The sequence below is a fragment of the Phacochoerus africanus genome, chromosome 1 (assembly GCF_016906955.1).
Source record: "Phacochoerus africanus isolate WHEZ1 chromosome 1, ROS_Pafr_v1, whole genome shotgun sequence".
NCBI lineage: Eukaryota > Metazoa > Chordata > Mammalia > Artiodactyla > Suidae > Phacochoerus > Phacochoerus africanus.
Window position 1 is genome coordinate 255,145,871 of NC_062544.1, and position 72,089 is coordinate 255,217,959.

Consider the following 72,089-nt stretch of genomic DNA (forward strand, 5'->3'; position numbering starts at 1 on the left):
AATCTCCATATACCATGGGAAGCAGTCCTAGAAAAGGCAAAAAGCCAAAAAAAAAAAAAAAAGAAAAGAAAAGAAAAAGAAAAGACTGAGGTAGTCTGTGCTCTAGGAAAACTGGAAGAATGTCTTCAAAGTGTTAGATATTTTCAGGAGAGAATCTTATGAGCCCAATTCTTGAATCTACTTGTATCTAGAAAAGTATTAAAATCCTTCATAATGTCAGTGCCTCATGGCTAGCAGTAATCTTCAAAACACTAGCAGCAAATTTCTATAAAGTGTATGCTTGGTTGCAGGTACCTCCCCCCCTACCAAATCACATATATATCCTGACATTCACCCCTGCCTCCTTACAGCTCTATTTCAGAGCTGTCTGAAATGATGCCTCCTGGGCTAGAGTCTTCATTTTGCCCCCAGTAAAACTTAACTCCCAACATTTAAGTTACCCATATTCTTCAAGTTGACATCACTGTTTTTCAGGTGACAAAAGTTAACAGACAATGCCTTTTTGGTGCTAGGAGATTAATGAGACAATGTATTATCCATGCAAATAAAATTTACAATATTACAAGTTAGCAGGAAAACAAAGCACCAGTTCCCTATAGAATTTTTAAAATAATTTATGTAATTTTAAAAATAATTTTGCTAATAGTGCGTAGCCACAGAGTTGGAAATATTTCTGTGTGTGGAATGACTTTTTATAATACATGCAACATAGTGGGATCCATGCAACTGGCCTTTGTGGTTATACATAAGGCTGGCTGTAATCACTACTTCAATCCATTAAATGATAACTGCTTAAATTAAAATAAGGTATTTTGAATTTTAGAAAAAAAAACAGTACAGTAGAACAAGACAGAAATACTAAGCATTTGTGAAAGAACAGTATTTGTAATGACTGTATCTTATATAAGTTCTTTGCAGTTCATGGCGCAAATTTTTACAGATAAAAAAAGTCATGCAAAATTTTTTGATCACAAAAAATTTATAAGCAGCACACATCTTGTTCAATTTTTGTTAATCATCCATATATATACATTCATTAGCATAGAGTGGTATCTGAAAGGTTTTCTAAAAAGTGCTGACAATTTTTACAACTGTATAGTAGGTCTTGAAATTATTTTTACTTTATTGTTTGTATGCTTTAACATTTGAGAATTTTCAGATGAGCTAGTTATTTTAAAACTGAAAAATAATGAAATAAATTTAATTTTGGAGAACTAGTAATACATTACAGCAACAAACCTACTTGTGAGTAAATTAGGGGTTTAGGAAATCTCGTTGCTATATTCACACATATTTATTTGGAAAATATGTGTGAAAATAAGGGTAAATATTACATGGTTAGATAAAAGTTTCAATAAAATGTACTTAATATCCAAGGTTACTATATGCTTTTCAGGGTATGACCTGGCAATTCTTAGATTAGAATCAGTTCTAACAATAAAATTTTAAATACAGACCAAGTTTCAGTTAATATTTTTATGGAACTATAATAAATTAAGTGTTCAAAGATGTCTGATATACTTACCTCTTATGGCTTTTAACCTTTATTTTCTCTTTTTTGGGCCTATAATTCAGATATTCTTTATGAATTTTTATTTATGAGTCTGTATTTTCCTATCTTCTTTTTTCCAAGAGGATGCTTTCCATTGTGTTTATCGTTCTAAGAGACTGAACTTCTCCTTCCTCTCAGCAGGATCCCATTTTTTTCCATGATACCATCTGCCTAGTAGGCTTTGCTCTTTGAGATTGCCATTGTAAACTCTTCTGTGCATCCCCAGAGATCGTGACCCATGTTTTCTCGTCCTTAATGAAAATCCTTCTCATTTGAAGTAGATTTTAGCAACAAGTTTTTCTGCATGCTCTCATAAAATTTACATACAGAACAGCTCATTTTCTATTGCTCTGACATTAACATATATTGAGCACACAGGATTTTGTTCCCCACTCAATTCACACTTGTAGCTCTCTATAGGATTAAAAGATTAGTGAGTATTAGCATAAACTATGCGAAGACAAGGTGTTGTGGTATGAGTGGATATTAATCAAATAAAAAGTTGTTAATCTCATGATTGTATCAGTAATTTGCAAAAGAAATGTGTCTTCAAGAAAATAATGTTTTATAATATATAACAACAGAATTAGAATAATGACACTTATTTTGAGTGGGAAGGAAGGAAATTCCATTTTGGCACTTAAGTCTAATCTAATGATAATTAGCACTGGCATATCCTTAGAACATGTGAAAGATTCCTCCTTGAGATAAAGCAGGGCATTTTGCATCCATTAATAACCCTTCATTGCATTTAGGATTGAGACACTGAGTTTTGCATGAACAAGTAAATCTTTCTTAATCCTCAATTCCTTTTATCTGAAACTCTAATCCATGTGGATTTATTTTTTGTAACTTTTCAACCTTTGTGCCCCGAAACAATCTACCATTTGGGGTTCTGATTGCAAAATGATTGAAGTAGGAATAAAACATCATGTATAACCCCTAAAACTAGTGTTCTGATCAAAAGCAATGTTAAAAGTAGTGCACTATTTTGATGAAAAGAAGCTGTCGAGAGAGGGATTTTAATTCTGGTTCTGGCGTTGATGGTGACCTTAGTTTTTCAGGATCTTAATTGGCTCTTATGTAAAATGAGGGGAGTATACAGGATAATTTTTAAGGTCCCTTAGAGCTCCTTAAAAAAACCAATCTTGGAGTTCCCGTCGTGGCGCAGTGGTTAACGAATCCGACTAGGAACCATGAGGTTGCGGGTTCGGTCCCTGCCCTTGCTCAGTGGGTTGACGATCCGGCGTTGCCGTGAGCTGTGGTGTGGGTTGCAGATGCGGCTCGGATCCCATGTTGCTGTGGCTCTGGCATAGGCCGGTGGCTACAGCTCCGATTCAAGCCCTAGCCTGGGAACCTAGCGGCCCAAGAAATAGCAACAACAACAACAACAACAAAAAAGACAAAAGACAAAAAAAAAATCTTTCTATTTTACATAAAATTTTATTGTGATGTATATTGCTTTATTAAAAAAGCATTCCAAGAAGGGATAGATTTAAAAAATGATTATTTTTATAAAATTCTAAAATTATCGAAGCTGTCTTTGATGATTCTGCTATTTTTTTTCAAGTTGTTCATTGTTATATCAGTGAATGTGGGTTTATAATTCTCATTGGAAAAACACTGTGATTGAGGTCTCATTCTATGGTAAATATAGGATGATTTCTTACATCCTCACTTAATGGCATGGAAATTTTAAATAATACCAAATGCAATATTCTTTATGTACATAATTTTATTTCTGGTGAGCCAGGTTTAGCATGATTAATGCCGGGTGCATTCTTTAATAGGGATCAAAGAAAAATCTCAAATCAGTGGTCTGTCAGCTGGAGTCCTCTGTGAAGCAGATGCCAGGACAGAATTAGAGAGCAAAAAATATATTGAGGGAAATGCCTGTGAATGTTAAAGACAACAAGGAGCAGGGATGGGCAGGGAAAGCCTTAAGACCCCATTGCCTAGCTGACCCTTCTGAGAAGGTGGGTCAAGGAAGCTCCCACATTGGTGCTTCTCTGAGAAAGTCTCAGCCAGGCCACAGCAACGACATCCTATTCAAGGTACCCACACTGGGCAGATATGGCCCAGGTCTCTTGCCCCCACTTTGCTCCGTAGTTAACTGTGAGCAGCCAAGTTTGGCTTGAATACCTCAGTCAAGTCAAAAAATGCAGCAGGGGGAAGCTCACTCAACCTCTCCCAGCAGGTATTCTCTCAGTAGGAGGTGATGTGAGTGGCACACCTCATGGCTGCCACAAGTAGTGGAATTTACATCTCTATAATTTCATGTGCTCTATGAATTGTCCTCAATGCGGATGATATATATGACTCTCAGGAAAAAAAATAAAAACACTGAAAGAAACAAAAATAAATTACTTTCTTATTACATTCAATTTTGTCCTGGGTGGTTTCCTATAAAGTAAATATCTATTCATGCTTAAGACAAAGTGACTGGCTGCTTTATTTATGAATTAAGGAAATTGATTTGGAGGTAGAAACTTTTTTGAGCATGAACCATGACAATCATTTTACAGTTTACATAAATTATTTCATTTAGTCTTCACAATAACCCTGTGACATTTCAGTTCTGCAAATGAAAAACTGACTTTTGGTAGAAGCAATATGGACTAATTGAACTACCAGCCTAATGATGCATACTTGTAGAAAGCATCCAAGGAAATTTTATGTCTGATTGGATGCCTTGAATTTACTAAGGATTGTCTCTCCTTAGGATAAAATGGTAGAAAGTCAGTCTTGACAGAAATTTGGAAGTTGTGACAAATGGGCCTATAATCAAATGCAAGTCTTGGATGTTGACATACATAAATATGCATGGAAAATTAACCTTGAAAGAATTTATTCTAAAATTACTTTTCATGATGTCTGTTGGGCTCATCATCATTACTGTCTAGCAGAACACAAGTAAATAGGTATTACTGAGAGACTTAAGAATGCAGGTGAGGAACAGCCACAGGCAAAAATGTCAGCAACTGTATGTGAAGACACATGAAGTAAGAATATGTGAAACTGAAAAGAGACTAAAGAGAAGAAACGAATACAAGAGACAAGGTGATTGAAAAGTACAGAATTACAAGAGGAAGAAAATTTAAGATAAAACTGAAAACTGAAAGCTGATAAAATCTTTAAGGAAAATAAAATGGTTGTGAAATAAAAGATTGGTTTATGCAGTGAGATGTAAAATATTCAGAAAAAGACATCTAAGAAAGGAAAAAAACATAACTCCAAAGAAGTATTTCCACTTTAATAAGAAAAATAATGGAAAAATTATATGACCCTTTGTTACAGTGTACTAAATTAACACAAACATCAAAGTGTAATGTGCCAAGTGCAATGTGCCATGTCATGTGCAATAGATTTTACAAATATACAAGTACCTGGTTGTAACAAGATAGCTAGGGAATGGAAAAGAACTTAAAGTTCCTTCTTACTTTTATTACTATAGCAAACACAATAACAGCTAATTAAAAGAGGATTTTTTTTTTGCCTTTGAGATTTAGAGTTTTGTCATCAAAAGAAAAAAATCTGTATTTACTTGGAGTTTTCAACTACTGTATCCCAGACAACTAAATCATGAATAAAGCACATTTTCTCCATAAAATGAGATATGCATTTATTAGTTTCACTGTTTTTCATTTCACAATTTCAGTTATTAATCAAACCTTAATTTACTTGTGATTAAAGTATATTATCTATTTATTGGATTACAACATAAAATATATTGTGTTAAATCTACTAATAATTTCCGTCTACATATATACTATATGGATTTGCATTGAAATAAAACACCTGTAAGATCTACAAAAAACAAAAATGATATAACCGTTATTTTAAACTATTTGGATTAAGTATAATAAGGAAAAGATTTTATAGTTTTGAGAATCAACCTCATAAAATACCAAAGCAAAATTAATCTATTAGATAATCCATCAAAATAAATTAATTAATATTAAATTTAAAAGCAATCCTCATGGAGTTCCCCTCTCGGTGTGGTGGAAACGAATCCCACTAGGAACCATGAGGTTGCAGGTTCTATCCCTGGCCTTGCTCAGTGGGTTAAGGATCCGGTGTTGCCATGAGTGTGGTGTAGGTCGCAGACATGGCTCGGATCCAGCGTTGCTGTGTGCTGTGGTGTAGGGCAGTGGCTACAGCTCTGATTCAACCCCTAGCCTGGGAACCTCCATATGCCGTGAGTGCGGCCCTAAAAAGCAAAAAGAAAAAAAAGTTAATTAAAAAAGTAAAATAAAATAAAGGCAACCCTTACAAGAATAGTTAAAATAAATCTAAGATGGAGTATTAACTTTAATATGTTTGTGCTCATTATATAGTTACTGATATTTAACAGTAAATATTATCATGCTCCTTCAATAATAAACATTTTTAAGGTATTCACACAATTTTAATTTATCAGATGATGCATAATTTAATCTAAGTGCCAAAAATTAATGTTTGACAATTGCTAAGTATTTAATCACATACTATAAAAATATTAAAATGAATAATATTTTGTTCCTTCTCTTCTAGTTCTCTTACCGGTAAGCCTTCAAAAAGATAGGCTCTTCCAAATGTTTCATATAAAGTTTATGTAGAAATAATTAAAACAATCTAATATCAATTATACTTTAATATATATTTTTCACATGATTTCAGTACTATGCTCTCTTATTTACTTTATTAAACATATTTCCAGTCTTCTCAATTGGATTCTCTAAGCATATTGAAGCTAAACACAATGCCTTGTAAGTATTCATTTCTTAAAAACAAATAGTTACATGGAAATAACACAGTGTATTTAGAAAAAAGGGCTAGGCCCAGCTTGCTCAAATCCGAATAGGCTTCAGTTTCTGGAAAAGCCACTTTAACTGTTTGGGTTCCAATTTATTTACCTGCAAAATGTGAAAAAATATGGGACCTCTATCATATCACTGATATGAAGACTACACTTCACAATATACAAAAAAATACTATAGAGCCTTACATGTAACAAATGTATAGTAAATTTTGCTTTTTATTTATGGTGGGTTGCATACTCAGTAAGTATTGGGTGATAAAACAAATGCCATGAGCTGGAATGTTATTTAGGATAGAAACTTATACTTCCTACAACTGATTATTTTAAATTATACAATGCTTTAAAGAACTCATATCTGAGAAGAAAATATAGGATATATTTTTTATAACATTATTATACTACAGAATAATTCTGCACAAGGTGAAGCATAATGGTTTAACAAAAATAGAACTGAAATTCTGTCTTCTATTTAAAGATGAAGCATCATTATATATACTACAGAAAAAGTGTCAAAATGATTTTTCTCTTATGATGAAACTAATTTTCATTTTCAGGAAACAATGACCTGTTAGAAATTAGACAATTTTGAAAAATGATTATCGCAGTTGCTGGAGCTTTTAATTCTCCTTTAATAGATTCCTTAATCTTCTGTTTTCCTTCATCCTCATCATCAGCTTTTAAAAAATTAATGTATAAAGAATTATGTCATCAGTTATTACTTTGGAGCTTCTTTTTTAATTTTTCAATAGCATTTTCCTTATGTTAGGTTGAAAGATGTAAATTTAAAATATTAAGTTTTTTACTCCCGAGATCACGCTGAAGAGGTACAGACTAAGCATGGATTAGAATATGAAGATTTTATCTGATATATTACTTTTGTCCCAGGTTGGCTGAATTGTAGAATTCTACTTTTTAAATCTTATTTTCAGTAGCTATGCACTGAATAAGATTTATTTATCATGTAAAATAACTCATTCACCTTAAAATTACTTTCAGAAATCTATTACCTTACAATATTTCCCAACAATATGCTTGAAAGGAAAAATAAAAAAGGTACATATGCTGTTAGTTGAACAAGGCTTTGTTTGAATTGATTTGTATGGTAATTTAAGGCTATGAGATGTATTTCTAACTTCTTTTATAAAAGTAGTAAAAAATAGATTTCATAATAGTAAAAACAATACAGAGGGTATAATCTAAAAAGCCCCTTCTTTCAATCCCTTCCAAATAATGCAACTTCATACAACACTGTGAAAATTTAAAATATGTTAACGATATGAAAAGTAAATTGAGAGCAGAGGCCATGCATTTCAATACCATGAAACGGAACAGAATGGGATACTTTGAGCTGGGAGAAAAGATCTTTTGAGATTACAAAGGACTAAGCTTCCTAACATCGGATAACTTCTTATAAAACAAAGAAAAAAGGCCAGATAATTTATATCTGTTATATACCTTAAACTACACTGAAAATATAAACAGTATCTAGATTTGTTCAAAAGGTCTGTCCTGGGTATCATTTTGATTTAATATTTCTTTGTCATTGTGATAATCATGATTAAATCCTGATTTTTTTTTTTTTTTAGAGGAAACTGTTCTATGAGCTTCTGCATTAATAGGTTTATCCTAGTGTGATTCTCAATTTTAAGACAAAAAATGTTCAGAGTTTCTCTGAGTCTGCCTTGACTTGGAACTTATGTTTGAATTTTCTCATCAATTTTGTAATATTTAATTTCATGACAAAGCTGTCACAGATATTGATTAAATAATAGCATGGACAGTTCTTATTTACTTGAGTTTTAAAAAAAATCTTTATTTCCTTGTGTTAATTTGAGTGCAAGTCAAAATTAGTATTTCATATGTGAAAATAGTGCAAAAAGCATAGTCTTTGGGTTTATTCTTCACTTCAACAATTTCATGTGTCTACATCCAGAAATGTGCTCTAAATATCTGTATAAGAAGAGATGGAATTTTTTTTTTGTCTTTTTGTCATTTCTTGGGCCACTCCCACTGCATATGAGGTTCCCAGGCCAGGGGTCTAATCGGAGCTGTAGCCACTAGCCTACGCCAGAACCACAGCAACGCGGGACCCGAGCCGCTTCTGCAACATTTTTTTTTTTTTTATCTTTTGTCTTTGTTGTTGTTGTTGTTGTTGTTGCTGTTGTTGTTGTTTTTAATAAGGCAATCTATTCTCAAATTTGCTTTATATGTATCAGTATATTTTTGATATTTTATTATCACTAAAGGCTGAACTGTCAAATAGACACACAGTTTATAAATCCTTCCAAATGTGACTACTGATAGAGCTATCTGGGAAGCTCTGAAACCATCACTCTTAGTTTCTTATAAGTCTGTTTCCACACAGGGGGCCATTTTGTTTTGTATTATGGTGATACAAGTCAGTACACCAGTAACTGGCTTATTTTCAAGATATGTCATGTGAATTCTGCTGAAAGAACTAACTGATTTTGCAAGTCCATGATCTTTTCTGTGGAAAGGTTCATTTGTGCAATATATTAGATTCCAGATATAAGTAATATCATATGGTATTTGTCTTTCTCTTTCTGACTTTCAGAATAGACTTGTGGTTGCCAAGGGGGAGGAGGAGGGAGTTGGGTGGTTGGGGGGCTTGGGGTTAATGGATACAAACTATTGCCTTTGGAATGGATTAGCATTGAAATTCTGCTGTGTAGCACTGGGAACTATGTCTAGTCACTTATGACAGAGCATGATAATGTGTGAAAATAGAATGTGTACATGTATGTGTAACTGGGTTACCATGCTGTACAGTAGAAAAAAAATATATTGGGGAAATAACTATTAAAAAAATTAAAAATTAAAAAAAAGAACTAACTGATTTTAAAAGACAAAAACAAAAAACAAAAAAAAAATGAGGCTATCCTAATAGCCTAGAGGTTATCTCTCAACTGTTAAAAACGCTACCATTATACACATAGGAGGAGGGTCTAAGGCATTCTTCTGAGGAAGAATCTCACAGACCAACTTTTACTAAGTCTTTCCTAAATATTCTTCCACATCTGTGTCTGAAAATAGTCTGTATCCCTTATAAATGGATGGTCGTCTACTACTAAACGGATGACCCATTTCTTTTTTATTTTTTACCAAAGCCTATTATTGGACTCTATACTTACCTCAAATTCTATAATAAATAATGCTACAATTGCAACCTATATTGTTACTTCTCATGTGTGGCTCTTTAACAAAAGGTCTAGAAAATAACACTTAAGCAAAAATGTTGAGAAGACATCCAGGATGTCTCCTTTGAAAAAAATTTAGAATTCCTAGATGTCTAAGTGCTGGGACAAGGGATATATAACTTTAAAATGCTGATGAATGTCACAAAGTGATTTTCAAATAACGTTCACCCATTTGTATTCACCACATCGTGGACAATATTTGTGTGCCTGTTTTATCACATCCTGTCAGAAATAAACAGTTTTAGCGTCTTTGATCTTCGCTAAATTGATAACTAGGACTAGTATTTTTAATTTGTTTTTCTTTATTTGTAAATGAATTTGTGTCATGTAAAATAAGGTTTGTGAGCATAAAAAAATAAAATCCAAAGTAATGGGAGCTTAAACCTCTTCGTGTTGCATTTCTCACTTATCAAAAATAAAACACAAGAAGTTGAGAAGCAGGGTACACAGGACTGGGGTGGCAACAACACAAAGTTGACTGCGATCAGTCTCATATTTATTACCTCATTCTTATGTTGCAAACATCTGCTGGAGCCTTAACCATCATAGGTGTGTTCAAAAAAAAAAAAAAATCAAGTAGGAAGATGAAATATATGCTCCTTCTCTTTAAAGGATGTGTCCCCACAACACTTATATTTTCATATATTTTTGAAACCTCTAGCCAATGGCCACACAAAACTGCAAGGGAGATAACTACAAGGTAAGTTTATTTTACTTTATCTGATGTTATTTATTTACTAAGAAAAATAGAAGAATGGCTATTGGAAGATGATTAAAAGTATCTGAGTCTAATCATCTTTTTTATGGATCTTAACACCTTGGCAAATAATTTTTTTCTGTGTAATTCATATGCATATTAATGACACTTTGTTTTTCATTATGTTTGTTTTGAACCCTTTCTATAGTCAAGAATTAAAATATTTTCTTTGCATTTTTTTTTAGGGCTGCACCTATGGCAAATGGAATTTCCCAGGCTAGGGTCGAGTCAGAGTTGTAGCTGCTGGCCATAGCCACAGCCACAACAATGCAGGATCTGAGCCACATCTGCGACCTACACCACAGCTCAAGGCAACACCTGATCCTTAATCTATTTAGCAAGGCCAGGGATCAAACCCACATCCTCATGGATACTAATCTGGTTCGTTACCGCTGAGCCATGACGGGAACTCCAAGAATTAAAATCCTTATCAGATGTTTGAGTTGCAATTATATTCCTAGCTTTCGATTTTTCTTTTGATCTAATTTATGACTCAGGGTGCTTTTAGACTCTGTGATTGAACTTTCCATGATGTCATTATTGAAGATCCCAAGGGTAAGAGATTTGTTAAATATTTTTTCTAATAAAGAAATAGATATAAACACTAACCCATATGCATTAAGCCAAATGGTGTTAAAGAAAAAAATTATTCTGACACTTGTTCAAATGGTAAGAAGGACTTTATTTAGGACTATTGCAATAGGGGAAGACAGAGTTCAGCTGTGATTACAATAAGGACAAGTAGGGATTTAGAGCCAAGGAGCAGGTTAGGTGCTCAGTGGATGGAAACTGGCTAAGAGGAGACATCAAGTGTAGGGAGATGCTACTGAACTCACTTAGCAGGATTCCTGCTACAACTGCACCAGGCTAAAGACAGGCCCCAAAGATGAAGCCCAGTTAAGAAACAGGCTCAGGAGAGCCTAACTAAAACTTCATTCAAGGAGAATCATAGCCAATGTTTGTACTGTAGAAGGATATAGGTAGTAAGTGAAAATTTGCTTGCAAATAAACCCCTTTATTTTGACTTCCACTGAGAATCAAATTACAGTGGGCTATTGAACAGCCATTGGTAATAAAATGAATCAATAATAAGCATTAGAAACAAATGCTGGAAAAGAAAACATGGGGCAAGAAGTACAAAAGGTAATCTATACAGCTGTTATTGAGAAGACATACTATCTATACTTAGGAAGTATGTGAGTTGTCTCTTTATTAAAAAATTATTGATATATTGTTAAATGTAATATATTTCATATTCATAAGCCACGGCCAATGATTTTCAAGGAACACGCAATCTATAACCAAAATAAAACGGCGCAGTGGTTAACGAATCCAACTAGGAACCATGAGGTTGCGAGTTTGGTCCCTGCCCTTGCTCAGTGGGTTAACGATCCGGCGTTGCCGTGAGCTGTGATGTAGGTTGCAGACGCGGCTTGGATCCCACGTTACTGTGGCTCTGGCATAGGCCGGTGGCTACAGCTCCGATTCAACCCCTAGCCTGGGAACCTCCATATGCCGAGGGAGCGGCCCAAGAAATAGCAAAAAAAAGACAAAAATAAATAAATAAATAAAATGTTCCAAATTTTAAAAAATGCATTTAATTTAAACTAAAGGGATTTGATGCTATTGTTCGTTTAAGTTAATGGTTTATGAATTAGTTTGTAGAAATTAAAAAAGAGGTAATATATAAGCAAAGAATAAAGGCGCCAAAAATACTTGCTCCTAAATATCACCTGAGATGTCAAAGCAAAATTACAAATTATGATTTCATTATGCAATAAAATATATGTCAACCTTTTAATATTATGATTGTGGTTGTTGTCTAATATGTGGAGAGAATCTCACTGAAAGCAAAATAATATTTTTGGAGTTCCCATCGTGGCTCAGTGGAAATGAATCTGACTAGCATCCATGAGGATGCAGGTTTGACCCCTAGCCTTGATCAATGGGTTAAGGATCTGTCATTTCTTGTGAGCTGTGGCGTAGGTCACAGACACGGTTCAGATCCCAGGTTTCTGTGGCTGTGGTGAAGGCCAGTGGCTACAGCTCCGATTCCACCCCTAGCCTAGGAACCTCTATATGTTGCGAGTGTGGTTCTAAAAAGACAAAAAAAAAAAAAAGTATTTTTAAGGTGTGCTGGTAAATATGGTAGAGAAAATATGCATGATAATATTGTTACAGCATTTATCTGAAAAAATATTCTTTCATAGGTAAATTAAAAGATGAAAATAATAATGTAAGTCATTATATTTCACATTAGAAAAAATTTTATGATGGCAGTTTCTTTCTAGTTCTATTATTCTTAATGAGAATTTGAAGGTATCATATCTGGAAACCAATTTCATTGCCATTATGTATGGAATAAAGGATAACCGAGGCTCTGTAAAACCTCAAAACTGTAATGTAGACATCTTTTTAATTTCTGGTGAATGAAACGAAGCACTCATTACATTGTATAAATTAATTGGTAACCATCATAATCCACAGAATTCCAATGAAATCACAATGAACTTTGTGGAATTAACAGCTTCAGACCATCTTGTAATTATATTAGCAGCTCTGTCTCTCATGTAAAAATGTCAGAGGAAATAAATGAAGTTAATATTTACCTTATGAACAACAGTTTCATAGTTCACATGGTGAGTTAAGCTGCTAGTGGCTAATCAAAAATGATAATGACAATGAAATATAACTATGCGAAAAAAATTGCTATGGATTAATAAAGCACAATCCAACATAGAAAAAAGTAACAGGTCCCAAAGAATTTATTCAAATGAAGAAATGCTGCTGTTTTCTTAAGACATTATGCACAATAGTCAAATTTAGAGAGTTATAGGCAGATGACCACAACTTCATATCCAAGAACAGAGGCTGGAAAGCAAAGTTCCATTTTCTAAATATAAGGTTGTATATATCTCTAACTTCAATGCTAATTTTGACTTTATTAGGAGCATTTTTTTTTTTCTTTTTTGCAGTGGTAGTAACTACATGATGCCACAGTAGTGACCCGATCCACACTGCAGTGATGATACTGGATTCTTAACCCACTGCGCCACAGGAGAACTCTGGAGCCTTTTGTTTGTTTGTTTGTTTTTCTTTTTAGGGCCACACCTGAGGCATATGGAAGTTCCCAGGCTAGGGGTGGAATTGGAGCTGCAGCTGCAGGCCTGTGGCACAGCCACAGTAACTCAGTATCCGAGCCACATCTGCGACCTATACAACAGCTCATGGCAACACCGGATCCTAACGAACTGAGTGAGGCCAGGGACTGAACCCACATCCTCATAGATACTAGTGAAATTTGTTTCTGCTGTGCCACAACAGAAATTCCTGGAACATATTTTTTAAATTATATAACATACACTTATATTTTTTTGTAAAAGTTTGATAAAATTAAATATTCCTAAAATACATCCTCTTTTTTAGAAATTAATATTAGTTTTTCATACGTGGTCAGTGGACACTCAGCAAATATTTGTCAGAATCACATGATATCTAATAATTCAAAGTAGGTAGAAAGTACAAAGATTTCCAACATTTATATTCATGGTTATTTTAAAAGCCATTCTTTTCTAGTAGAGTTTGAACTTCTCAATGTCATTATTTTTTTGTAGTAATACTCAGTAATGTCCATTTCATGAATAAATAGATGAAAAGGTAGTGTCATTCAGAGGTTTGAACATTAATATTTTCTTTGTGGATGCAACCCAAAAGCAACTATTGAAGATATAATTCAGTCCTAAGGCCAAATACATGATCCATGTGTTAAATCAAATTGGCATGATATATATTTCCTATCCTAATGGACTATATAATTTAATTCATCAGAAAAAAATCTCTTGCCTGCCAAAGGCGGCTCTTTCATTTAACCTTATCACATGGTTTGGAAAGAACTTTCTTTGTTTCCTGAATGAGTTCAGCTTGATGTCTCCTGAATGCAGCCAAATTTGATAGAATGGCAGAGAGATAAGGAGAACAAGAATAAACTATGAGCTTCTAGAGAATAGTTGGTACTTCAGAGAAGAGGTGTTGAGTACTAGACACTGTTGGAAAAGAACCTTATGATGCCACGAAAAGATGAAAAAAAAAAGCAATGGCTCAGAACCCTGAAATAAACATATTCCCCAAATTTAAAAAACACCTACTTTAATATAAGATCTTCCAAGAACCTTTCACTGGGAGCCCTTGGTTGTAAACGTTTTAAGTATTTTTATTCATTGACCTTCTCATTTATTCATACAACAGATTATGAGCTTTTTATGTGCCATCAATTCTTCAAGATACTGAGGATTCAAGGAAAACTAATACAGGAAGTCTTCCCTGGAGGCCAAGGATTTACCTTGCTAGGCTGTTATGGAGAATGTGGTAAGTATGGGTTCATGTTATCCAAGTATAACACTGGGTTCAAAGAATGAAATATATCTGTCATCACTGATTATATACTGTTTAGAAGGTAAATAGCAAGGTACTTCTCTACATTGAAAATGCTAAATATTTTTAAAGGTAAACATTTAATTCTGTTTTTTAGAGGAAAAATGATCTATTGAAGGTCATGTCATTTTCTTCAATAATTTCTAAACAATAGTAATAAAAATGACACATCAAGAATACTGCACATTTTTTTTTCATTAAAAATGAGTACATATTTTGTGCCAAGACCTGGGATTTTTTTTTAATTTAATTTTTTTATTTTCCCACTGTACAGCAAGGGGGTCAGGTTATCCTTACATGTATACATTACAATTACATTTTTTACCCCACCCTTTGTTCTGTTGCAACATGAGTATCTAGACAAAGTTCTCAATGCTATTCAGCAGGATCTCCTTGTAAATCTATTCTAAGTTGTGTCTGATAAGCCCAAGCTCCCGATCACTCCCACTCCCTCCCCCTCCCATCAGGCAGCCACAAGTCTCTTCTCCAAGTCCATGATTTTCTTTTCTGAGGAGATGTTCTTTTGTGCTGAATATTAGATTCCAGTGATAAGTGATATCATATGGTATTTGTCTTTGTCTTTCTGGCTCATTTCACTCAGTATGAGATTCTCTAGTTCCATCCATGTTGCTGCAAATGGCATTATGTCCTTTTTTTATGGCTGAGTAGTATTCCATTGTGTATATATACCACCTCTTCCGAATCCAGTCATCTGTCGATGGACATTTGGGTTGTTTCCATGTCCTGGCTATTGTGAATAGTGCTACAATGAACATGCGGGTGCATGTGTCTCTTTTAAGTAGAGTTTTGTCCGGATAGATGCCCAAGAGTGAGATTGCTGGATCATATGGAAATTCTATGTATAGATTTCTAAGGTATCTCCAGACTGTTCTCCATAGTGGCTATACCAGTTTACGTTCCCACCTACAGTGCAGGAGGGTTCCCTTTTCTCCACAGCCCCTCCAGCACTTGTTATTTCTGGACTTATTAATGAGGGCCATTCTGACTGGTGTGAGGTGATATCTCATGGTAGTTTTGATTTGCATTTCTCTTATAACCAGCGATGTTGAGCATTTTTTCATGTGTTTGTTGGCCTTCTGTATATCTTCTTTGGAGAAATGTCTATTCAGGTCTTTTGCCCATTTTTCCATTGATTGATTGGCTTTTTTGCTGTTGGGTTGTATAAGTTGTTTATATATTCTAGAGATTAAGCCCTTGTCGGTTGCATCATTTGAAACTGTTTTCTCCCATTGTGTAAGTTGTCTTTTTGTTTTCATTTGGGTTTCCTTTGCTGTGCAAAAGCTTTTCAGTTTGATGAGGTCCCATGGGTTTATTTTTGCTCTAATTTCCATTGCTTTGGGAGACTGACCTGAGAACATATTCATGATGTTGATGTCAGAGAGTGTTTTGCCTATGTTTTCTTCTAGGAGTTTGATTGTGTCCTGTCGTGTATTTAAGTCTTTCAGCCATTTTGGGTTTATTTTTGGGCATAGTGTGAGGGTGTGTTCTAGTTTCATTGCTTTGCATGCTGCTGTCCAGGTTTCCCAGCAATGCTTGCTGAATAGACTTTCTTTTTCCCATTTGATGTTCTTGCCTCCCTTGTCAAAGATGAATTGACCATAGGTGTCAGGGTTTATTTCCGGGTTCTCTATTCTGTTCCATTGGTCTGTCTGTTTTGATACCAGTACCACACTGTTTTGGTGACTATGGCTTTGTAGTATTTCTTGAAGTCTGGGAGAGTTATGCCTCCTGCTCGGTTTTTGTTTCTCAGGATTGCTTTGGCGATTCTGGGTCTTTTGTGGTTCCCTATAAATGTTTGGATTGTTTGTTCTAGTTCTGTGAAAAATGTCGTGGGTCATTTGATAGGGATTGCATTGAATCTGTAGATTGCTTTGGGTAGTATGGCCATTTTTACAATATTGATTTTCCCAATCCAGGAACATGGAATATCTTTCCATTTCTTTACATCTTCTTTGATTTCTTTGATTAAAGTTTTATAGTTCCCGGCATATAGGTCCTTTACCTCCTTGGTCAGGTGTATTCCGAGGTATTTGATTTTGTGAGGTGCAATTTTAAAAGGTACCGTATTTTTGTATTCCTTTTCTAATATTTCATTGCTGGTATACAGAAATGCAACTGACTTCTGAATGTTAATCTTATATCCTGCTACTTTGCTGAATGTATGAATCAGTTCAAGGAGTTTTGGGGTTGAGTCCTTAGGGTTTTCTATGTATAGTATCATGTCATCTGCATACAGTGACCTGGGATTTAAAAATTATGAAAATATTATATTCAGTGGCTTAGGTAAACTCAGATGTTAATGATTTTCCCAAGGTACACAAAAATACAAGCAAATAAATTGTTTGTCTCTCACTGAGGTGCTTAGGGAAGGCTTAGCTGAAAAGTAGAGGATCTGGAATAAGAATGGAAAAGGAATCCTAATTGAGAAGACATCTTCTGTAAACAATACTTTTATCATGGCTTGTTGGCAAATAATATTTTCCCATAGAAGGAACATAGATTATTTTCAGGGGAGGGGTTTAAGATGAGAATTTCATGTTCCTTACCATACTCTAGGCTAAACCAGCTACATGGACCTCTTGTATTTCGAATCATAGTAATGTAGCCTTAAAAAAAAGTGATATAGAGAGAAAGAAATGGGTTTGGAAAAATCTTATAGTGGGATGCCTTGCTATTTCTTGGCTTGTAACTGTTTTGCTCCAATCTCTTTATCCTTCATCATACAGCCTCCTTCCTTAGGTGTCTGTATATCTCCAATTCTCTCTCACAGCTCTAATTCCTTGGGTGCCTCTGAAGCCTCCTAGGAATCAATGATTTCTCATCTCCTGCCCTTTTAACCTTTCTCTCCCAAACCACACACTTCAGTGAGTCAGGGTCCTTAGATGTTGAAGAGTTTTATTTTTCTGTATGACACAAAAAATTCTCTCCTGTAAATTGAAAGCAAAGACATGGGAGTTGACAGGATAGAAAAAAATTGATAATTTTTAAAAATCAATACAGTGATTTAATCAGATTTCCATTTCTAAATGACTCTTTAGAAGGTCTGAACTTTCAGTGATGAGAGTGTTTAGGGAATTCAGTAGGCAGACTTTTCCAATAATCCAGGTATGAACACAAAATAAGTATTTGAACTAAGATGATGCCAAGGAAAAATAATCTGTATTAAAATTTAAGTTATGGTAATTCTCACTGTGGTACGTGGGTTAAGGATCCCATGTTGTCTCTGCTGTGGTGTGGGTTTGATCCCCAGCCTAGCGCAGTAGGTTAAGAACTGGTATTACTGGAGTTCCCATCCTGGTGCAGTAGAAACAAATCCAACTAGGAACCATGAGGTTGTGGGTTCACTCCCTGGACTCGCTCAGTGGGTTAAGAATCCCACATTGCCATGAGCTGTGGTGTAGGTCGAAGACTCGGCTGGGATGCGGCGTTGCTGTGGCTGTGGTGTAGGCTGGCAGCTACAGCTCTGATTTGACTCCTAGCCTGGGAACCTCCATATACCGTGGGTGTGGCCCTAAAAGGACAGAAAACACAAAAAAATAAAAATAAAGAACTGGTATAACTGCATCTGTGGTATAGATCTCAGCTGTGGTTTGGATTTGATACTAGTGTAAGAACTTCCATATGCCATCGGGTGCAGCTGAAAAAGAAAAATAAATAAATAACATAAAATTAAAGTTATGATAGGAAACCGATAGCATAAATTGAATATGGCAAATAGAAAATAAAGGGTGTTGTAATTAACTGGATTCTGCCTTTAATAGCTAGTAAATATTTATGTAATTGACTACTTTAAAATTGAAGTAAAGTTGAGAAAAGTTCCTGTGAGAAATGGAAGTAAAATTGTGCAGTTGACAGAATTGTCTGGATTTCAGAAGACACAAGGCTAGAGATATGATTGGTGTCATCAGAATGCAGTTCATGAAATAGGATTGAAGATGAGGAAAATGAAACTTTTAAAGGAGGAATTCCTGTTGTGGCTCAGCAGGTTAAGAACCCGATGCTACCTCTCTGATGATGCAGGTCTGATACCTGGACTTTTTCAGTGGGTAAGGATCTGGCATTGCTGACAGTTGAGGTATAGACTGCACTTGCAGCTCGGATCCCATGTTGCTGTGACTGTGGTGTAGGCCTGCAGGTGCAGATCCAATTCAACCTCTAGCCCAGGAACTTCCATATGCTGCAGGTGTGGCCATAAAAAGAAAAAGCAAACCAAAAAAAAATTGTTAATGAAGGAATACTTAAAATAATCCATTTTGACGATCAAAGGGAAGATGAGATGAGGAATCAGAATAGATTCTGATCAGCAAAGCTAGAGGAAAAGTACTTCTAAGAATAAGTCATTCATACATAGATTCAAGTGTTACAGAAAAGATAAAGACTAAGAGGACCTTAGAATGTGTATTAAATATTGTAATTTAATGTATTAAAGAAGCACACAAATTACTACACCATATTTTTAATAACAGTATTTCTTTGTCACTGGTTTTCTTCATAATGCTATAGATTTTATTTGCATGGTTTATTTTTATTTTTATTTTTATTCTTATTTTTTTGTCCATGCCCTCAACATGCAGAAGTTTCCAGACCAGGGATTGCACGTGAGCTGCAGCAGTGACCTAAGCCACAGCAGTGACAACACTGGCTCCTTAATCTTCTGTGCTACCTGAGAACTCCTTGTATATTTTAAAATTTTATTCTGAGAAATATTCTACATTAGTTTGCTAAGGCTGCCATAACCAAGTATTACATCTGTGATGGCTGAAACCACAGTAAAGCACTGTCTCAGTCCTGGAGGTTAGATGGTGATATCAAGGTCAGCAGGGATGATCCCTTCTTGAGGGCTGTGAGAGAGATCCTGTTCTTTGCTGTCTGCTGGTGGTTCTCCGGCAGTCTTTGCCTTTCTATGACTTACTGGTGCATCATCCCAATTGCTGTCTCGACCTACACATGGCATATGCCTGTGTGCTTGTCTCTGAATCCAAATTTTCCCTTTTTTTAAGGACATCAGTTATATTGACTTAGGACTCATGTCTTAACTAATTACATCTATAACAGCCCGATTTCCAAATAAGGTCACATTCTGAGGTCCTGGGCTTTAGAACTTCGGCATCATGAATTTTCAACTGGTTGGGGGTGGAGAAAGTTGAACCCATAAAATCTCAAAGATTGTGCACTAATCAACACTATTCTATGGAAATAAGTGAACTGCATATGTAATTTTAAAATATCTATAGCCACATTTTAAAAAGTGAAAAGAAATAGGAAAAAAAGTTTAAATATATTTTATTTAGCCCAAGTGTTGTAAACCTATCAATAGTGATTCTATCATCTAGGAGTACCTGGGGACACCCATCTGGACCCTACTCCTTGTGGCAGCACCCACAAACATTTCCCGCCTAGAGCCATGTTGTGGCTGGATCAGCCCTTGCGATTCTTATTATCTGTGCAAGACACACTTCAGCAACAACCATTAAAAACTTTGGAAAAAAAAAAAAAAAAACTTTCCCAGTGGTGTTCTGTGGCCCCTGTGTGCTTTGTATACTTCAGGGCCTGAGAGTTCCTGAGCCACTGGAAAGTGATAAAGTAGAAAAAGCATTTGCAAGCTAATGAAGAGGAGCCGTTACTATGATAAAATCACAATCGTGGGTGTACCTTCCACTTTGCGTAATATGCTGTATTAGTTTCCTGTTACTGCTGTAACATATTACCACAATTTTGTGGCTGACAACCAAAAATGTTTTATATTAAAGCCACAGAAACCAATTGGAGCTTGGAAATATGAAACGAGTTTTAAGGGACAAAACCATATTCTTGGGTGAGGTTATGCTCCCTCTGGGGGCTTTTGAAAAGCATTGGTTTCCTTGGCTTTTCCGGAATTGTATTCCTTGCATTCCTTCTCTCATGGCTCCTTTCTACATCTCCAAAGTCAGCAATTTAGTATTTTCAAATATTTCTCTGCTCCCCTCATTTTCTCAACTTCTCTTTCCTTGACCCTGCCCCTCTGACAAGGATCTTTGTGATCACATCAGGTTCACCTGAATAATTCAGGACAGTCTCCCCACTTTTTAATACCCTTGAAATAATCATATGAGCAAAGTCTCCTTTGCTATAAAAAGTGACATTCACAGGTTCCAGGGGTTAGCATGTGAACATCTTTGGGGCCATTATACAGCCTACCACATATACCTATTGATTTGAATGTTTATTTATTGAAAAAATACACATAAGTAATGTTTTAAATGTTGTAAAATATAATATTAATAAATCATTTATTCATTAAGTATGTATTAAATGTCCATGAGACAAAGATTATATGTGGATTTTCATTAGGTTCCACAACTATACTTTTTCTAAATATTTTTCAAATATAAATGTAAAATATATTTTTAATTAGCCAAATTAAGAGTGATTTGAAGAAAAGAAAAATATCACACTATAGGAACTGGTTATGTGAGAGACTGCTATTCCTTTATATTGGCATTCAGAGTTAATTTACATTTATGATATCAGAAGCCTTAATAATATTTTAATTAAAACTATACAGATCATAAATTTTAATCATTAATTTAGTTTATTGTGCTACCAAAAAGTTATGTGAGTAGCATAGAAATTGTCTTCCTGGTCTTTTTTTTTCCCAATTGCCATCTCAGGTAAAGGAAAAAATTATCACATTTTTTTCCTACAAAACCCTGCTTAATTCTTGCTACCCTCTGCTCACCCCTCCAGTGAGTAGAGATCTAGTAGCATAAAGCACAGTGCCAAAGCATTGTCAATAAATATCCTGCCTGTCATCAAGGGTTTTATAACTCAGCAGGAGATAATAGTTAATGAAATTGATAAGATAGAAATGTTTCAAATAATTATTCATTGTCATAACCCCACTATGCATTTCTTCAGTGTCGTTTAATAAATCAGCATGACCAAATTTGCCCAGTAATATTTTTCAAAAGAAAAGACTCATCCTTGTTTATATTAACACTACACCCGGGATATAAATGCTATTATTGAAATTTGTACCTTTTAGGTACTATTGATATGAATTATGAAAGCAAGCAATTCTATAAATGCAATGAGTTGACCTATGAGAGAAAAAAAATCTTCTATTATAATCTAACAATATCATCATCACCTAAATCATTTCTAATAGCATACTACTACTACTAAACAACAGGGCACATTATTTTAAATAATTTCTCTTAAACCCATAAAAGTATTAAGGAATATACTTTGAGTATTAGGGATAAATAACACTAAATAGATCTATATCATCTTAATTATATTGATTTATAACTCTTATTTTATCTAGCTACAATTTATCTAATCCATAATGCCTTCAAAGTGCTCTTTGGGTAGCATCTATTATTAATCAATTTGACTATTTTGATAAAAACCTAATTGTGCTTTAACCTGGTAAAAATTATTGTAGTGATATTTTATAAAAAATACCATTCAACTAATTTTACTAGCAATAATTTTACTTTTTATGAAAGTACAAACTGGAGTTCCTGCTGTGGTGCAGCAAGTTAAGGATCCAGCATTGTCTTGGCAGCTGCATGCGTTCTATCCCCAGCCTGGCATAGTGGGTTAAGGACCTTGGATTCCATCTCTGGCCCAGGAACTTCAGTAGGCCACTTTCCAATAAGTTACAAGAAATCATCAGCATTTGAAAGGCAATATATAACAATAGTTATATACCTGCCTAGCTTTTAATCCTGGTTCCACTTATGTGATCTTGGACAGATCCATCAGTTTCCTCACATAAATTGAGAATAATAATATTCTCTACCTCAAAGTGTTGTTATGAGGAATAAATGAATTCATAAATATATAAGATTTAGATTTCAAGTGCTCAGTAGATGTTAGCTTACATCATGTCTTCTGTAGTAAAAGACAATGATAGTTATTGTGACAAATCACTATATAATTGGAAAACGAAAATTGAAAGGAAATTGAAAATTTTATGGTCATATGTTAAGATGCATTTAGTTATCCTGTAATTTCAGAATTTATACAAGTAAAGTTCATAGAAAATGCCTACTACATTATAAATACCCAATGTACATAGTAATTATTTATATTAGTGGTAATATTAATTGATTTTTTTAACTAATATAACCTTGATCCAAAATTGATAAGGCAGTGCAAATATTGAAAGTACAGGTCAATTTGCCTATAAAGCTAAGCTGGCCAAATTTCTAATTATACATTATATTAGCTAAATGTTTCAAATGGTATATTAAAATTATAAATTGTAATTAAAAATTGTTTATCCCAGGAATAAATGTTTAGCATCAGAAAATTCTATCTTTATAAGATAAACAGAAAACTACCTTGATACAAAGCATTTGTTACATTGAAAATCTACTTATGGTGAAATGTATTAGGAAAAGATAAATAAAAGCAACTTTCTCAATCTAATAAAGGTTATCTATATAAACCTTATGAAATATATAATTATACATAGTGGAAAAGCTTTGAACCATTCAACTTATAACTGGGAGTAAAATTCTACAGTATTTAAGGATAGCATTCAAAATGTTTAAACGCTTATTCAGATTCAACACCAAACACTGAGATCTGATGCAGTCAAGTCTCCCTGGAGTTTTAACAGTGGATTTCAAGCTTTGCTGTCAATTTGTTGCAAGTATTAAATTTGAGGATTTAGCCAATATAATAAGATAAAAATGTAGAGAGTATTAACAATTTTACCTAGAAAATGTAATGCAATCCACAAATCGCTGGAAATATTAAGTTCAACAAGGTGGTTGGGTTTATAATCAATGGAAGAAATAATCATCATTATGCTTTATTTGTGTTTAGGAAAATAAGATATTTACCACATTCAGAAAAAATGTAAATAAAGCATTATCTTACAAATGAATAAAATCCTTATGAAACACTTAAAGATATAAAATTCACAGATAAAAAGATTTAACATGATAAAGGTATCAATTATCATTGATCTAGACTATGCATTGTATATAAATTCGAATTCTCAGCAGGATTTTGTAGAGAATATACACAATTATTCAAAAAATTATATTAAAGAACAAAGGTATAGAACTTTTTGGAGAAAAATAAAAAGAGCAAAGGAGAGACTTCCCTATTAAGGTATTAGAAGACATTAAAAATTTATCATAAATAACATTAATGGCACCAACATATTCGCTGACAAACACACCAACATAACCAGCCAGGGAAAGAGACCCATGCATATTATGGGGCCTTGTAAATGATAGCAGTCATGTAAGGAAGAATGGGAAAATTATAGCTGGGAAAATTAGTTCACTACTTGGAGAATTATATATTAAATCATAAATTTAGGAAGACGGGAAGACTACATAAGTGAAAAAACAACCATATAGAACATTGAATTGTAAATAAAGAAAAATACCTAATAGGATTTAGGTGGGGGAAGATGTTCTTATTTAAAGGCAAAAATATGCAACAGTGACAACAACAAAAAAAATGAGATTTTAATCACACAGATATGAATGAGTTATTTTCTATTAAAGATATCATAGGAAATAGATAAAAGACAGATTTGGAGAAGATAGTTGCAGCATAGCATAGTAACATAGGGTTAAATCTAACATCTATTTTTCATATATATTTTTGCATATCTATTATTATGCAAATTCACATAATTTGATAAGCAATTCACAAAAGAAATAATTCAAATGGCTAATAAGCATATAAGATATAGCTAAGCTCATTAGTATCTAGAAGACTATATATTAATACAAAAATTAAAAGTGCTTTTTTTAATCCCATAGAAAGACAAGCATCTAATTTTGGTAACATAAATTGGTAGTGAGATTGTGGAAAAGCTGAAGTTCACATGCGTTGTTGGTAGGAACATAAATTAGCACACCAATGATATTAACTAAGTAAAGATGGTGTCCTAAATGCTATCCTGAATTCTAGACTGCATTTAGGAACTGTTTTAAGTAATCCAACAATTTCACTTCTGGTATATATGCCTTAGAGAAATTCTGCAAAGCTATGAAGAGATATATACAAGAATATTCATTGTAGCATTGACTCAAATAGCATAGACTTGAAGACAGCTTAAATGTCCTTCAGTTAAAAAATGGAAAAAAAAATGCAGTATAAGAATTTTATTTGGGGAGTTCCCGTTGTGACTCAGTGGTTAGTGAATCCGACTAGGAACCACGAGATTGCAGGTTCGATCCCTGGCCTTGCTCAGTAAGTTAAGGATCCAGCGTTGCTATGAGCTGTGGTGTGGGTCGCAGACGCAGCTCGGATCAGGCGTTGCTGTGGCTCTGGCGTAAGCTGGCGGCTACAGCTCCAATTCAACCCCTAGCCTGGGAACCTCCATATGCCACAGGAGTGGCCCAAGAAATGGCAAAAAGACCTAAAAAAAAAAAAATTATTTGGATAAAATAAAACAGTCAAAATAATGAACTAAATCTACATGTATAATCATGAGGAGAACTCTGAAATAAAATATTCAGTGAAGAACAATAAGAAAGAAGCATGAGGAGCTATGTAGTACAATATAATTTATGTAAAAATTTAAAAATGGGTAATTTTGTAGTCAAGATATGGGATGGGTTTAGCCTATGGGTGAAGTGAAGAGGACAAAATACAATTAAATGAAGGAAAATGAGAAGAGAATATAGTTGTGTATTATACACTGCAAATTTAGACATGTCACAAAATAGAAATCTCTAACATTTTACTGGTGTTTCAATTTTTCATTTAACTTTCTGTGTATAAATTATACAAGAATAATCTATCTTTAGTTGAGATCAGTTAATCCACCTGTCTGTAGCATAAGTTTTTATTCTTGTGGATATTTATCGTAACAAGCAATCATTAGGAAAGAAAAGATAAAAAGAAATGTAGTTCACTAGAAAATATGTCATATACAACAAACTTTTAAATCTGATAAATTATATCAGATAGGTATAGGGAACTTAATTGTTTTAGATTTGCCATAAGATTTTCATGAATTTAATATCTTTAAAGTAAAGTTATCTGGCATTAAAAAATAAATGAGTGTTTTTGGTTCTTTATTGCCATCCTCCTATAAAACTTTAAGAACATGTATTACATGAAGATAGAAAACTATTTTCTATTACAATTAGTTAAAATCTCGTATAGATATTTATGTATTTATGTTATAGTTCTACAAAAAGATAGGTGTGTAAACTATAATTCCTTATATATATAACTAGTTCTATTATATATATAAATATATATTATTTTATTGTATATTATATATATACATTTTTTATAGAGTTGAAGCTTTTTTTCTTCCTTCTGAAACTGATGAAGAAGAGCTGGTCTCAAATTTAAAAATAGGATATTCCATATTCAAGAGATGGGAAGATGAAAGAGGCATTACTCCATAGGCCATGCGAAACTTCAGTGGGTGGTTCAGACAGCTGATGATTTTCAAGGGAACAAAGAGAATGTGAGAGTTTTTCTAGAAAGCTGGACCAGAGTCATGAAGTGCTGTAATTACTAGGTTTAGAGATCAATTCTCATCTTAGGAAGCCAGTGTATTCTATCCGAAATTAGAGCTACATGAAAAGATATTTGTCAGCTGGTTAACCCTTTCTACTGACTTTCCCCTTCAGTAGCTAAATGTGAAGAGAATGCAGACAAGTTGGTAGTATCTGAATGCTTAATATTTGATGACAGGTTCAGTACCAAATAAAAACACTTGAGTTTCAATGATGAAAGTTTCATGAGATATCAGAATCTGAAACCCAACCATCGTTTAATCTAGCTCGCCTATATTTTATCTTTTAGGCCCTGAATTAGCGATTAAATTTCTGGTGCATCTTAATCTTTCAGTCTCTACATTTTATTAATCTATATTACTAAAACATACTAATAAAACCTTAAAGTTAACAGTAGGAATATACTTGAATGGCTATAGTTAAAATATAAAATAAAATATAAAAGTTAAAATATAAAATAAAACTAAACTATGTAAATAGGCATTTACTTTAACGCACATACACAACTGAAAAGGAAGAAAATGAATCACTTTTAAAATTTTGTGCCTCAAGTATTTGAAAACTTCAGCATACAACTACTTAGGAAATAGAGAAACATTAAAAAATAAAATAAAATTATCCCTCACTTAGAAGAGTGCGTCTCACAATGCAGAATGAGAAGAAATTTCTTCTTGGTGGCCACCTGTGGATGGTGCTCTGTGTCTCTCTGTCCTGGATCTGTGTCAAGTCAACAATAATTACGATTCTAAAACAAACTCTGAGAGCAGCAAACCTGGCTCAGGCAGCTTGTGCTCCAGCCAAAAACTGAGGCATAACAGCCATCTCTGATTCTTCTGGCTTTCAAAAATGTGAGGGAAAATGTGGGAAGACTGTTTACAAACTCCCAATTCTGCCCCTTTGGAGGACAACTCTGTAAATCATCCATGGACAACAGAGATGCCAGAAACTGAGTGCTGATGTGGAAAATGTGTCTTCCCCATTCTGTATCTTTTTCCCAGGAAATGTGAGGAGGACAGATCAAAATTCAGAAAATCAGTACTTATCGCAAGAGTCTGTTCAGTATCTTAATTTAGGTTACCAGATCCTGAATCAATGATTTAAACATTAGTAGTCTATTTTGAACATGATTCCAGGAAACTGCCGTAGGGGAGTACAGAAGTTGAGCAGAAATGGGGAAATGCTAGTTTCCTAGGGCAATTATGACAAATTACCACAAACTTGGTGCTTTAAAACAAGAGAAATTTACTCAGAGTTCTGGAGGACAGAAGTCCAAAGTCAAGGTGTTGGCAGGGCCATCCTTACCCTGAAAGCTCTAGGTTGAATCCTCCCTTGCCTTCTTCAGGCTCTGATGGCTCCTGGCACCCTTTGGTTTATGGCAGTATGTACCCAGTCTCTACCCTATTCACAGGGCTTTCTTCCCTCTGTGTCTGCATTTTTTTTGCCTCTTGTAAGAATACTTCTGCTGGATTTAGTGCCTGCTCTATTCCAATATGATCTCATCTCAAGATATCTAACAGGTTATATGTACATAGATAATAGTCAGCCATCATTTCCAAATAAGGTCACAGTCTCAGTTTACAGATACTCTTTTAAAAGGCAGCCCATTAGGTGTGTGCTGTTAAGCAAGATTTCCTGGTAGGTAACTGGAACTCAATCCCACTGGCAAATTCTGCAACCCAGTGGAGAACTGAAGCCTCAGCATTACACTCCACACACCAAGAGGGAGAGAACTGACACTAACTCCTACAATAATTGGTTGAGGCTATTGGGGGTAGGGGAGAGGAGTCTAGTGGAGAAAGGGAGGAAGAGGGAGGTCCCACTGACTCTATCCAATGCAGAGTTTGTTCCATCCACCAAAACAAGCTCAACTGGAAAGAGATGCAGATGTTAGCAGCTGGAAGACCTCTGGTGAGCACCACAATGGTGAGACCTGAAGCAATAAAGAAAAGACATTGAGAGTTTTTGCTGCAGACGGTTAATCACACGTGTCAGTTCCATCCATCAAAACTTTATTTTTTCTTCCAGGAGAAGATATTTCAGCAAATGTCAGTAAATAAATTGACTCATGTGCAATCCATAACTGACATGATAGATAATAGAAATTCAACTTCATCTTTTTAATCAACTTTAAAAATGCCCACATCTAAGAATGGGTAATAAATTCAGTGTAGCTAAGGAGATTTCTAGGCAAAATATTGAGGTGTAGTCTGGGTCTTCCTGACTCTCTTGATAAAATATGAAAGAACAGCCAAGAACTGAAGGAGAAATTGTTAAGCAAAATGGGAACAGAGCTTGACAATTTGGAAAATTCTCAGCCTATCCACATTGGAAAAAAAAAATGAGAACGCTTATATGGAAGAGAAAGCTGAGGGTGCTGCTGCACAAACATTTGATAAGGAAATTAGTATGGATATGAAGGACATATTTAATCAGCCACTGTGCAGCAGGTGCCAGGAATAGAAATGAGATTATAGCAACAGAAACACTGCCAAATGGAACTAAAGGAAAAAAAGAAAGAAGATGGAAAGAAGCCTGCTAACAGGTGTTATCATTCAAGAAAAGGGAAGAATGACCCCTAAGACAATTCAAGGATCATGAGGGCTGCCACTCCCACCACTGGCCCAGGGGGAAGTCTGCTTGCTTCCTCCTTGGTTACAGAGGCCACAGCCCTCAGAGGAGACTGAGGAAGCTCCACACCACTGCAAAGGGCAGGCTTCCCTGTAGAACTGTGGGGTGACATGGCCACTGCAGTGGGCCTGGAAGAGAGAACATCAGGCTAGAGAATTATTCTTGAATTTTAAGATCTAATGGAATTTGCCTTGCTAGGCTTCAAACTTGCTTGACACCTGTCATCCCTTCCTTTTTTCAAATTTCTTCTGGGGCTCTCTTCTGCCTATCATTGTATTTTACATCTCATAACTTGCCTGGTTTTACAGACTCAAGGACTAGAGAAGAATTTTGCCTCAGAATGAATCATACACCGTTTTACTCATATCTGATTAAATGGTACTTATATGAGACTTTGGACTTTAGACTTAAAAATTGATAGTGGAATTTGTTGACTTTAGGGGTATTAGGATGGAATGAATGTATTTGAATTTGAGAAAGAAATCAATTTGAGAAGGTCAGGGCCAGAGTGTTATGGACTGAATCTTTGTGTCAGCACAAATTTCATATTTTGAAGCCATAACCACCAACGTGACTGCCTTTGGAAATTTGAGGAAGAGATGATAAATATTAAATAAAATCACAAGGGTTGTGCCCTAATTAACTAGGGATGGTGCCTTTTTAAGAAGAGGAAGAGACACCAGAGGTCTCTCCCCACCACGCGAGGACTCAGAAGGCAGTACTCTACAAGCCAGGAAGGGAGCTTTTATCAGAACCTGACCATGCTGGCACCTTGATCTTGGACTTCAGACTTCAGAACTGTGAGAAAATAAGCTTATGTTTAAGCTATTCAGTCTATGGTATTTTATGACAGCCTGAGCAGACTAAGGCAGTAGACTTCATGTCACCCCTTACAATCTAGCAATAAATCCAACATTGAAAGGAATAGAGTTGAAATACCAGAGGAATCAAATCCATTTGAAAATATGAGTTTCTGAATTAAATCAAGCCTGAGGGAAAATTACTCCTTGATTGTTCAGATATATGACCAGTGTAATTTAGTTAGTTATTGCTTGAACTACCCTGAGTTTAATTTGCTAGAAGTTGGAAACAAAAGAGAACTGGGAGTTTAAAAATTAGCACTCCTCGTAAATGTAAGTATGCCTGTACTCTCTGTATTTCTAAAGATCAAACTGTTCTAATAACTAATATGCAATAGTAACTCTTTCCTTAATGTCTCAGATGGTTGATATTAAATGTTTTTGTGGTAATCCTACTCACTGCATAAAGTTTAAAAATTAGATTAAACTTGTGTAGAAGCAATGTTTAACTAGTATCTTGTCTTAGTCAGTCTGACTGCTATAATAAAAAATACTGTGGACTAGGGCTACTTAAATAACCAACATTTAATTCTCATAGTTCTGAAGGCTGGTAAGTCTGAGAACAAGGTGCTAGTAAGATTCAGTGTCTATTATGAAACTTCTTCCTGGTTTGCAAATGGCTACCTCCTTGCTGTATCCTTACTTAGCTAGGACAGAGATCATCTCTCTGGCATCTCTTCTTATAAAAGCATTGATCCCATGTATTAGGGATCATGATCTAATTACCTCCTATTCAATGTCTCCACTCCAAATACAGTCACATTGTGAGCTGACCCTTCAGCATACAAGTTTTGAGATGGGGACGCAAAAATGAGTCCATAACAATATATTATGCAAATATTAGTTTGAAGCATTAAAACATTTAATGCTTTAGCATGTTTTTTCCTGGATAAATTATTCTATATTTCCATCTCTGTATCTCTATCTCTCTATCTGTAGATAGTCATTGCCTACATCATTCTATCTATTTATCTATATTTATCTTTTTCCTATGATCTAGAATATATACAAGTAAGCCATTAGAACTGAAATCCCAGACACCCCTAAGGAAAAAAATATATAAATCAGGATGTCTTTAGTTCTCTTTTCTTCTGTGTTTTAACCATTTCCTGTGTCCACTTCTATTTTGCTTTTTGGAATATCATCTATTTCCTGTTATGCTAAGAAACCCTAATCACTTATGGAACTATTCCTTGCATGGTTGCATGTATTATAAATAATAAGTTACCCTTCATGGAAGTCTGACAGATTAAATCTCTAAGGCAGGCCCTTGGGACCATACACATTCTTTGAGGGAAGTGTTTGTATGTTTGTGTATAAGTACATTTTTCTGTAACAAAGGTTCATAAATTTCATCAGGCCTTGACTCAAACCTAGTTAAAACTCTCTCCTCCAATAGCAAGAAGTGGGCTTTCTGATTATTAATGGGAGAAAGGCTACTGCATGGACAACTGGTCCGACACCACAGTATTTGTTCCTGTGTGTTCCTTTAAAGGATGTGCCCTCTTTCTCTGTTCCGTTTGCTGGCTAAATTATAGAAAAGCCATGAACAAGGTAATAGATTTTTACCCAGTTCCTGATAAATATAACATGCTAGTCATTAGAGAGTTAATTCTTTAAAGCAGCATTGAAATGTGGCTCAAAGAGTCCCAAAGGATTTTAATTGGATTCCCTCTTTAAGCAGCTGTCACAGTTTTGGCAAAATGCTCATATGACCTCTCCTTGGTCTGTATCTGTTTTTTCAAAGGTCCTTGGAGCATTTCTTTAACTACTGAGAAGTAGGATTATACTGTTAAATGCACTTGCTTTTGAATTTATTTTAAGTATGTTCAGGGCAAAAGTCAGTGTAAATAGATCACGTGAGGTCACCCACCTTATTCTGGCTCTACTAAATCACAGAAATTCTTCCTTCACCCATTTTATTAAGCACTGTTATCATATTTATTTAAAAGTCAAATTAGAAACAATCGAGGTCCCACCCCCCACTTTCTATCTCCGGTATCTCCATGTAAATCTATTATATCAGCATGTTTCTGGGATTTTATTATCTACAGAAAGAAGGGACTTATTAAATCCTACAAATACCATGATCATTGTTTCTGACAATCCTGGTATTATTCTGTTGCTCTTTTTAAAATGCTGAAAAGATATACGACATTGTGGTGCTTCCTAAATGATAGCTCTGTCCTTTATTAGTTTCTCAAGTAGGATAATTAATTAAAGACAGAATAAAAGAAAAAGAGAGAACAGCAAGTAGAGTGAGCATATGAATTAGGTTGCTAGGGTTTGCATAACAAAATATCACAAACTGGTTGGCATAAACAACAAAACTATATTCTCACAGTTCTGGAGGACAGAAGTCCAAGTCAAGTCTTGGCAGGGTTGTATCTTTTGAGACCTCTGTTCTAGGCTTGTAGATGGCTATGGATGTGTTCTCACATGGTCTTTCCTCTATGCATGCACCTGTAGTATCTATGTCATAAAAGTACTCCATAATAAAAATCCATTAACATTCATGAAGCAAAATTTATATTCACCTTGGGTGAAAAGTAAAAATTAATGCATACACACACATATATACATATAACATAGGTTTTGCTACCCAATCAATTTGACCCACACAGACTAGGTATTCATTGACTGGGCCTAGGAAATCCTGTAAATTTCTCTTTGGGGAATGTCTCACATGAAATAAGACCTAGTTTCTCAAATTTATGTTTTCCCCTCCCTTTCCTTTGTTCACCAAATTGTCTAAGGGAGTTTTCTACACTAGATGTCTATTCTTCTGTATTTTTCATTCATTCGTTTTTAAACTCAGTTTTTTTCTGATCTACCCTCTCCTTTGCCCAGTCCCTCTGGAATAGCAGGATATCAGTATCCTATGGGTAAAGATAGGGAATCCTGAAGGTGGGAAAACTGTCCTTCAAAGTCTCAGGATTTATTTATTTATGTAATTTTGATTAAAAGCCTTCTAGACACTGAATATTCTATGAGGTCAGAGATTATGTTTGTCTCTTAAAAAACTGTCCTTATCACCTATTACAGTGATTAGACCAAGAAAGCGTTGACATGAACACATTGACTACCAGATATTTCTCCAGCAAAGATGGGTTTGTTCAATATGAGCAGAAAATTGCACTTTGAGGTTTTCAACCATAGTAGCCAAGGGCCTGTTTCTGCGTGACAAGGAAAGGAGAACATTTTTATAGAGGGGGAATGGAAGTTGGGAGGGCAATAGTAAGCAAAGAGTCCATGGCTTTTCAGTGGCTGAGAACTTAGCAGGTAAGAGGAGGCATCTTTCTTCTTTCTCTTGGGCTCTGCTATTGGGACAGAATATTGGAGCACCTTCTTCTTTACCAACTTCATTTAATGGAGGCTTCTCCATTATCTTTTACATTAGGAAGCAAATAAAGAAAGACCCTTTTTTTCTTTCTTTTTTTTTTTTTTTTTGCTTTTTAGAGCCACACCTTTGGCATACTTATGTTCCCAGGCTAGGGATCAAATCAAAGCTGTAGCCACCAGCCTACACCACAGCCATAGCAATGCAGGATCCAGCAATGCCAGTTCCTTAACCCACTGAGCGAGGCCAGGGATCAAACCTGCATCCTTATGGATACTAGTCAGATTCGTTTCTGCTGAGCCACGATGGGAACTCCAAACTACTTAAAAAGGAAGTATAAATTCATAGATAGAAGAGAGAATTAAGTAACACAATAATGGAAGAACCAACATATCTCTAAAACTTTAAAGTTTTGGCTTACCAGATAGAAACTACTTCTTTAGTAGTGAAGCAGGGATGATAAACTGCATTCAAACATATTACATTTGAGGTTATGGTAGAACATGTAAAAAGATATGTTTATTGATTTCCTAGTGCTGTAATAGCAAATAACCACAAACCTGTTGACTTAATACTAATTTATTTTCTCAAAATGCTGGAGGCCTAAAGTCCCAAATCAAGTTGTTGGCAAGTTTGTGCTCCCTCCAGAGGCTTTAGAGGAGAGTTTATCTTCACCTTTGCTAGCTTCTTGTGGCTGCATAAGTTCAATATCTGAATGCATCTTCTCATGACCTAACCTTCCATTTAAATTCTCTTCTGCTTGTATCCTAAGAAAGCTGTCATTGGGTTTAGGGTCAGTCTTGATAATCCAAGATGTATGTCATCTCTAGATATTTAATTACATCTACAGAACCCCCTTTTTCCAAATAAGTCATATTTATAGATTCTCGGATTTAGGATGTGGACATTTCTTTGGTTGGGGATGGGGTCATCATTCAAACCACCATAATTTGTCCAATAGCAGTTTAGATCTAAAAGTCAGGGCATAGTTCACGACTTGGGCTATCAGTTTTGGATTTATGTACCTAAGAGTATCAGTTTATTCTCCTCTAGGTATTAAAATGCAGAATTCACTTTTAAGATTTATTTCTGAAATTCTCTGTAATAAAACTAAGTGCTTACCGAAGAAAAGTAAGTATCTAGATTTGTCCAAATGTGTACTCCAAGCCTTACATAATTGGATTAATCTTAGCACCATATCATGGGTGTTGCTTTTATTCCTAATTTGGTACCTTGATAAATTGAATGCTTTAGGCAGTCTTTTGGGAATACAAAATCTAGGGATCTTTAGGAATTTGCCTAAATAGCAGATTTGGAATATTCCTTAAGCAACCAACTGAATAATAAAATCATGATGTCTACCATTGCAGCAGAAAAGATGATGGGTGAAAATATGGATTTTGAGGCAAACAGGCCTGTGTTTGAATCTAGGCTCCAGTGTTTATCAGCTCTCATACCTTGACAAGTCACTAAATACTCTGAGTTCCCCTCCTATTAAAATGTAATACCTATATTGCAAGAGAGAGTTATGAAATTTAAATGATTAACATAGCTTAGCGTATGTTTCTTGCACAGATGCAGAAACATATGCACTGGTCACTTTTCCATGAAAGTTCTAATGGTGATATAAAAAAAGACGCAAACACAATTAGCAAAATATATGAGTGCATCCTAGAAGAGAAAAGTATATGGTAAATGGATGTGATATAAAACAGCCTTTAGCAAAATTGTGAAGGAAGTGAAATGGGTCTTCTTTGCCCTAATTCAATAATTCCACCTTCCAACACATCTCCTCTGTTCTCAGAGTCTCTCTAGACTGGCTTAGAAACCAAACCCCAACGAGTCATAACAAATCCACACTAAGGTGTAGCAGAACAATTTGTGGAAAACTTACCAAACATGCTTTGGAAGAATCAGTTGTGAATCTTAAAGAATGCAGATAAATTGAAAGAAATTTAGTTACTAACTAAGGATATTTGGGTACATTTTTTTTTCCCAAACGGTGACCTTCTACGTCACCTATAATATGTTATACCATATGGTTAACTGCCCACTCTGAGATGCAACATAGATCTCCATACAAACAATCTTCCTGGTCACCAGCAGAACCTAATATTGCTGGTTTAAGAGAACAACAGAAGAAAGAATTCATTAAAGAATATTTGGTAGATCACTCAGTCTCTGTGGATACAGAGTTAAGTGCAGCGTTTACACTCAGGATCAATGTCCGAATCACACCAAACAACATTTGCTAAGTCACTACTAATCATGTTCCTTAGGATGGCTGCCATGTGTCTCCCTGGACTCTTGGACCATTAAAACCATTGTCTTTGAAGGTTGAGTGAGACTGTAGTTCCCATCATGGCGCAGTGGTTAAGAATCCGACTAGGAACCATGAGGTTGAGGGTTCAATCCCTGGCCTTGCTCAGTGGGTTAAGGATCCGGCGTTGCTGTTGCCGTGACCTGTGGTGTAGGCTGCAGACACTGCTCGGATCCTGTGTTGCTATGGCTATGGTGTAGGCCAGTGGCTACAGTTCTGATTAGACCCCTAAGCCTGGGAACCTCCATATGCCGTGGGAGCGGCCGTAGAAAAGCCAAAAAGCCAAAAAAAGAGAAGGTTGAGAGAGACTCCCCTAGCATTTCTAGAAGAAAATTTCCACACATTATCTACTTCTTACCTTGTTCTTCTAAAACACAGACTAATGTGGATGCATGAAGGCCTAAGTAAGTCACATACCTTTACCTGGGCCACAAAGGAAATTGAGATAGATTAGAAATAAACAAATGAATGTGCTTAAAATGGGAGTTGTTAGTTGTCCAAATATAGGTACATCTTTTGCTCAGTAGAAGCTTAAAAGAGGCCTGTATTTCAGAAAAATTTATCTTCCTGTCATTAGTATTAACTGAAGAAGAAGTGGAAAATATTTTATGTTATGACTAAGAGGATTAAAAAAAAGGCTTTAAAAAAAAGAGGGTTAAAGCAAAGAAAAACAAACATTGTTATTATCCCTAACAGTATTATCTGTGTTTTAAGAATATCTATTAAAAATGGAATTTTTCTAGAGTTTATATTTTGTCTCTAGTAAAAATTTGTGTTTTTAAGTAATAAAATTAAAATGAAGCTGGGGATATATTTTACTCTTGTGCTACTGTGCAACTTAGAAACTGTGAAGAACAGCCTGCTCAAATAAACATATACATCTGAATAATCAATGGCCAGGTGCTGAAAACAAATCTGTTCATAATACCTAATGACTTCACCATGTCTCCTAGTTACTTATTATCATTTTGATTATTTACTTTTCAGGAGAAGAGCTGTAATCTATTGAGATCACTACCAACAGCTTCAGGGCTTCATATAAGAGGACTTAAATGGAATATCCATTATACATTAGCTCAAATAAGTTATCTAACAGGGAAGATCGAAGTGTCCTTTAGGGTAAATGTCTTCCAGATTAATTTAAACTGATTTTTCTAACTCTTTTTTCTTAAGCTTGTTAGAATCTAATTTTATCATGCTCCCTTCCCAATAAAATATGTAATCATTGACAATGTCCCATATCAGTACTGAAACTTAATCTCCCATGGCATTTCTTAAAATTCTCTAAAAATTGACCAATATTCTTCTAGCAGTGCAAATGTAGAACATGCCTTTATTTTAAAAAATAATCTAAAACAGCAAGAAATGGTAGTTAACAGAGTATACTGATTGAGAAAATGCAAAGAATAACAAATGAATATTCAGTCATGTTTAATGTGATAAAGTCATAAATAGTTATGATGACAGTTTAGGAGGTTTTAAAATTAAATTATATGTCTCTACAAAGAATTAAGAGAAAAATATATGCATGTTGTTTGGTGCAAGTTTATATTCTTTGGACATTTTCCAGGCACAGTTTTCCATTTGTGCTAATAATCTGCCTGACATTAAAATACACTTTGAGCAACAAATTTTTACAAGCCATTGGTAATTAAACAGGAATCATTCCTTGTGATACGGGACTCCAAATGTACTTAAGATGCAAGGGAAAGCCTTTAATTAACTCCTTATAAATTTATGATGTGACAAGACATTGTCTGTTTCGTTTTCGCAGGAGACCTCCCAGAGCCATGAGAGGCCCAACTCAAGCTATTAGTTACCTTTCAGTGGCAGCAGAGCTACCGGAGAGTTGAATGGAACCCACAGTATCACGCTGCACATAAGAACAACTGCATAAAATATTAATCACTCCGACACCACATGTGAAATGTTACAAAAGAGAAAGTCAAAGAGTAAAGGGGAAAAAAAATCACCACAGGGTGCCATGCATTAGCATCAGCAAACCACTGGTAATGGCTACAGCAAAATGTGGTGGCCCAAGTCCCACATGCTAATAATTTTCAAACTTTTGTCATGGTTAAATAATGACCTAGCCACAGTGGGATATCCTGATATAAAGGAAAGGGGATCTGTTCTAATGAAAACAGTCCTAGCGCCAATATGACAATTGAAGCCGTTCATCAAAAACAAAGCAAAATGCTAAGCTGAGCACAATGCCTTCCTCAAGCTGGTATGTAGGAGAGCGCTCTTCTTTGAATATACTAATCATGTGAGCTAGTACCTTTTTTAACCAATTTAGCTCATGTAATTAGTATAACAAGTCAAAAAGATGGGTATTATTATCTCCAATTTTCAGTTGAATAAACTTGCCAAAGATTTATTAATGAGAATTCTGGGAATCAAACCCAGGTTTATTCAGCTCTAACCCATAAGCTTTTATCTGCTCAATAGAAGATTTAGCTGTACCTCCCTTTTCTCCTTTTTTTTTCTCCTTTTAAAAAATTGAAGTATAGTTCATTTACAATGTTGTGCTAATTTCTGTTATACAGCAAAATGATTCATATATATATTTATATATACTCTTTTTAAAAAATATTATTTTCCATTATGGAAAAATTTCCATTATTCACATATATATATATATATATATATATATATACACTTTTAAAAAATATTATTTTCCATTACAGCTTCTCATAGGACTTTGAATATAATTCTCTGTGCTATACAGTTGGTTCTTGTTCTTTATCACCTCCACGTGTAATACCTTACCTTTGCCAACCCCAACCTCCTACTCCATCCACCCCCAACCTCTCCCCCTTTGATAATTACAAGCCTGTACCTCCCTTTTCTCTTTAAGGTGGTTTAATATCATTTTGGTCTTACGAAGATTGTGACTGTTTTAAATTCAATGCTTTCAATGAATATTTACAAAGAGCCCACAAGCACTTCTGAAGGGATGAGCAGTTAAATTATACCCCAACACTATTATACCATAGAAATGTAAAGAATAAAAATGAAAAAATATAGATTTTAATAAACTTTAAACCTAGTTTAAAAGTAACTTTGTTAACATTAAATTTATATATTATAAACACATATATTTCAAAAACATATTACCTTATATATTTTTAGGTTACAAAATATTTATACATGGAGTTCCCATCGTGACTCAGTGGTTAACAAATCAGACTAGGAACCATGAGGTTGCGGGTTTGATCCCTGGCCTCATTCAGTGGGTTAAGGATCCGGCATTGCCGTGAGCTGTGGTGTAGGTCACAGATATGGCTCGGATCTGGCGTGGCTATGGTGAAGGCCGGCGGCTATAGCTCTGATTAGACCCCTAGCCTGGGAACCTCCATATGCCACGGGTGCGGCCCTAGAAAAGACAAAAAAATAAAAAAAAAATTATACATAAAAACTTTCTAATGTAAAACAATAATGACCATTTTTTTAAAAAAGGAAAACTTTTAAACCAATACCAAGTCTACAGAATGTAATGAAGGTATATATTTTTAGGAATATATTTTTAGGAATATAGTTCAGAACTGCTATTCTAACCTCTGCATGAAGTTGAAGAGGTCACTAAAGAGTAAATAGATTGGCAAACAGAAAGGATATCACATAAATAAAGATTCTTTCATAGACACATGACCATAAAGGTGAATCGAAAGTTGGAAAGGTAAGAGAGATGGGGACATAAAGAGAAGGGAAGTTTAAGAACCAGGATAGTACCTGACAGCTGATGGACTTGCTGAAGAAGGGCTTAATGGAATAAGGAAGAAGAGTTCCTTCAGGTCACAAAACCATCAAACCTGAAACTTTCTTACAGGAGTTTAAGCATCTTTTCTTCTGAGAATACAAGGCTGATGGATTGTTGACTCAATCTACTTAGATCCAGGAAGATTAAAAAAAAAATCTTTAACTGAAAGCTTTTCTTTATCTAAGTTAAAGGTCATGTTTGGATGAATTGAAGCAAATATTGTTTGACTTAATGGGAATGAAGAAAAGGGATCAAGAGTTCTACAAATCAATCAGATAGTATTTAACTGACCAAAGCCTATCTATTGGTATAATAACAATAAAATAACTCACACTCATTAAATATTTGCTATTTGGAAAGCACTGTTCTAAGTGCTTTACTGGAATTAGCCAATTTAATACTAGCGTTATTTTTATTTTTTGATAAGGTTAAATAATTTGCCTAAAGTCAAAATGTCAGTGTAGAGAAAGAACCAGAATTCAAGTTCAGGCAGTCTGAGCAATATCTTTTAAAGTTTGAGGTATTTCCTTCTCTCAAGTTACTTTATCACCTATATAGAAGGTAGAATGATAACTAATAAATATATCCAAGCATCTTTAAAAAATAATTGTAAGTACTTTATGTAGGCAGGAGAAATAATAGGTTAGGAGAAATAGTATTTCCAAATAAGGAAAAAAATTAGGATAAAGTCTGATGTTGTAGGCTTAAAATCATGACTGAGTGAAACAGAGAAAGTATAATTCATACAAAAGGGAAATCACGTCCTTTATAACTGTTACAGAACCTATTCAAATTTGGAGAGAGGGAGTCAAAAAAGCGAAGGGTTCCTGTGATGAGACAGAAAAATCTATCAATACTGTGATATATATAGTGAGTTAGAATTGAAGGAAAACTCCATTTTGACTCTGTGTGGAACTGTTTAGGAGGTTAGGGAATGTTATATCTCTGAGAGAAAAACTAAGATTCCATGAACACATATTTTATACAGTGATTTCAAACTGGAAATCACAGTAAATTTTCTTACGTAAAAAGAATCCTATGTTAGGGGTGCAGATATTAAACTGTTGAAACGCCAACTGGTATAAACTCTCTTTTATCAGATAATCATACTTACTTACATCACTGTAGACTATGTATGAAAAATATCTATTTTTTACCTTTTAAAATTTTTGCGATGATAAAGATTTTAGATCCTCTAATTAAGAGGCCATACATTCAATTTAATGTCTTTTGTAAGTGCATCTTACTTAGGATATACAGAAATGATTTTGCTAGAAGTTACGAATTATATAAATTTGCTTTAAAATGCTTTAGTAATCCTATAATCCTTTTTTATAAATATATAAATTAAGCCAACCATTGCTCATGTTTTTGGAGAAAAAGATATATATATTTTTTTGAGTTTTAATAATTATACTTAAAGTCTGGTGCCAATTAGAATTTAATCCCCCAAATTCACCTATGACATGTCTTAACTGACCTTTACAAAAATTTACCCTTACAAAAATAAACCTTAATTGACCTTTACAAAAATAAACCTAACTGGATCATACTTGTAGAAGTGGGTGTGTGTGTTCTATTTGGTTGCTATCTTGACACTTTTTAATCTACTCATTCTCTCATTATGATAGGAATTCTATCTTAGTTCTGCCTCTAATTTTCTTCAGTTGTCCTTAGTACTTTTTGTCACACAGAAATCTCCACAAATAAATGAAAATATAAGAAAGTCTTCTTGAATAGTGTTATATGAATCAAATATTTTTTATTAAGAACTGTTACCATTAGCAAGAAACTTTCTCCACTCTGCTGTTACTTGAATTTCATTCTTTTTCATAGTCTTCATCAATCTCTAGTCAATAATGAAATTAAAATTTACTTTCTCCATAAACTGTAATCAGATTGTGATGAAATGAGTAATACTCAGTCAAAATATATAATAAAATTAAGAAAAGAATATTCATATGCATTATTACTAGTTATGTGTATTATACATATGAAAGAATATATAGTTTAAATACATTCTCAATATTAACTTCTTATTCCCTCTCCATCTCTAAATCAATCATTCTGAAATACTTTATATCTTCTAGTGTTCCCTTACCAAGTTCTTCAAATTAGTCTAAATTACCTAATCCATACGTAATGGTCACCTTATGAAAACAAATTATTGCAGGATATATATATTATTTGGTTAAGATGAATTCCTTCCCTTCTCTCCGAGCACTTTTTTTTTTTTTTGGTTTGTTTGTATCGTTTTGCCATTCATCTTAACAAAAACCAGTCTTCTAGTGAAAAGGGGCTTGCAGTTTTAGTAGAAATTAATTTCACAACTGAAAATAGATCTTTTTTCACTACAAGGAAGTGAACGGGGCCAGGATTTTTTTCCAGTGGTATGAATGAACTATATCAGATGCACAATGCATTTATCCCTGCCTCAGCAGACTGGGATTTTTCTTTCTTTTCTGTTTCTCTGTATGAATTGTAGATAAGGATGACTGTAATAGGGCCTGGGCAAAAATTCAAGGTGGTTGCCAAAAACACATGTCTGCCCAAAACACAAGGGAGATGATAGCCTTTATCTTTAAACTCCAAAAATCACCATTTTATTACAATTTTATTTCATCCTTATTCAATTATAATTGCATATTTTTAAAAATAATGAACTCTATATCCACTGCCCAGTAATTACTCCTTTTTTACATGGTCTCAGCCCTAATTTGGTCTAGCCAAAGAATAGTTATAAGGTTTTATTTGATTTCGCTTTGTCTTGTATTCTTTAGTAAAATAGATTAACAAAACACTTCCAAACCTTGATTTAATTATTTGCAAAAAGCAATTTCTCAGGCTAATGATAGTCTTGGAAGGAGATTTATAATTTTTGGCTAGGCTATAATTTTCCTCTTTTACAATTCTTTGAGGAAGATGCTTTCAGTTGTGGACTTTATATTCTTGAGATTGAAGTAGAACAATTTTTGCCACAGGCAAAAATCTAGAAGCTAAAGTAGAAAGAAAATAATCCCACTACTTGCAGATCAGAGGTAGATAATTCATTTTCATTATGAATTAATAAGCAATTTAAAGTATAAATGTAGACATGCCACAAGTACATTTGCCAAATTAAGAAAAGACTAAACATACAAACTATCTTATAAAAATGTTATAATAACAATAACTCTAAGCAGTCACTATGGGACTGGCACTATTCTCTATCCATACTTAACACATTTAATCTCCAAAACAACTTTATGAGATGTATACAACTATTGCCTTCATGGAGAAAGCAAGGGCAGAGGTTTTAAGTACCATTGCTCAGGTCTTTGCTTTTCATAAATTTGAGCAAGTTATTTTGACTAAATTTAACTTTTATTTTAGCCACATTTCAAACATATCCACACTGAAACTAATGCAAGTAAATTTGTTCAAATTATCACTAACTAAAAATGAATGTAGACAATAGTAGGGAATGTTAGTTAACTTGATATAGCAAAATTTTAGAGGTGTTAGGACTTTCTTTCCGGCCACAAATCCTCTTTTTTAGCTAAAATATAGCCGTGAGGAGAAAAGTTGCTAATATTAAGAACAGAGTTGGTCCGTTCAGAGAAGTTCTGTGGATATACCTAACACTTTTCAACTGTCTTTTCTCTCTGGCACTAGTCTAGGTATTGACATGTACGGAAACAATATGAAGCTATGGATATCTACATAACAGTAGAGTTATGTGCTAGTAAATACAGGGGGCATTTTATTTCAGTAATACAAAATTTTCCAGACATCGTTTTATATAGGGAATTTATGCATACAGTGTAGATTGTCAATTCGTGGTAGGTGCTGGAATGCATTAGACCTGGACCTGGACCATATAAACTTTATATGGCCACTTCAATGACTCCTAAAGTCTCCTAAGAGAAAGAGCTGATTCACTCCCCCTTAAGTCCTTAGAAGCAGTAAAGGAACATAAAGAATGAGGAGACAAGGTGACAACTATTACAATTATCTCTGTGTATTGGTCAGATCCCAATATGTAAGAATATCCTTTCCAAGCAGGAAGGTGAGGATTTCATGCATATATGCTTTAATTGTATTACAAACTACTGTCACGTGGTAGCCCACATTGTAGGCGATATGCAGGCATTGGGAAACAGATACTAGCTAAAATGCCTATCTTACCCAGAGCTTTTAAGGCACAAACCTATTAATGTAATGAAATTCTGCATATGATACATGGTTAGCAAAATTTATAACTAGATTTAAGCCTTCTATAGCCTTTGCTCTGCTTTTCTGTTCTAATGTTAGAACTTCCCTTCTTACCTGTAAAATGTAACATTAAAACTAGCTGATAAGTAGTGAGTTATTTCAACTCAGCCCTTGTGCACAATCCAATATAGAATGTGTGTCAATGATTCTGAAGAACTGCATAATCCCTGTGAATTCCCTTTAGAGAATCTGTTAGTTCAAAGCTATTTCCATAATAATATTACAGTGTTACTTTTTTTTCCATCATGTTAATATTTGAAGTAGGTAAAAGCGTGGGCACCTTAGCCAAAATTAAACATGAGCACCAAATTGTACTGAGTCATTGAATTCTTCAACAAAACATATACAGTAAAAACAAAACAAAAAAAAACAAATATCCTGTTTCACTTTAAAATGTTCTTGATGAAGCAGTAAAAATTATTTAAATATTGACTCGAGTAAGCATCTTTTTAATATTCTGTGTGATAAAATAGGAAATGCACATAAAGCATTTCTGATGCATACTAAAGTAAAACAATTGTCTCAAGGAAGACAATTTGGGCAATTGTTTGAATTGTGAGCTGAACTATCTGCTTTCCCCCCACCCTATATGAAACACCATTTTAATTGTGAGACATCTGTAAAACTATGGTATTTGTAATTGACAGCTATTTTTTCAAAAATGAGCAGAGTGAATGACTTTAAAGGAAAAAAAAAACAGCATGTTGATTTCATGCATTTGGAATTTGGAGAATTTTTTTCTTCACATTGAGTTGCTCATTATTTAAAGACTTTTACTATAAGGTTGTTGGTGATAACAAATGTAATTTTATTTGATATTTTATAATGAAATGTACCAACACTATATTACTAGTGAATCATTATTTTCCAAATGACTAATACAGGATATTATAAAAGTATATATGGTTAAAATATATGTTAAAAGAACACAAGGGATTTTATTGGGATAGAATATGAAAAGTTTATTGATGTGGTTTCAGATTCCGCATTGAAATAAACCTTTAAGAAACTATTATTTGTAGAGTTTTGGTATAGTTTCAATAGCAAGTAATATTTATAATTATCTGAAAAGATTATGAAAATATTATTCACCTTTCCTATTACTTATCTGCCTGAGGCCATGTTTTCTTCATATACTTCAGTCTAAATGATATATTACAATATGTTGGTTGTAGAAACAAATTTGAGAACCCAGATAGGGTCTACTTATCATGAAATTAAAGAAATTTGCAAAAATGTAAAACTCTTGTTTATCAAATTTTTCTTCCTTAAGAAAACATAATTATATTTTATGTTAATATGTTATGGATTTTTACTGTTATTTTTAAATGAATTAATTTTTAGAATATTAATTCTTTTTTTAATTTTTTTTATAATTTTTTTTATTTTCCCACTGTACAGCAAGGGGGTCAGGTTATCCTTACATGTATACATTACAGTTACATTTTTTACCCCACCCTTTCTTCTGTTGCAACATGAGTATCCAGACAAAGTTCTCAATGCTATTCAGCAGGATCTCCTTGTATATCTATTCTAAGTTGTGTCTGATAAGCCCAAGCTCCCGATCCCTCCCACTCCCTCCCCCTCCCATCAGGCAGCCACAAGTCTCTTCTCCAAGTCCATGATTTTCTTTTCTGAGGAGATGTTCTTTTGTGCTGAATATTAGATTCCAGTGATAAGTGATATCATATGGTATTTGTCTTTGTCTTTCTGGCTCATTTCACTCAGTATGAGATTCTCTAGTTCCATCCATGTTGCTGCAAATGGCATTATGTCATTCTTTTTTATGGCTGAGTAGTATTCCATTGTGTATATATACCACCTCTTCCAAATCCAATCATCTGTCGATGGACATTTGGGTCGTTTCCATGTCCTGGCTATTGTGAATAGTGCTGCAATGAACATGCGGGTGCACGTGTCTCTTTTAAGTAGAGTTTTGTCTGGATAGATGCCCAAGAGTGAGATTGCTGGATCATATGGAAGTTCTATGTATAGATTTCTAAGGTATCTCCAAACTGTTCTCCATAGTGGCTGTACCAGTTTACATTCCCACCAACAGTGCAGGAGGGTTCCCTTTTCTCCACAGCCCCTCCAGCCCTTGTTATTTCTGGACTTATTAATGAGGGCCATTCTGACTGGTGTGAGGTGATATCTCATGGTAGTTTTGATTTGCATTTCTCTTATAATCAGCGATGTTGAGCATTTTTTCATGTGTTTGTTGGCCTTCTGTATATCTTCTTTGGAGAAATGTCTATTCAGGTCTTTTGCCCATTTTTCCATTGATTGATTGGCTTTTTTGCTGCGGGGTTGTATAAGTTGTTTATATATTCTAGAGATTTAGCCCTTGTCAGTTGCATCATTTGAAACTGTTTTCTCCCATTGTGTAAGTTGTCTTTTTGTTTTCTTTTGGGTTTCCTTTGCTGCGCAAAAGCTTTTCAGTTTGATGAGGTCCCATCGGTTTATTTTTGCTCTAATTTCTATTGCTTTGGGAGACTGACCTGAGAACATATTCATGATGTTGATGTCAGAGAGTGTTTTGCCTATGTTTTCTTCTAGGAGTTTGATGGTGTCCTGTCGTATATTTAAGTCTTTCAGCCATTTTGAGTTTATTTTTGTGCATGGTGTATAATCAAAGCCGTTTATGATAAACCCACAGCAAATATAATACTCAATGGGGAAAAACTGAAAGCCTTCTCACTCAAATCTGAAACAAGAGAGGGATGCCCACCCTCACCACTGCTCTTCAACATAGTACTGGAAGTCCTAGCCACAGCAACTAGACAAACAAAAGAAATAAAAGGCATCCATATAGGAAGAGAAGAGATAAAACTGTCACTGTATGCAGATGACATGATACTATACATAGAAAACCCTAAGGACTCAACCCCAAAACTACTTGAACTGATTAATACATTCAGCAAAGTAGCAGGATATAAGATTAACATTCAGAAGTCAGTTGCATTTCTACACACCAACAATGAAATATTAGAAAAGGAATACAAAAATACGATACCTTTTAAAATTGCACCTCACAAAATCAAATACCTCGGAATACACCTGACCAAGGAGGTAAAGGACCTATATGCCGAGAACTATAAAACTTTCATCAAAGAAATCAAAGAAGATGTAAAGAAATGGAAAGATATTCCATGTTCCTGGATTGGGAAAATCAATATTGTAAAAATGGCCATACTACCCAAAGCAATCTACAGATTCAATGCAATCCCTATCAAATGACCCACGACATTTTTCACAGAACTAGAACAAACAATCCAAACATTTATAGGGAACCACAAAAGACCCAGAATCGCCAAAGCAATCCTGAGAAACAAAAACCAAGCAGGAGGCATAACTCTCCCAGACTTCAAGAAATACTACAAAGCCACAGTCATCCAAACAGTGTGGTACTGGTATCAAAACAGACAGACAGACCAATGGAACAGAATAGAGACTCCGGAAATAAACCCTGACACCTATGGTCAATTAATCTTTGACAAGGGAGGCAGGAACATCAAATGGGAAAAAGAAAGTCTATTCAGCAATCATTGCTGGGAAACCTGGACACCTGCATGCAAAGCAATGAAACTAGAACACACCCTCAGACCATGCACTAGAATATTAATTCTTAAGGTATATCTCATTAAGAAGACATATGCTACAGGTATAGAGAGAAAACATATATAGGGTTATATATAGAGATACAGATATACACATAGACATAGTCTAGAAATAGCTGTGACTCATATACAAGTTCTCTGGAATCTTCAGTAATTTTAAGAAGGCAAAGAGGTCCTAAGACCAATGTATTTGAGAAATATAATGTATGCTTGTTTTTCCACATATTGTGTCATAGCTTTCTCCCATGGTAAATTTACATTTATGTTCAAAGGTTACCTACTAAGAGAGGCTTCCTAAAATAGCAACACCATCACATTGCATCTCCTTGGCCTTATTTTATTGTTCATCATAGCATTTATCACTATTCAGAATTTTATATTTGTACTTACTTGTTCACTTGCTTATATTTTGTATTTCCCACTGGAATGTAAACTCCATAAGGGTGAGAATTTTATTCGTTCACTCACCATTGTATCTGCAGTGACCAAAACAGTGCTAAAAAAATTACTGTTGCATAGATGAATGATTATGAAAATGAACAAAATGGCAACATTCTCTCAGATCTCTTATCTTACTACAACCCAACATTTTTTTTTCTGCTTATACATTTGATGATGTCATTCAAAAGCTTAAATTATTTCATTGTTTTCCTGTCATAGTCAAACTGCTGAGTAAGACATTCAAAGCCCTCCATGGCCCACATGAAATCAGTTTAAGCCTCTGTACTTATATCTCCATAGTCCATACTGATGGCCTCATATTATGTGACCTAGTAAAATTAAATTATATGTAATATAGCATATGGTTTTTGGCTACAATCTCTAATATATACAATTTATACATATATAATATGTATGATATATCTCCATTAATTATAATGTATCACAATGTATAATATATAATATAAATATAATATATAATATACATATCCATTAATTATCCTCAAACCAAAAATAAATAAAATAGATAAGCAAACACTTCACTAGCCTTATTTTCTTAAAATCGTGATTCAAAAAGTCACATAAAAGCAGCAGTTAGATAGTGAAAAGTGTCATGAAAACAATAAAGCAGAATGCTCTGGGTGTGGGCATGTATGTGGATAACTTGGGTGAGGGGGCTACTTCATGTGGTACAATACCTCTTTCCTAAGACAGTATGTCAGTTGAGAGCTGAATTACAAGAATCAAGTACCTGAAGATCTAAGGGAGAATGAAGCAAAGTCACTGCTATGGGAAAAGATTTGTATATCCCCACAACAGAAAAGTTCAGCCAATGAGCAGGGAGGAGCCATGGGTATGAATTAGGGTCAAAAAGCCAGGTCAGGACAAGATGATGTAGTTGGATGGAGATTTGGGGAAAGAATTTTATTTATATTCTAAGCACAATTAGAAAAAACTGGACAGATTTCAGCAGGTGAAAGACATGATACTAATTTACATACAAAACAGTTGAAGGATTGGATGATAGAATTATGTTAGCTGTGTTACCCTGTATAATGTACCTGTTTATACTAAACAAAAAGATATGTTGATCTCTCTTCTGCTTGTGAAGTATAATAGAGCATGTATTATGAGCCTTCAGAGTTGAAGTGTTTGATGTGAATTATATTCATTTAAGAGATAGAGATTCACAGATAAGTCTGTTAAATCTCTTCTGAAAATATTCAATACATACTGCTACTTTCATGTGTGTATGTATATAGAAATATATGAAAAGATTGTATATATAATATATATTATAATGTTTATGTATATAGGTATATATGAAAACATGTGAGAGAAAGAGGATAAAGATGATTACAGGATAAACAATTTAGGTAAACTTTATTTTGCTTTTTCAGTGATACATACTATACCTATTTTTAAGATGTATGCAAGGAAATTTTTAAAAATTTTTCTCTTTGTACTTACACTTTTTGCTTTAATAACTGCTCTTTTCTTCTATTGTTTTCTTTTCCATTATAGTTTACTACAGGATATTGAATATGGTTCCCTGTGCTATACAATAGGATTGTTGGTTATCCACCCTATATATAGTAGTTTTTATCTTCTAATCCCAAACTCCCAATTCATCCCTCCCCTTTCCCGCTCCCCATGGAAACCACAAATCTGTCCTCTATGTCTGTGAGTCCATTTCTGGTTTGTAGATAAGTTAATTTGTATTATATTTTAGATTCCTCATATAAGGGATACCATATGGTATTTGCCTTTTTCTTTCTGACTTACTTCACTTAGTATGATAATCTCTAGGTCCATCCATTTAGCTACAAGTGGCATTATTTCATTCTTTTTTTATAGCTGAGTAATTAGAATAATTTTTATAATTTTAGTCCTACCAATATTTATACTTAGGGATGCTAATAAAATAGTGTTCTCAAAACTCATAGGCATTTCAAAGAGAAATATGTGTCCTGTGATACATAAGGAGACATCCCTGGCCTCTGCTGAGGCATACTGCTACACCTCACCTCTCAGAGATGTTCACTATTATATTGTTGAACCAAATGTGTCTCTTAGGAACACATCAAGAGGAAGCGATGTGCCTGGTACTCCTTAATAAGAACCCTAGTGTTCCTTTGGATCTGCTGTCATTTTCAACCTCTCACACTTTAGACTGGATTCAGGGATGCTTTCAAGTGTCATCTGAAGTATAGGTTTTCTGTAAGATATGCTTGCATGTTATTTGAACCTGAGACGTCAGACTGTGGTCACATCTACTCCAATGCTTTTACCAGTGGGTTTTCTCACTCACTTCCCCACCATTAATTTGGACAGTTTTTAGATACTTATTTTGTTTCTTTAGTGGAAATATCCCCATTAGAAACTTCATCCTTTTGGAGTGGAGTTTTGTCTCTTATAATTTTGTCTCATAGTGTTTGAGGAGGAAAAACTCCACTTAAATTCTTTATATACCTATCTCTTTGGTTCAGTAATGAAAACTATGTACTTTGATTCAGCCAAGGTCTAACTTTTATATTAAAACTGTCTTCAGAATAGAAGAACTCAAATACTTTGTTTTTCAAGAGTCTGGATCTAACACATTCATTTCTAACTATTGCCTTGCCTGTAAACTTAAAAGCAAACAAAAAGTCTGCTATTGTGAAACAATGTTATTTTAAAATTATATATAGATCCATTTTCTTGGTAAAAGAATAAAGACTATTGACTCAATGGGTGGAGTGCCTTAAGCAGGGAGGGATAAGAGTTACTGAGAATAAAATATATTTAGCACTATATAACAATAAAATATGCATTTACAAGGGGAAATTTTAAGCCTAGGATTAGAAATAGAATATCTGAAAATACGGCAGTCTTACAAAGAGCAACTTTTTTGATATTTGTATATATTATGTAATAATCACTATGATATGTCTAGTTAACATGTCATCATAGTTACAAATATTTTTTTCTTGTGATGAGAACTATCTACAAAGAGCATCTTTTAATACTTGAAAATAATATGGAGATACAATGAAGAAAAATTTTGAACATAATGTAGATTTTCACCAAATCAGCAACTTCCCAACTAAATAAAATGACAAAATATTGTAGAAAAATATTTTCTTTGGAGATTTTTTTAAATCTTAGACATTTTATATTAGAAAGCATGATTATAATAAAGCTCCAGTGAAGCTGATAAGAATCTGTTTTTTGGAGATTTTGTTAAACAGAGAAAATCTCAAACTTAAAAATTTAATACAATTTTAAATATACACGATTATTTTATAATAGAATAAAAATACAAAGAAGGGAAATATATGAATAAAAATAATAATGAGCACTATAGCTTCCTATAATGCAATAAAGTGTGATGAATCTTTTTATCATCAAAATTTATATATCGCAAACTGCTTTATAGCTAGTAAGAGATCACCATTATGAACAGTTATAAAACTTGTCACTTTTTAACGCAGATGGTTCATTTTTACAGAAGCATCCATCAAATTTCTTATTCTTCATAAAACTTTTCCTTGCCTTATGAATATTTCAGTTTTCATGAACATTTATATACCAATTATAAATGTAAATGCTTTAGACAGAAAATACTATGTAGAACAAGGTTTAGTACCATTACTCCGGAGGATAAGATAACATATCCTTTGGTTTAGTAAACAAATCTGTTTATTCACCGTCCAGCCTAGCTTTCAGAAAACCAACCTCATAGCCCCAGGACCCAACTACCCAACCTTACACAAGGTATAACATTCCATAGCTGTCAACACTTTCAACAGATGTTCATGTTCAATCCAAACTCTCATTTGTTTCTTTGGAAAAGTAAGCAACTAAAGCAAGAGTCTTAGTGGAAAAATGAAGACCAAAATTTTTGTCCCCTAATTACATGCTTTGAGGTATTACTTTCCAGTTAATTAAAAATATAAAATGATGGGAGTTCCCATTGTGGCACAGCAGAAATGAATCCAACTAGAATCCATGAGGATGTGGGTTCAATCACTGGCCTTGTTCAGTGGGTCGGGGATCCACCATTTCCGTGAACTGTGGTATAAGTTGCAGACATGGCTTGGATCCCATGTTGCTGTGGCTGTGGCTATGCTGGCAGCTGTAGCTCTGATTTGTCCTCTAGCCTGGGGGCTTCCATATGGCATGGGTGTTGCCCTAAAAACAAACAAACAAATAAATAAATAGATATAAAATAAAAATGAAGGCAAATGATGTGCACAACCTTGGAGGCAATTCAAAAACAAAACATGCTTTTGAGAAATTTTGTTTCAGACCTGATTACAAACTGGAAAGCTTTCATTTATTACATTTAAAAAGAGTTTTCTGGGAGTTCCCGTTGTGGTGCAGTGGTTAACGAATCCGACTAGGAACCATGAGGTTGAGGGTTCGATCCCTGCCCTTGCTCAGTGGGTTAGGATATGGCGTTGCCCTGAGTTGTAGTGTAGGTTGCAGACGCTGCTTGGAACCTGCGTTGCTGTGGCTCTGGTGTAGGCCAGCAGCTATAGCTCTGATTATACCCCTAGCCTGGCAACCTCCATATGCTGTGGGAGCGGCCTAGAAATGGCAAAAAGACAAAAAAATAAATAAATAAAAAGAGTTTTCTGAAACACTTTAAAAATAGATGTCACGTTTACTTATGGATATGCTATTTCTTTGTGTATTAAACTGTAATCCTACATTTGTTTATAAACCTTTACTTTATGCTGATTTTATACTTTTATGTTGGTCTACATGCATTAATCCTTTTAGTAAGATCATTTGATTTTCAAATTCCTCTGAGAATGTTTAGTTGAACAGACTCAATAAACATTTTAAAAGTTACAAATTGTAAATGAAAACTTCATAAAATAAAAGTAGGTGTTAATTAATTATAGGAACAGGAAATAAAATCTGATTTATTTTTAACGGAGTTACTTTCAGGATTTTCCTTCAAGATGTTTCTTGATATTGAGAGTATTTGAATTTTCTGCAAGAATTGTGCCTAAAATCTTTCACTGCTATACAAAATGTTGCTATGTCAATAATATTTTTTCAAAATTTTCTGCACTTATTTCAAGGTAAGAAATCTTCCATAGCAGGAGGTTACTGCAGACATGGCCTATGTTCATGTTTACAAAAAGCATTTCCATAAACCCACCAAATCTCCATTGCTGAAATGATCCAGAATTTGTAGTTCCACAATAAGAATTTGTATTTTTGATCTAAGTAATGCCAATGTCTTATGGACATTTTTGAAAGTACAGGTATACATGAATAACAAAAATATTATTGTTGTTAATTTTTTACTTGTGAAGTAGGACAAAGTTTGAAAGAAGCATTTGGGGACATGCAGTAGGAGATCAGTAAGTTGGAGAATAATGACTATGATCAGGGCATGAAAAACAAAGGTACTTGCAGAGATTCAACCTGGGGATAAAGGAAAAAGCAAAAAGAAACTTCAGACTCTTCTAAATTCTGCTTAGTATTAGCCTTGATTGTGGACATGGACACATCTGCCATATCATGGAATGTGCTTTTACATTCAGAGTAGTTGAAAGCCACTGACAATTAGTAAGCAAATGAGTAATTCTACCAGATTTGTATTTTAAAATAAGCAACCTGATTTCAATGAGAAAAACTTTCTGAATATGTTTCAGAGTGTTTGTGCTTAACCCATTTATGAAAATATGGAAGTTATTCTGATAAGAGACGACTCTATTTTTGAACTAATAGAGTGAATATTAATAAAGAGTACTAGATAGAGAAGAGCCATGATATTCAAAACACTTGATTATATTCCTGAATCAGAGCAAAGAGGATTCAATAATCTGAATGAGTCTATCCACTGTTATCACTAGTAGAAATTCCTTGAAAATTCATATAAAAGCTATCTTTCTTCTAACAGTACATTATGTATTTGTGAAAAACTGTTATTTTCATGGAATGAAATTACCACATTGATTTTTCTTCCAGATATCTTAAGTCTATTGAATGATTAAACCCTTCTAAAGTAACTTGAATGTCAAAGCTATCTGTAAACATTTTTTTTAATATTTATAAAACTAATAACACAACCAAATTATGGCTATTTACTTCCTAACAGTGGTCTAATTATTCATTAAAAGAGGCTTTTGACCAAAGCCCTCAATATTTTTTGCAAGTGATTATAAAGTGCAGCCAATGCTGCGAAAATGCCTTACAAAATAAAACTTATTTAATAAGAATCATATCCCACAAAGTATACATCTATATGTACATATATAAATATTACAGAGGGTTAAAAAGAAGAGTCTAGGATAATAGAACATAAAAAAAGAATTAAGAAGAATAAAAACATGATATGTATCCTTATTTCTTTTTAGATCTAAAGTTATTGGGGAATAATCTCTCTAAAATTAATATTGAAGTAGAAGAGCAGATGAAAGATGTAGATTTTGAAATTATTTAAGTTTTCATTCATAACCATGGACATCAGATGTGCAAAATTCCTAAAAGTTAAACAAGATAGGAAAATTTTAAGTGTATAAAGAGTATTTATTTTTTAAAATCTATATAACAAAATTATCTGTTAGTTTAAAAAATGCCATACCATATAGCACTTCAAGATAAAGTGGGTAATTTGATTTAACTTTCTTTTAGAACTTTGGACTTGCAATATGGTTATACATTGAGTAATCTTTATTCATCTGTTATGAGTTGAATAGTATTCTCCACAAGAGATACGTGGAAGTCCTAACCTGTAGTAACTCAGAATCTGACTTTACTTGGAAACAGGGTCTTTACAAAGGCAATCAAGTTAAAATAAGATTATTAAGATGAGCCCTAAGGCAATATGATGGGTGTTTTCATATAAAAGGGAAATTTGGACAGAGAGCTAGGCCTGTACAAAAAAAGGGAGACTATATGAATAGATATACAAAAATACTATGTGCAAATGAAGGCAAAGACTGGAGAAATGCATCTACAAAACAGGGAATGCCAAAGATTGCCAGCAAAATACCAGAAGTTGGGAGAGAAACCTGGAACAGATATCTGTTATTTTTAAGCTACATACTTTTTGGTATTTATCTATAGAACCTTAGGAAACTAACACATCACCTGAGTAAATAAATTTTCTTCAGAATATTGACTGATTGAAGAAACAGTTCTGTTTACACCTATGTGATATTTCATACTAATTGAACATCATTATTTAAAACAGTATTAATTATACAAAATATTATTATTAAATATACCACTGACCACCATTCAAAGATTTGAGCATATAAGTACTTAGAATAGCAGAGAAAGTATTATAATTTGAATTTAATTAGTACTAGAGAATTATGCTATAAACAGTCTTGTACCAGCTAGTGTATACACTTTAAGCTTCTTGAATTTACGACCTATATCAAAGGCATTTTGGAATCTTTATCCACAACTGACACTGCATCTCATATATATTTAATAAATAGTTGTTTAATGTATCAAAGCAGAGATAAAATGAGGATAAAAATATGCTTTCCTTAGGTTTTAAAAAGTAGACTAGGAGTTCCCGTCATGGCGCAGTGGTTAACGAATCCGACTAGGAACCATGAGGTTGAGGGTTCGGTCCCTGCCCTTGCTCAGTGGGTTAACGATCCGGCGTTGCCGTGAGCTGTGGGGTAGGTCACAGACGCGGCTCGGATCCCGCCTTGCTGTGGCTCTGGCGTAGGCCGGTGGCTACAGCTCCGATTCAACCCCTAGCCTGGGAACCTCCATATGCCGCGGCAGCGGCCCAAGAAATAGCAACAACAACAACAACAACAAAGACAAAAAAAAAAAGTAGACAAAAGGACAGTTAAATATATCACTCTATTTTTTTTATTTCATTATTTATTTATTTATTTATTTATTTATTTATTTATTTATTTTTGTCTTTTTGCCATTTCTTGGGCTGCTCCCGTGGCATATGGAGGTTCCCAGGCTAGGGGTCGAACCAGAGCTGCCGGCCTATGCCAGAGCCACAGCAACGCAGGATCTGAGCTGCGTCTGTGACCTACACCACAGCTCACAGCAACGCCAGATCATTAACCCACTGAGCAAGGGCAGGGATCGAACCCGCATCCCCATGGTTCCTAGTCGGATTCGTTAACCACTGCGCCATGACAGGAACTCCACTCTTTTTTAAATGAAATAAAGTTGATTTACAAAGTTGTGTTAGTTTTTGGTGTACGGCAAAGTGATTCAGCAATATAATTTTTTCATATTCTTTTCCACTATGGTTTATTACAGAATATTGAATATGGTTCCCTGTGGTATAAGTAAGACCTTGTTGTTTATGTATTTTATACATAGTAGTTTGCATGTGCTAATCCAAACTTCTAATTTGTCCATCACTTATATGCTTTTAATTATATAAGAAACAGATACATAAAGCAGATCTAGTAGGTTAATCTTTCCATAACTCATAGTTCTGATCTTAGAAAACCTGTGTACGGTCGTATTTTGTGGCAAAATCTGACAGTTTCCTGAGAAATTTTAATCAGTGAAACTTATACAATAGAAATATTTTATAGTGAATATTTATATTACCTTATATTTAGATCACAAAATCCATTCCTTTCAAAATAAAAGCTGGATTTTTCACTAAGGACATATTTTTTTTCACCCTTACCATAGACATATGTAATGTAATATGTCTAATAAAACATATAAAGAAGATGGACATAAGCAAGTTCTTCCCTAGGACTTTCTCGGTGTATTTTCTCTGAGGGTCCTTAAATTATTTTGAAAGTTAATGTTCCCAAACATCTTGTCTCAGTTGGATAAAAAAAGAGCAAGAAAACAAACATAATTTACATTACAAAAAAAAGAGTATTGAAAATGTATGGGCCAAAAAAAACAAAAAAAAATACAAAAAGGCAGTCAAAGCAAATATGCATTACCCGAACTGTGATGATAATCAAATAGTCCATGTCAAACAATTACTAAAAGTAAGTAGTAAAGGAAAACTAACACTTGTTTCAATTTAAAAGTAAGACCAACTCAAGACCTTTCTCAACTGACTCATAAATTACGAGAATCCTACTGCATGCATGGGGAGAGTTCAAGGCGTAGGATTTTTTTTTTCAATTTATATTTTATTGTTATTTCCCTCAATACATTTTTTTTTCCACTGTACAGCATGGGGCCCAGTTACACATACATGTATACATAATTTTTTCTCCCATTGTCATGCTGCATTGTAAGTATCTAGACATAGTTCTCAGTGCTACACAGCAGGATCTCATTGCTAATCCATTCTAAAATCAATAGTTTGCATCCGTTAACCCCAAGCTCCCACTCCCTTACCCCTCCAACCCAGGCAACCACAAGACTATTCTCCAAGTCCACGATTTTTTTTTTTTTGTGGAAAGGTTCATTTGTGCTGTATATTAGATACCAGATATGAGTGATATTGTATGGTATTTGTCTTTCTCTTTCTGACTTACTTCACTCAGGATGAGAGTCTCTAGTTCCATCCATGTTGCTGTAAATGGCATGATTTTATTCTTTTCAATGGCTGAGTAGTATTCCATTGTGTATATTTATCACATCTTTCTAATCCAATCATCTGTTAATGGACATTTGGCTTGTTTCCATGTATTCTTGGCTATTGTGAATAGAGCTGCAGTGAACATGCGGGGGCATGTGTCTTTTTCAAGGATAGTTTTGTCTGTATATATGCCCAAGGGTGGGATTGCTGAGTCATATGGTAGTTCTATGTATAGATTTCTAAGGTACCTCCATACTGTTCTCCATAGTGGTTGTACCAGCTTGTATTCCCACCAACAGTGCAGGGGGGTTCCCTTTTCTCCACACCCCCTCCAGCATTTGTTATTTGTGGACTTATTAATGATAGCCATTCTGACTAGTGTGAGGTGGTATCTCATGTAGTTTTGATTTGCATTTCTCTAATAATCAGGGATGTTGAGCATTTTTTCATGTGCTTGTTGGCCATCTGTATACATTCCTTAGAGAAACGTCTATTCGGGTCTCTACCTCAGAACCGGCTTCCTAGGTAATGCAACCTGAGACAATTGATAGAGTGGTTTATGAAAGCAGGTTCTCAGATTCTGCAGCTGGGTCTCTTGCCAGCTGGCTGGCATCGGTCCCATTATTTTATCAAAAATGCAGAGAGTTTGAACATAAGTGACATAAATGGTACGGTATATGAGGTATTTGAAATGCACAGAGGAAATAGTAATTATAAGTATAAGGAAATTAGATGGCTATTACTAAACTTATTAAACTCAGCTGGTGCTCTGAAAAAATAAAATGTCAGGAAAGACTGAGTTCTGGTTGAAAGAAAGGGTAAACGCCAGATAGAATCTCTAGTAGCACACTTCTATAAAACAGGAGACTAGATTTAGCACTATAGACCAGCTCCAAATGAGACCGAACTCTCAACTATCATAGGTCTTCTATGTCAAGGTCTTTCCTGGTTGGAAAGGAATGTGCCATTGGCACAGAATGGAGACATTTTTGTTGATGCCCATGAATAACTTCTTGAATCTCCAGATTGCCTGAGCTCTTTGAATAGGCAGAAGTGGCCTAAACCTTCTTATAAAGAGGTAGTATTCCCTTGGCTTGAAAATGAGTCAGAGATTCCCCTACAAATGAGTGGTGTCCTCTTTAGACTTTTCTCCCAACTTCTCTCCTAGCTGCTATGCTTATTTTTAGGATTAAACAATAAAAGTTTAGCCCAGGGATGTGCTTCAACCTAATGAAAAAATAAAGGGATTATATCTTAAATGAACTTCAAGACCTAGCCAGAAAAAATCAAATGGAGTGAGGCGTGGGTAGGCATGGGATTGGTTTCTGAAGGGCTTTGATCAAGAAAAGCAACTCAAAAATAAAGTATACTAAAGAGATATTTTCAGGAGAATTTTCCCTTGATATGGGATAAAATACTCTGGCAAGAAATCCAGGAGATGATGTAAACTTGCTTCTAGAGTGCCTCCTAGAAATGTGATGATGCAATCTAAATAGAAATTCAATAACTGTCATTAGGTATGCTATCACTATTTGTGGAATCTAAAATATGGCACAAATGAACCGATCTACAAAACGGAAATAGACTCACAGACATAGAGAACAGATTTGTGTTGGCCTAAGGGACAGGCAGAGGGAGTGGGATGGACTTGGAGTTTGGGGTTAGTGGATGCAAACTATTTCATTTAAAGTGGATAAGCAATGAAGTCCTACTGTAGAGCACAGGGAACTATATCCAGTCTCTTGGGATAGACCATAATGGAAGACAATACAAGAAAGGAAATGTGTATGTATGTAGGACTGGATCACTTCACCGTAGAGCAGAAATTGGCACAACTTTGTAAATCAACTATACTTTAATTTAAAAAAACAAAAATAAATGTCATAATAAAAAGAAGGAGCTATTAAACAGATGATAGAAATAGAAAGGCTAGAGTACATATCGTATATAAGCCTGAAAAGCCATTAAGCGCTCATTATCTCATAGGTAAAGTCTGAAGTCAAGGTGTCGAGAAGGACACACTCACTCTAAAAGCTCCAGGGTAGAATCCTTTCTTGCCTCCTCTAGTTTTTGGTAGCTGTTGACATTCCTTGGCTTCTGGCTGCCTCCCTCCAGTCTTTGCTTCCATTTCCACATAGCCTTCTTCTCTGCCTGTGTTTGTCTAATTTAAATCCCTCTGCCTCTCTTTGAAAAGGACACATATAATTGTATTTAGCCCGACCTGGATAAATCAGCATAAATTTGGCTTCTTATATAAAGTAATATTTACAGGTTTCAGGGATTACAAAATTGATATATTTTGGGAGATTCTTCTCTGCCTACCTCACTCAACACACACACACACAATGGTAAATCAATGGTGAAGGAGTTGTTAAGAAATTCTGCATTTTACTTTGCTCATCCTTCATTAGAGTTTCTATTTAAAGCTGCTGGATCAAGAAATGGAAGTTTAAGTGTATTTAAAGTCATAAAACTCGGTACTAGCATAGCAAAATCTGCTTGCTTTTTTTGTTTTGTTTTCGTTTGGTTTTTTGGCCATGTGCAAAGCGTGCCTTAAATTCCTAGTCAGGGATTAAACCGCAGTCGCAACAGTGACAACTCCAGATCCTTAAACTCTAGGCCACCAGGGAGTTCCCAGAATAGCAAAATTTGGAAGAGGGACATGAAATGTAGGTAGGAATAATATAAGAAGCTAAATTCTCAGTATTTGATAAAGGAGAGTCAATTATTCAGATAATTTATCTAAATAGAGGGTTGAATGCTCATTTTTGAAATTATTAAATAACTACAAAAGGTATAAAAATAGAAGCAGTGTAAAGTCACTTTGGTTGATGCAGCTGGGAGTAGGCGGCATTTTAGCTGGGTGGTACAAGGGTGTTATTTTGCCTCTTTATATTGCCTTTTATATTGCTCACATCCTAAAAATCATGAGCAATATATCTGTATGGTTAATACAAACTACTACATTAATGTTAAAAGTCATTTTAATCTTAATAGGAAAAAAAGAAATAAAAGAGACATAACCCCTTTAAATTTTTTTCCAGTATTACTGTTCATTTGGCCACCATTTCCTGCTTATACTTTTTTTTTTTGGTCTTTTTTTGCCATTTCTAGGGCCATTGCCGAAGCATATGGAGGTTCCCAGGCTAGGGGTCGAATAGGAGCTGTAGCCACTGGCCTAAGCCAGAGCCACAGGAACACAGGATCTGAGCTGCGTCTGCAACCTACGCCACAGCGCAGGGCAACGCCAGATCCCTAACCCACTAAACAAGGCCAGTGATTGAACCTGCAAGCTCATGGTTCCTAGTTAGATTCGTTAACCACTGAGCCACGATGGGAACTCCTCTGCTCATACTTTTAAATGCACAAAACTATGTTTTCTCTTGCAGGGAAAAAAATAAACCTACTCAGAACCCAAAGTTTTTTTTTTTTTTTCTTGTGTGCCAGAGAAACTAAATAAAAAAGAGTTGAAAAGCATATTCAGTACATCATCTTTCTGCTTACTGAGTTTCTTCACCTATAACTAGTGTTTGAATCCCACTAGAGAGTCTAAGTTTTATCTGTTGGAGGTATATGGGCTTCTCAACATAAAAATCTAACAGAATTGATCTAATTCATAACCCTTATTCTTATGCATATGTCAGCAATCATTTTGCCTGATAAATTATACATGACTATTAATCAATGCCTGACAATTTCAGCTCTGAAATATTAGTAACAATGACATTGTTCTCATATTCATTATTAAGAAAATACACTTAGAATCTTTTCCTTTCTAAAGTTTATCATACAAGTGGGAATGGAATGGCACATTATTCATTCTCATAATTTTTAATGACTCATCTCAGTAGCTGGGCTTTGAGAGAGCAGTTCACTAATTCTGGAAGATCTGAGAAACAGTATATTTAAATCTCATTTCTTGGTTTATGCAATTATTATAACAGAAGTTGATCAACATCTTAATTGAGCTTGATCACTATCTTTTGCTTATTTTTAATAGCTCTAGAGTGACAAAATTTATGGCATAGCTAAAACATTATGCATTTTCTGGTCCAACCAATAAAACTTGGAAAACACAGCACACGTATAGGATTGCAAATCATTTTAATAGAATGAGTGCATATGGTATCATGTCCAGTTCTTCAGTTAGAAGGCAAATGGATGTTTAGCGTTCAGCAAAAAAGTTTATGGCAGCAGCGTATATGTGGTGTGTGTGTGTGTGTGTGTGTGTGTCTGTGTGTGTGTGTGTGTGTGAGAGAGAGAGAGAGAGGGAGAGGGAGAGAGAGAGAGAGAGAAAGAGAGAGATGTCTTGAAGGGATAAACAAATGATGAAGAGGAAATGTCACTAGGAGAACACTAGGGGATTTTACTAGAATCAGAATAAATCGAATACCATAAAATGCTGACCGGCAACAAAAATTTGTGTGACATTAACAGCTGGAAACTAAAATTTTTATAACTGCAAATTATTTAAAGACTGAGCAACATTTGGCTCATGAAGAAAAAACTGAATAAAAGAGCATTAGATACTATAGTTTTAAAATATAAAATATACATTTTACATAAAAAATTATAAATATAAATTATAAAATGCTGTGTCCTTGTTGATAGATAATAGATCTAATAAACTATTCATTCTCTAATTGATAGCATTCTACATTTCCTTCCAGACATTATATATGTTTGTATCCATGGAAAATTTAACATAATCACAATCACACAAATATAGAATTGTTGCCTCTGTGGAGTGAAATAAAGATTCAATAGATAGGTATTTGTACCAGATTTCCTGGAATTGGGCTTCTCTCAAACTTTAATTTATACATGATGCTAAGTCTGTAAGAATAGCAGGTGTGGGAGAAAACTTGATGAATTTGGTCTTAGATTATTAATCTGCAATGTGTATTAAATGCAACAGCAGTTGGTTTCCCCTTGTAGCTCAGTAGAAACGGATCTGACTAGTATTCATGAGGATGTATGATACCAAGCCTCACTCAGTGAGTTGCCATGAGCTGTGGCATGGGTCACAGACATGGCTCGAATCAAACTTGGCATTGCTGTGGCTGTGGCATAGGCTGGCAGCTGTAGCTCCAATATGACCCCTAGCCTGCGAACCTATATATGCCACAGGTGTGGTCCTAAAAAGCAAAATGGAAGGAAGGAAGGAAGAAAGAGAGAAAGAAAGAAAGATAAAAAGAAAGAGAGAGAAAGAAAACAAGAAAGAAAGAAAACAAGAAAGAAAGAAAACAAGAAAGGAAACAGCAGAGCTTGGAAGGAGGATTGACTCACTTAGACTAGGCTGTTAATGACCACCTCCTCTATGGAACAAATGACCAAAGGTGCCTATGTGAAGTGGCATAGAGATTAAAGGTTAAAATTGGGGAAAATATTTGCATTCAGAAGGGGAAAAAGAGCCCACAGGGGTAGGAACTCAAATATAACTATGAGATAATACAGAAGCCAAGGGAAGAATGTAGGCAAGTTAAATTGGGCAGTGTAAACAAAATGATGAAAATTGTGAAGGAGGAAGACAGTGAAAAGGCCACTGGATTCACCAATGTGACAGTTATTAGTTATTTCCCTTGAAAATATATTCAGGAGTTCCCGTTGTGGCTCAGTGGTTAACGAATCTGACTAGGAACCATGAGGTTGAGGGTTCAGTCCCTGCCCTTGCTCAGTGGGTTAAGGATCTGGCATTGCCCTGAGCTGTGGTGTAGGTTGCAGACGCGGCTCAGGTCCCATGTTGCTGTGGCGCTGGTGTAGGCCAGCAGCTACAGTTCCAATTCGACCCCTAGCCTGGGAACCTCCATATGCTGCCAGAGTGGCCCAAGAAATGGCAAAAAGCAAAAAAAAAAGAAAGTATATTCAATGAAGTGTTAAGAGAAAGATTCAAGTTCCAAGGTGTCCAGAAGTAGCTCATTGAAGTACAAGAAGTGGAGATAAATAATGTAAAATTTTAAATGTATTGACTAGAGAGTGGTATAATTGTGGATCAAGGATGTAGCAGGAAATAAGGTACTACAGTATAGATTTGAGTTTTCTCACTGTTAAAAAGGACGTAGCCCCTAGAGAGTGAGAATTTGAAATTAAATTGTAAAAGTTGGTTTATGTGTCATTTATATTGCATGGAATATGATTTGGCCAGAATAATCAAATTAGGTAATAATAATCAATACAACTCTTATTATGCTTTATTGTTATTTTTTATGGCCACACCCAGGACATATGGAGGTTCCAAGGCTAGGGGTCAAATTGGAGCTACCACCACAGCTTATGCCACAGCCACAGTAACACCAGATCTTAGCTGCATCTGTGGCCTACACTGCAGCTCACGGCAACGTGAGTGAGGCAAGGGATGAAACCCATGTCATCATGGATACTAGTTGGGTTCATTCCCATTTGCTGAGCCAAAATGGGAACTCCTATTATTATGCTTTAATTAACACGTTTCAAAAGCCAGTGTTTAATTAGGTCACTTTGCTAAACCATCAATATGAGTTTAATCTTTGGAAAAATCCATATTGCAATAGTAATACTATTCAGTCATGTCCAAGGGTATTTTTAGGTCTAATATTCTTATTTACTTCAAGGACCATTTACTATTCTTTATCCTGTCAACACTTGAATTTCTATACTATAAAGACTCTCCCCAACTAATGAGGCATATCCAGAATATACTGGATGCTTACTTTTCCAGTTCTTTGTAATTCAAGGGCAAACATCTGACTAAGGTTCTGGCACTCACCCATTGATTCTGAAACAGAAGGTAGTGACCTAGAGAAGAATGGACCTAACAGAATGCTCTCTGGTGACAGGTGTCTGGAATGATGAAGCTAAAGCCAGAGGCCAATCTCAGCGGTGGTTGTGTTTCTACAGGCAGTTCCTATGACTGTCTCATGAGATAAGGGCACTTATGTTTCTTATTGGCTGGATTGACATAATGATTTGGAAATTTTTTTCTGGTTGTGTGACCTCCAAATTTGGTTCTCTGGATCCCTGGAGAGGCTATGGGCTGTCCAGTATCTTTTCAATGAATTTATTTTCTAGAATTACTTGTCCAGAATTAGTTGCTCTTTTTTTGATACTATGAATTCTTGCCATCAACTCTATCTGAGCCATCAGTTGGGGCCTCAACAATCTATATTACTTATAAATTACTTGTTTATAATGCAGGTTATCTGAATATCTGTTCAAATGAAATGCATTACTGACTTTGCTCATTTTGTGTGACTTCCTCTCCCTTCACCCATTTTTATTCTGTAAGTCTCCATTGTTGGGAGGAAATAAAACAGCTATAATTACATAGTATCTTTGTATTCTCTCTCACTGTATTCACTCCACCGGCATCATTTACTACTCTAATTCATCTCCCTTCTTGGTTAGTCATCATTATTGACTCAGAGCAGTGCTGTGCTATGTAATATGTCTCTGCTGCAAAAATCACTCTTCTTCGTTAAAACCTCAACACTCACAGCTGCCTGCTGAGCTTTACTCTCCAACAAGCTGCAGACGCTGCATTTTCTCTGATTGTATTTGTGGCACATTCATGAGTGCTTCTTGGGTAAAAAAGCATTCCAATTCAATAAATCAAATCAATAAATAAGTCAATAAATCTCTTTTGCTTTATAAACAATATCAATCTATAGCAGAATGAATCACTAGACATTGTTCCTACATTATGGATCCTTTGAAACTATTTCATCTACTATTAGAAGCTCTTTGGTCCTGTGTTAATGCTTAGATTAGATAATGTACTTGACCTTATACAAGATCCAAACACATTTGACAATAGGAGTCAATTTCAATGAACTTTGTTTTTTCTAAGTGATTTCCCATAGGGAATAGAATATGTTGAAGAAACAAACATATTGTATATAGACAGATAGATAATAGATAAATAGATAGATATACACAAACACACACACACATATATATATGTACACACATATGTAAAATGTAGCTTAATTCTTAATTCTTGGGATACTTAGCTTCATGTTTATGTATATTTATTATATATATTGCATCCTTTAATTAAATTGGGAGGTTATATATATTTAATTCTTGGAATATTAATTTCCCAAGAATTAAATTTCATATTAGGCCGTGGTAAAATATATGGTCAATTTCACTCTTTTTGGAATTTTATTAAATTAATAAAAGTGGAAGTCAGTATAAAGCTTTCCTTCTGCATATTAATCAAGAAATTTAATGACTCTACCATTTAATGATTTCAAAAGATTATTCTAGTTGGACTGAATAATCTCTATCATTAGAGGGAGAATAATCCCCCTCTAATCTCCCGCTTTGCCCACGCACATACATATGCTCATTCTTTATGACCTTCGCCCTGATTCCTGCAAATTACACCACCTAGGAGTTCCCATTGTGGCTCAGTGGGTTAAGAACCCGACTGATGTCCATGAGGATGTGGATTCAATCCCTGGCCTCGCTCAATGGGTTAAGGACCTGGCATTGCTGCAAACTCTAGCATAAATCTCAGATGTGGCTCAGATCTGGTATTGCTGTGGCTGTGGCATAGGCTGGCAGCTGCAGCTCCAGTTCAAACCCATAGCCTGGGAACTTCCATATGCTGCACGTGTGGCTGAAAAAAAGGAGGGAAAAAAAAGTTTTCATCACCTAGGCCTTGCGCTCTGGCTTTCAATTGGATTTGGTGAAGGGGAGGCTCAAACAAAAGACCTGAGGGTTTGAGGACAGAGTTCAGGGTATTTCATCCCCATTTCTCCTGGTTGATCCCTCTAGGTTGGGCAAAAACTCCTCTGAGACTACTTCAGTTCCATGGTCTGGCTCTCAACAAGCTCTGGTGACACAGTTATCTCTCCTTGGCCCTTCAGGTCTGTGGAAGGATTATGACTACTGCTTGTCCCTGGATGCCTGTTTTATAAATACATAAACTTCTCTTATAAATTCCAGTTAAGCGTGGCTTCTTTTTTCTGCCAGGAATTTCACTAATGCAGACCGTACTTATTTTAAGAACCAGAAACAAGGATTTTAAAAAAAAAATCCTCAGTGGTTTAAAAGTCAGTCATGCTTTCAAGGTCTCAGTGACCATTAATTCAGCTCCCAGCAATTCCTGACTGCCTGAATAATTCCCTTCTTCCACCATGACTGTGTGTAATCACTCATTATTTCTGAGAATCCCCTCAGTCCTCCATTCTTAATTTTTAGTGTCTGTGGTATTCCTCTTCTTCTCTGTGACATCCTTCTAATTTCCTAGGTGTCTATGAATGACAAGTGCACTCAAAATTTCTTCGCTCCAAGAGGTAATGACTGGTTCCTGCCTTGCAGACTATAATTTCTCTAGCAAGCGGCATTTTCCAATTCTCCCAGTAAAGTCCAAAAAGTTATGAGTTTTTCTTGTTCTATAACTTCTAGTTTCCACAGCCAAGTCACAAGAATGTCACCTTATCTACCTTATCAAGCATTATCATAATGCTTATCTGCCTCAAACTTTGCTATAGTTCTAGAATAACGCTTGAGGAATGCAAGCTTCTAAAGCTATATTCCTGAAGACACCTCATCATAGATAGTTTCACAGAGAATGTAGTTTGAACTCAAAAGTCAGGATGTGACTAAAAGAGGTATTCCTGATACCAAAAATAGTTTGTTTATACATATAGGAGACATGGTTTTAAATAACCCAATCAAGAAACTGAGATCAATAGAGGCAATCAGTTTGCTCTTCAATTATTTAGATAGATAGAAAGTTGAGACTAGATTTTATGTCAAGTTTTTATTCCCTAAAAACTGCATTATAAAAAAATACATGTTTTAACTAATGGTACTTTAACAAAATTTTATTACTTCGAAATTAATAAGCATTTGATATTTATAATTGTATTTTTTTCAATGGAGCTTTTCCAAATGTTTTTGTTTGAATATAACTTAAGGTGAGCAAAGTTTATGTAGTTTCTCTGTGAAGTAGCAAACATTATCTATGTAAAAATATTTCCCCTATGTACATATTTTCAATATATCAAATATTATGCATTAAAGAACTAGCAGACTTGCTCAAATTACACTTAACTGAGTATTCCATAATGTATGTATTAATTTTGTAATATAAAAATGTGTCCAGGAGTTCCCGTCGTGGCTCGGTGGTTAACGAATCTGACCAGGAACCATGAGGTTGCGGGTTCCATCCCTGGCCTTACTCAGTGGGTTAAGGATCCGGCGTTGCCATGAACTGTGGTGTAGGTTGCAGATGCGGCTTGGATCTGGCATTGCTGTGGCTCTGGCATAGGCTGGTGGCTACAGCTCTGATTAGACCCCCTAGCCTGGGAATCTCCATGTGCCATAGGAGCAGCCCTAGAAAATGCAAAAAGACAAAAAAAAAGTGTCCAATTCCCAGAAGAGAGATATTTATTAAATTTAGCTGCTAACATGACTGTTCATTTATATCCGTATAGGTTTATCCATTGCAGTATGAACAAATGATATTTAAAATAACAATAAATGAACTGATGAAAATTAAAGAATCTTTAATTTTTCATTTTTTGAGTGTGAAAAGTTAATGGAAATTTCAGAAGTCATAAGAAAAAGGAGGCTCATTTTCTATTGTCTTGTGTTATAAGACAATAGGATAGGATAGTTAAAATTCTTGCACTGTTCTGCTTGTGCAAAGATTAACACGGTTTTTATTCTGGTACTGCTGCTGTGGGTTTATCAAGTATTCATGATGTTCACAGATACGGTGGATTGACGTTGTATCCAGGGACTGAGCGTAAACCTGTGTTCAGAGCTAGCAGTTATAGTGAACAATTTTGTTCCATGTTTAATTTTAGTTCTTTTTCTCTCCAAAGTCTTGGCTATTTTTACAGCTGAGATGTCCTGAGGAATGTGTGCTTTAATTAGTTTCATATTTTTTTTCCTTTTAGGTAACATATTCTACAGTTATTTGTAAGAAAACTTGTAAAGAAACCCAATAGTAAAAAAAAAATTAAAAATAAAAGAGTAGGAGAAAGATTTAGGAAAAGATGTACAATATCAAACACTCTATCATGAAAATGTTTCCTTTGAATGACACTGGAGTCTGGGACTCACGCCAGGAAGTAAAAGCATTTGGCTATGTGGTTTCAAGATCAAAAGATCAAATGTTTTTCATAATCTATCATGCAAAAGTTATTTGCTTGATTTATAGTCTGTTTCCTCCATTCTCAGAGGAGGAAAATAGATGATATAAAAACACAAAATATGTTAAAAGGAAGGACTTGCGTGTATTATGGAAGTATGAGGATTTGGTGCCTGTGTGGATAGCCTGATGTCTCTGAAATTATGAACTATATATGGTGTTTGTCTTCAATCTATAATCTTAATAATACTCAACAATACAAAATGTAGACAAGATAAGCAGAAAACATTCTATTCTATTCTACTCTAAACACATTTTAGTCTATTTTACAGCCTTTAAAATTAACACAGAACTGGCATTATAAATTTTTTCATGGGCCTTTTATGTTAACATGGAATCCAAGGTTTTAGGACATTGTTTTAATATTTCTGACAATTTTTTAATTCATTCAAGATTATGGAGGAAATAATCACAATGGCAAATATAAATTGAAGATTAAAGATTACTAAAGAAACCACTGCATTTTGCTGCTGTTTGTACTCAGCCTTCTCCCATTTTCACACCTTATTCATTAATAAAATTCTTAAAAACACTCACTTTAAACCTGGTATCTGGATGAAAGCTTGACAGTTGTCTATGAAAAAAAAATGTGTATTTAATAGCATACTATAAGCAGCAAAGATTTCTTCAACTTTTATATGTTTTATTCACATGGCACATTTTTACTTATGTGACCTGAGCAACTGAAAACCTTCAATAAGAATAATAAAATCCATCAAATCCTTCACCGATGTGCCTGCGTAACTTGTCAGATTGTAAAAGTGTCTATGTTTAGAATAACAGTACTATTCCCAGAGTATAGATGCACCCTGACATCACCTAAAATGATGGTATTTTCTCTTGTCGACTGAACCACAATTCCTCTTTATCAGAATAGATTATGGTTTGACCATGTAGTAATATCTTTGTAATAGTTATGCTGTAGTAAATACTAAACTGATGTGAATAAATATGGCTTAACGCAGTTACATAGGTATGGGACAGTTATATAATTTTATTACAACTAGAAGCAAAATACGACCAGCGATATTTTAGAAGCAATGGACCTGAGAATTTTATGTGGAATCCGGTGTTTAGCGGCAATATGAGGCATTAGGGCCCTGCCTTGAATCTCGTTAGGTAGAGTTAAAATTATTAAATGATTTAATTACTGTAATTAACAAAATAGATATCACCAGTGCATTAATGCAGTCACACTGTTGTTTTTATTATTACTATTTCAAGTCGTAAAGAATTCTCACCAAAGATTTAATAAAGGAATTTCAGGCTTGAATTGAATGCGAACTATGCTGGGCACTGTTAAAAGTACTTTATATACCTTAAGTAATTTAGCTTTCATGACAGCTCTATTAGGTTGATACTATTATTACCTCTATTGATGTAATTGAGGCAAGAAGATTGTCAAGGTCATACACCTAGTAAGAAACCATTCTTAAAATGTTCTTTTCTAAAAAGAAAACTCTGGGACTTTTAGAATGTTATAAAAAGAATTTCATAGGGAGTTCCCATTGTGGCTCAGCAGAAATGAACCTGACTAGCATCCATGAGGATGCAGGCTCAATCCCTGGCCTTGCTCAGTGTGTTAAGGATCTGATGTTGCTGTGAGGTGTGGTGTAGTTTGCAGACGCGGCTCGTATCTGGCACTTCTGTGGCTGTGGCATAGACTGCCAGCTGTAGCTGCAATTAGACCCCCAGCCTGGGAACTTCCACATGCTGTGGGTGAGCCCCTAAAAACATAAAAAAAAAAATTGTAAATAACTGTTGGCAGTGCCAGCCTTGAATCCATATCCCTTACTACTTGTCTTTCAAAACTTCTTCAGTTTAACTTATAATTTTTTTGACTTGATTAGGGCATCTTTAGTTGCTCACGAATAGTATTAATTCCACCAAAAAAGGGTGATGTGTTTTAAGGATGTATCAGTGCCTCAAAGAACACGGCATCAAGAATGAAGCTCAGTCTCACAGAGTAAAACCAGGATGGGAAAGTCACAGGGACCTCAGAGAAATGTTTCTTATTTCTTACTCCTTCTGTGTATCTGCTTATCTAGATTGATAGCTTCCACTTCTCCCAGGAGCAGTTATGAATAGTGTCAATGTCTGAAATGTGTATACAAGGAACCCTATGAGCTTATATTTATGAAACAACCATAACTAGTGAAAATTATAAAATACCATAATTTAAATTCTCTGGAAGTTGTCATAAGGGCATACAGAGAGAAAGAAAACCTACAAAATCTTAGTAAGAACAGCAAGAGAATATCTACTTAATCTTAGTAAGAACAGTAAGAGTCTGTGGCATGTGAAACACAACTCATCCCCTCAGTCCTCCCAGCCTAGCTCAGCCTCATAGGAGTTCAAATCCACAGTACAAATAAAAAGAACAAGACATGGGAGTTCCCATTGTGGCTCAGTGTTAATGAGCTTGACTAGTATCCATGAGGATGAGGGTTCAATCCCTGGCCCTGCTCAGTGGGTTAAGGATCTGGCATTGCTGTGAGCTGTGGTGTAGGTCACAGACACAGCTCAGATCTGGCATGGCTGTGGCTGTGATATAGGCTGGCAGCTATAGTTCCAATTTGACCCCTAGCCTGAGAACTTCCATATGCAGCAAGTGCATCCCTAAAAAGCAAAAACCAAAACAAAGAAAGAAACAAACAAAAGAATAGGATATAGCAAAGAAGAAGGTTAATATAGCAAACTCTGTAAATATACATTTGTTCTTTTCCCTTAAAACAAACAAAAAAATAGTAGCCCAAATCTCCTCACTTTATAGATTAGAAGTACAGGGCAGAAACAAACCAGCCAAACAAATAAATACCAACCAAAAAAATCACTGGTCATAATTCCTCTGTATCCCCTTTCTCCATTCAATGTAGAAGGGATTTACTGACTTGGCTAATTCCAGATTCAGTCCCCCCTCTTCTACCAGCCAAAGCCAGACTGACTCTAGAAATTGGCTCATGTTTTCTATAAGGAATATGATTGAAGCAAAAGCCACTGAAACCAGGGAAGAAACATTTTATCCAGGGATAGGTCTATTCTGAGAAGCTGAGATGCCCAGAAAAATGAAGACAGGCTTGAACCTTATGAATATTTTCTCAGTGTAAGATTTCTTCTGGCAAACTATTTTCACACCTTAAACCCCTCTGGGTGCTTCTGAGAGCACAGAGCAAGGGCAACTAACTCTGTCTGGATGAGGACTGGAAGGCTGCCCAGACAAGATGACACACAAGTCAAGTGTTGAAGGATGCACAGGAGCCAAGGAGGATGGAGATGCTGTTTCTGGAAGTAGGGAACAGGATGGGCAAAACATCAGAGACATGAATGAAGATGTATAAAAGGCAGGATATAAGATTGGCAGACTTGTTAGTTTCTGTATGTTCCTCAAATTAGACCATCAAGCCCAACTTAATGATACTTTAAGCTAGAGATTGACATTAAAAGATTTAAATTGTAGAAGATCATACAAGCAGCATTTGAGGGCATAAAATGGAAGATGACAGAGAAATTCAGAGGGGTGTGACAGCTATCCCTCTAACTTGATATCATGCTCTCAAATCTCCATATTGTATGCAGTAATGAGCCTGAAAGTGTTTATTAAGGGCCCTCTGTCTTATCTGTGGTGACCAGGCATCACACTGGGCCAATACTTGGGAAATGAAAACACATATTCACTAAGTTTGTATATCTGATGTTTAAATAAGTTATAATACATTATTCTTGATAAATGTTTCATACTGAGGAAAAATTTTATATTTTAATTACTGACTGATTATTATAGAGTTCAACTTTTTATTAATTATAGATCTAATTTAACTAATTAGATCTATTAAGAAGAAATATGAGAGGCTAATTATAAAAATCCACCTACCACAATTAATACGAGAACAAATATTCATCTTGAAGAATAATTTTAAATATACATAGAAATTAGCTTCGGCTTACCCAA